The following is a 71,797-nucleotide window of genomic DNA, read 5'->3' as shown; positions in this document are numbered from 1 at the left end:
AAATTCATATACTGGTTGCTGGAGTGAGTAGTGCTTGTAAACTGGGTTTGGGGATCCATTACAATCTAAGGACATCAACCATGAGGAGGCTTTTTCTCAGCAGCACAATAGCTGCTCTCTCCTCTGTGATACCAGAGCTTTTAGACAAAGGTCGACTTGTTCTCTTGTCATGTTACCGCTGGAAATCCAGCCTCTGTTTGCCACACTGACACGTATATCCATTTCATTTGATCTCAGTCAAAATACAAAAGACAAAAAAAAAAAAAGTCTGTAGCAGAAAGTTTATTGCAAAGTCAAACTGGGAGCGACGCGGACAAACCCTGGAGCTGCACAACCCCGCTGGTTCCTTTCAGACCAGTAATTACGTCTGAGAATAAAAAAGCCTCAATCTGAAATCTGAGAGCAAGAAACCGCTGCTCCCTTTTCCTCCTCGCATTCGACCCTTGATCACTCTGAAACCTCCAGATTGGTGCTGAAAGGCAGAAATAAAAACGTGCTGTTATTGAAGACACACGGTCAGTTCTCTGGGCCCAGGGCACCGCTGGTTCTGGTTCTGGTCACAAGATCGCTGAAGCGGGGGAAACCGCTGCTGCCAGTAGGAAGAACAGCAAGCCTGTAATGTTCTAATAGAAATTCATTTATTTTCGTGTAATATGATCTCACACACATGGTCCGATCAGTCGGATAAGAAGCCCCTCTCCCACCTCACACCGAGGATTCCCTTTCAGTCACTTCGTTTTCCATCATTTCTCTTTTTCCTGCAAAGCAAAAACTGATTTCTTCCAATTTAAACAGAACTTTGTATTTTCATCACTTTCCAGGGTTAAAGTTGATCCTCGGAGGTGATTTATTTTACCATCAAGAACAAACCATTGATTACTGCTATTCCAGTATTAGGCACTGATTGTTTTTGGTGATCTACTGCATAGCCCACCAGTCTTTGAAGGTCCACAAATCTAGAAATGGTCATAAATTCAACTATTTTAATGCTTTTTTAACATCAGTTATTTCTTTCCCATAATTAAAAACAATCTCAGTTACATATTAAATTTGATTTATTCAGCTGCTTTGACTTTTCTGGACCCATCTAGTCCAGACCAGGGTTTCCCCAGATGTGGGTCATGCAGGTCACCCAGCTCTCAGCCACATCTGGCTGCAAAACGACGTTTCTTTCTAAATTTATGATGCCAGTATTTCGCTAGTTAATCATGTACTTTACACGCAGGGTAACTTATTCCACGGTAAACTTCTGTGTAAAGAGCGTTTTCCTGGTAGAAACCTGCTTTAAGGTCTCAGACCTCTCAATGTTGTTTCTATAATTACCACCATTCACCAAATATGGCATTTTTAGGGCTCCTGTTAAAGTCAGAGAGTTTATTATCCTTCAGTTTTCAGCGTTTGAAGTCGGCTCATTACAGAAAGGAAGGCCGTGTTTGTTTCCTGCCTGTTTTTGTCAGCAAATGTCCCATAAAACCCTCAGAACGTAATCACAGGATGCAGCCGACGATCTTGGTTTCTCGAATTGAGCAAAATGGCTTCAACTCCATCATTTTTCATCGTAATTTGATTTGTGTTCCATATTTATGCATCACTTGGATTCAAGCTGTGGCAGAAAAAACATGTGGACCGGTGTTGCTTGTGAGTGTTGGTTAAAGCCACACATCTGTGTGGAACATGAGCTAACGTGCTGCACAGATGTGGATGAAGGTGTGTGTGTGTGTGTGTCTTCCAAGCTCCAAGCAGGTGATTACTAACTCATCCCTCACACACACACACACACTGAACTTTGCAGGATTCCTCCTCGTCTCCACAGATGTGAGGCCATCTTTGAGGATTTACTGTGGTCCGTATCCGGCTGGCCCGAGCCGAGATGTGCTGATGTTTTGAATTAAGCCGTACTTTTGGGAGCGCGTGACTCAGTGGATGTGACATCATCCTGAAGATCCAGAAGGGAAACACATGTCTTAGCTGAGCTGCATGATTAGAGCAGGCTGACAGTGCACAGCTTCCCTCAGTGTGTGTGTGTGTGTTGTTGCTGGGGTACAGCTCTGAGGAATGTCCACAAGTTCATCACAAATTCTTCATGAGAGGAAAAGCTTCCGGAGAGCCGCAGCGACCTACACGATGCCGTAAAACAGACTTTAAATCATAAGTTCACACCCTCAAGTGAAAACACACTGCGAGGAGTTTTTACAGCTTTCATGATGAAGCTTCAGATGAGTTTTATGAGGATTTAGGTGCTTTAATCCTTCCTTTACTGGAGAACATGCACATACATTAGGCCAAACACACATTTTTCGTGGCACGGTGTCAAAGAAAAGAATAATTTTGTCCTGGATGCACTAAAACCTCCAACTTCTAGAACAGCTCACCAGGACTGGGAACCATCTCAGCACCCACAAAAGCTATGAATCATCAGACATGGCTGCGCGCTCACATAAAAAAGTGATGTCATGACACGCGGATGGAACATCCTGGAAACGGTCCGAGCAGCAAAGAGCCCGGACCGCCTAACAGCGGGACGCGTTGAAGCATCCAGGAGATAATCCTGTTGCTTCAGATGCAAACTGCTGCAGGAGAGGCCAAAGTGTGACACACACACACACACACACACACACACACACACACACACACACACACACACACACACACACACACACACACACACACACACACACACACACACACACACACACAGCGCTGAGCATTCCTGGCGTTACAGCACGCTGACTAACAATCCTAACTTTATCCTGTGAGCCGGGCCAAGTGAAAGGAGGCTGTGTGGAGAGTTTACCCACCGAGGGGGTCGAGGCCGGCCCGCTCTGCCACCCTGTCCTCGTCTAAACGTGCTCATGACCTAAAGGGGGAAATGCCGACTCAGTTTATCATCACCGCTCATCGAGTTTCATAGACTTCACGTTACACTTTACTTTTGGATGCAAAATGATTAAGATTTGGGCATGAACAACTATTTTTGTCTGTGTAAAGAACACAAAACTACAAAATGGTTACAGAAAAGTGTGCTTCTCAAGTTCTGTCGTGGCTGGACAAAACATTTTTTTTTTATTTAATTAGCTTCTTTTGACTGTAAAACTGATTTTATGAGAACACTGTGCCTCAACAAGTTTATTTTAGATGAAGGCATTAAAAGGCCTCCAAAAGCTAAAGTTATAAAAGGATAAAAAACCAATAACGGCTTTGGAAGAGGATTAGAACAGAGAAGGAACCACTTAGTCACATAAAAACGGTTCTAGAAATAATAAAAAATCATGGAAAACCATTTGATGAAAAATAAATATTTATTAAAACTTAAAACTGTCTTTCGGCTCTTTTTACCCTCACCCATATTGTGGTGAGAAGCACAAAGAGCTAATGACACATAGAGTTTTCTTTCTGAATTTGGCCTAATCTGCTAATCTAATCCCTGCATGGTAACAATCAGAGTTCAGAAAAGTTCTTCGGAGAATTATTGGCTGGTATAAACTAGAAAATGACAGAGCAGTTGCTGGAATTTGAACTAAAAATGATAAATGTGGAGGTTAACAAACGCTTTCCTTTAACCGTTAATGTTTCAGATCTACTGAGATTAAAACAGTGTGAATTAGATGATTTTGTACGTGCAAAGATTTTTTCTTTAGAAATCTGAAGGAATACAGTTTCCTGGAAAACACTAAATTTGTTTTTATTATATATTTTAACTTTTTTTCTCTCCATATTTTTACTTAATATATTCAAAGAAAATATTTTACTACACACCCTAACATAAAAATCTCTCGTTTTATATAATCAGTGTTTCCAAATCATGAAGCTTATTTTTTACACTGAACATTTCATCAGTTATTACCATGTGAATTAGAAAGTTTTCTATGTGTAACAATAACAAAGCAACCTAAAACAGGGGCAATCCTAGGAGGGGACCAGGGTGGGCCAGTGCCTCTCCTTGGACCCCCAAGTGGCCCCCCTGCAGAGGGGGGGGCCTAAGCATTAATACGTTTGGACTGTTTGTAATAATTTATCCCTGGGGTCACCAACCTTTGCGAACCTGAGAACTTCTTCAGGATTATTGAGCCACATGAAGGGATACAAGGTTGATACACCAGGTTTTTTCATGCACACAGTACTGACCTTTGAACTTTGAACTTTATCTGAGTTTAACTAAACTTCCATGAGCTTAAGGAGTTTAAGGGGGTTGGAAAAGGAAGACGAAAGAAAGTAAGTAAGCCCATGTTTTGGGATCCGTTTAAATTGACATAAACACATCAAACATGCTTTCTTGACAATCATTGTGTGTACAAATAACAAGAAATGATGGGGAGCTGGTCGTGAGGTGTCAATTCCTTCTCGTTAGCTTGTGTGCTCAAATGGCACATTGTAGGCCCGGCTGACCAGAGCACCTGGCCCCAGCCCGGCCCCCTCTACTGTTGGTCCAGTAGAGGCGCGTCCAAAGTGGAGATTTTGTACGGCCTCCACTTGCATTTCCAGGATGGTGTAATTTTGTCTCTCTAACAGGCTGTTGACGAAGATTGAAATTAAATATATCTATGTTATGCCTTCTATGGTGCAATTAAACACAAAACCATTTGTATTATAAAAATCATGTTTTTGTGGTCCGTGACGACTCTGACTTGGTGACTTTGGCTCCAGCTCACCTTGAAATGCTTGGACACCTCTGGACTTGAACCTCCCTGCGACACACAGTGAGGAGCTGAAGGAGAACATCATGTGCTATCTGGGCACCTCCACTTTTCAGAAGTGGGTTTGAGGGACATTACCATGTGCCCTTCTTACCTTCACTCCTATTGGACATCATCTGGAGGCCGTCAATAGGGCTTTTCTCACTTGTATCCGCCTTGTTGCATTCCTGGAATGGGACAGGAAGTGTAATGTTGAGAAGAGAGCCGTGCTGTGCTCTTCCTCAACACTGCTAGAGTGTTGAGGAGCTCCATGTGGGGTTTTAGAGACATAGGTGATTCATGCACGGCGACCTGGGTCCCCTCCCACGTGGACTTGTTTACCCAGAACCCAGTAAAATCATTGTTCCACTTTCTGAGTTTTCCACATGTCTCAGAGTGGTTCTTCATTCCTCACCGCCACCGCCGTCTGGCTGCTCAACTCCCACAATCTGCCTCCAGCCGTGGGTGACTGGGAATACTTGCTCCCAGTCTACTGAAATCGATAGGGACATAAAAACGGCATGGTTTTGTACCGATACTAATCAGAGGGAAATCATTAAACGCTTTAGGTCTTGATGCGGAGCCAGGGTCAATAACGACTTTTGTGGATGGAACTTTCCAGATCTGAAACCATCTTTTCTATCAGACTGAAGTTCTTCTGCGTCTGAAGCTGGGATCCAGCAGAGAATCAGGACTTGTCAAAACAAATAAATCAGTGATTTGTTTTTCCAGTTTTCACTTCTGGGCCTTGTGTTTTGCTCCAAGCCGTGCTAATCCCTATTGTGTTTCAGGGAGCCGACATTGAGGATCACAGCGGCCTCAGTTAATTTTTTTATTTGCATTTTCCTCCGATTTGAGACGTAAAGACAAGTTGGATCGGGCTCCTAAAACTCAGAACAGCAAGATCTTTGAGCAAAGGCGGTTTTCTAAACTTGTAAACAAACATTTTTTTTCCAAACGGGAATTTAGGAGAAAATCTTACATCCGGGGAGGAAAACTTGGATTTACTTCTTCGTGATGAAACCATCACTCACTTGAGTGAGTGTAGAATCATAAACACTATAATGAGATTAAATCAAATGCATGACCTTTGGGAGGTACTGGATATTTTCTGGCCCACACTGAGGATTCCCAACATAAAAATTTTCCAGCCAATAGCAGGAACACATAGGATCTTCTGGTTTATTGCTTTGGTGAATTTCCAGGCGCTGCTAACCGGAGTAAGTTATGAGCGTGTAATTACCGTCAAACGTTCCAGCTTTATGTTGATCAGTGAGCCTCTTCACTGGCGTCAGCTTACACAGTGAGATGTAAAAGGAAGCAGTTCCAATCATCAGGAAATTATTTATTATTAAAAGCTGCGATGCTGTTGGGAAAACCCAGGAATAAAAGGTTTTCTTCACACGGAAACCTTAAAGACTTCCATCAACGTTTACGAGATGTTTTAGTTAACGGGAATTTATATTTGTGTTAGCAGATGTTATTGACTTTGGTTTGTCGGTTGTGTGCTTTGAACTCCGGAGTTTCCAGTCCATAATCTGGAACAGGTTTTATTAATCTGATGGAGATATTCCACACTCAACACTGCGGTTCCCAAGCATGACATTATTAGATTTTATCATCTTAAAATAAGGACAGCAGGGTTCAGACTGCTTGAATAATCTGGTTTTACTTTTCTTCTGCTAAGCTTTAAAAGTACGGAAAGCCAAAGTTATTGTTTTTACTAACCATAATTCTCTTTCCGGTCATGAATGGCTCTTTGAACAAGCGTGAACTTCACTAAAGCTGCTGGGATATTGTACAGAAAGGATTTGTTCTAGGACAGCAGCAGTGTAATCCCACACAGATTAGCAGTTAATTTGTTAATCTGCTCAAAACATCAATCTAATTTTTATTTTTAACAGCTTCTTTCATAATTAATTTTTTTATTGGTAGAAGAAGCATTTCTTTATTAATGCTTGTTCATTTCTCTTACCTAGAGTTTAATCTCACCTGTGGGTGGGGTTAACGTGATTTTTGACATTTTTATTTTTGGAAGAATGGACTCTAAGATTTCATGAAGACTCTCCTTCTTTTCTGGTTTTGTAAGAAACTGTTTCAGGTAGAGATGTTTGACACAAGACTCCTTCCAGACAAGCGTAATTGCTTCAGATCAGTGCAGGAACTGTGCAGGAGGTTGATGGATACGCTAAAGCACTAGTAGACACTTATTTATACAGTGTATCAACTAAAACATTAGATTTGCGGGTGACTTGCTCTTTAAGAAAACAAGCTGTCCCCCCAGGAGCGGAAGGGGCTCATTGTAGAGCTGCTGCTCTATTTTGCACATGAGGGGCTGTTCTGTTAAAAGTTCTCTGTGACATCACAATGTGAAACTTTTAGAAATGGCTCGTTTTAGGCTAAAAACTCCAACACCCCAAACACTGACAGAAAACGGATGGATTTGTTTTCATGTCGGGGATCGATAGAGGCAGTAGAGACCCACATGGCAGAACAAAGGAAGCAAAATATTGGTAAAATTTTCCCCTTAAACCACAGGTCCTCAGTTATAATGGTCCGAGGGCCACTCACACAAAAGACCCAGCAAGAGGGCCAGGGGTGCACTGCTGCTGTTTGGATCGCTGGCTGTAACGCACATAACACACAAGCTTGCAAAATAAATAAGGACAACACCTTTCCCCCTCCAGCTCGGCTGTGTGACCCTCACCATGTAACCCTCATGTCCATGCTGTCTCTGGAGGAGCAGATAGGAGACAAGATCTCCTGTAACTTAAAATGAACCAAAGCTTCCTCCCAGTTTCTCTTTAAGTTGAACTTAACATCAGTTTATCATCATGAAACAAAAGAATAAAGTGGAACAAAAACTTCTGTCTTCTGTTTCTCTCTACTTTTAACTTCTCCGTGTCCCTAAATAAAAGAGACAGACGATCACGCTGCAGCCGTCACTGACCCCGCCCCCTCCCCAAGACCGGATCTCCCGACATCTCAGCACTCGGTCTGACGGAGCGCTTCAAGGAGAAACAATAATGAAATTATGAAAATTATAACGCGTGTTTGGAGGAGCGTCCTCCGATCCTCTCTCTTGTGAGAGCAGACAATCCCCCCCCCCCCCATCTCAGTTGCTGATCGAGCGAGCGGAGCGCGCCGCGTGACAACCCGCTCAGTTAACATAATTCACGGCCCAAATCCAGCCGAACCGATCGAGCTGATTTGGTTCGGGTTCGGTCTCAGGTTCTAACTCCAGCGCTCAGCCCTGCAGTACCACACAAAGTCAGATCAAAGTTTCCTACCCGGTAAATGTGGAGAACACCGCTCTGACAGATGCGGATGCTGCGCTGGTGCCGCTGTTATAATAACAAAACTACATTCCACTATAATTGATTATGGTACTCTTCCATGATGCAGAATCGTTTATGCCCGCATCTCGATGCATTGATTATTTGATTATTTTCCTCAGCTCTATCTATCCTACACCCCTCCTGGTCGGCTGTCGGGGGTGGGGGTGGGGGGTGCGCGCAGGGTTTGGGGGCCACAAAGAGAGGGCCCGCGGGCCGCCATTTTGCCCTTAAAGCATCGCTGTCAGTTTTTCATTGCCGGTTTTCACACGGGGTTCTGTACCATCAGCTGCACTCCAGTGCAGCCTGGGGTGCTTCCTCCAGGAAACTTGATGTTTTTGTCTGGATTATTGTGTACGGAAAGCTGAAAACCAAGTAATAATATATGTATTTGTAAAACGTAAGACTTGGGGTAATACAAACATTTTAAACCTGAACTATCTATATCTGTACTCTAACCCTAACCCTATATATGGGTTTTAGTCATTGGCCTTGTATGGACTAGTTGTTAGCCCATCAGTCTGGTTGAACTTAACTAAGCTGACCTATGACCTTCAGCTGACTGACGTAATAGTAACAGTAACCTGGCCTGGTTAGTAATAATTTGACTGGATAAAAAAATCTTTTAATCATATTTTCTCCATGTCTCCCACGTCCACTGTCTTCTGTCCTCTAAGCGTCCTGTGTGGGGATGCCCCCTCTGCTCAGAGACCTTCTAACGTCCTGGACCCCACATGGACAAGAGTGCGATTGTGTGCTGTCAGGGAACCAAAACAGACACAAATACAGACAACGCCCTTTACAGCCTCCCCGATGAAGAAGACGCACACACACACACACACACACACACACACACACACACACACACACACACACACACACACACACACACACACACACACACACACACACACACACACACACACACACACACAGTACATTTCCTTTCTCCCCCACACTCACAGAGGACATCGCCGGTGGGGACCCCTCTGTTTGGACTTCACCCACGCTTTAACTCGCCAGCCTTTCTTTTATTTGTTTTTCTGCTGACATTTTGAACAAGAGTCTTTGGGCTGCTTCAGTCTCATGTGGTGGAGATAAATCCCAAGAAGGAGCAAAGATGTCGGAGCAGTCAAGATTGTGTTTGTTCTTCTTTCCGTGTTCTTCACTTCCATGAATTACCCGTTTTAGTTCCTCCAAAGTGGAAGAAACAGATGGATCTTGTTTTTATTTTAGGTTTTGGGCAAAATGAATTCTTTTGCTCAATTACATTTTTTTCTGATGAACAAAAACCACCACTGGAACAAGCTGCCGCGGCAAAAGGCGACGAGTAACTGGTGGCTGTGGTTCTAATGGTTTACTAGTGGTGGGAATAACTGGGGGGCAAAACAATCAGAAAATCACCAGAAAAAGAAATAATTCACATGCTTTCTTATTTGCAATTTTATCTATCTTTAGATGTTTAATTTTTTGCTTTTGACGGTTATTTGTGCCGTAGGAGGAACCCACAACTGCTCAGAACTTCGTTGTAAATCTGCTCATAATTGATCTTTATTTGACTTTATTGTGATAAACTACACTCAGAACCGTTCTCACGTACCACTCAGATTTATAGACGAGATTCTAATAAAAGTGTAAAAGCTCTTTTCATCTGCAACTACAAACCCCTAGATTTTAAACCATCATTGCTGATTAGAAAGAATCTTTTGGAAAATCTGATGAGTCGTTAGCCTCTATTGTGTGGGAGTCGTGTTGTTAGATGCAGGAAGGCGTGATCTAGACTGAAACTGCTTAGGAGTGAGATTCAAAGCTGCATTATGGGTACTGGAAAGGTTAAATCTAAGCCCTCCACCCCTATTTAAAGTGTAGTAGAAGCACCTTTGAGCTTATACAGCCACGAGTCTTCTTGGTAAAGATGCAACAAGTCTCTTACACCTGGGTTTGGGGATCCTCTGCTATTCCTCCTTGCAGATCCTCTCCAGTTCTGTCAGGTTGGATGGTGAACGTTGGTGGACGGCCATTTTTAGGTCTCTTAAGCTGTTTTTACAGGACCGTAGCGTTTGCAAAATGGGATTTGCCGCGGCTCCCTGGGGAGGATTTTGGCATTTATACTAGCAAAGCTGAAGCTAGAATAAACTGCCATCAGGCACCTCTCAAACCAAGACGGGATAAAGGGAGGTCGCTGGGCGGCCCCCCCGCATGTGACGTACAGGGTCGCGCATTCAGTGTCAGACGGAAGACACGTCACTAACGCGACCACCCTCTTTTGCGGGGGGGGGGTGGGGGGGGTGGGGGGGGCTCCCACAGTCGCGCCAAAGGGATTAGCAGGGCTGACATGCGTTGAGCCGTCAGAGGCGAGGGACTCATGCGGCGATATTACTACGAGGCTAAGCGCATCAGAATCGAGTTTTATCACCTTCCCCCTTTGCTCCTTGCCGCATTTACGAGACCCACAAATTTGGATTCATCACTCTGTACTGATGCGATGGTCTGTCTTATAAAAGAGGCTTGTAAGATGCAATTGGGTTTAAGTCAGGGCTCTGACTGGGCCATTTAAGAATAGTCAGAGTTGCCATGAAGCCTTTCCTTCGTTATTTTAGCCGTGTGCGTAGGGTCGTTGTCATGTTGGACGGTAAACTTTCAGCCCAGTCTGAGATCCTGAGCACTCTGGAGAAGGTTCTTGTCCAGGATATCACTGTACTTCACCACATTTATTGTTCCCTCGATTACAACCAGTCGTCCTGTCCCAGCAGCTGAAAAACACCCCCACAGCATGATGCTGCCACCACCATGCTTCACTGTGGGGACTGTATTGGGCAAGTGATGAGCAGTGCCTGGTTTTCTCCACACAAGAGCAAGAAACAAGAAGCAGAAAGTACAATGAAGAAGTCAGCTGTAACAGACCTCTTCCCAAGTGAATCCCTATAACGGACTGGGACAGAACAAGGACCATAAACACCGAACAAGAAAAATACAAAAGATGGCCAAAGAAAGCCATAGAAATAAGGCGACGTGGGTACGCAACCATGAACAGAGCTGATGGAGTCTACACGTTGGATCGTGCATGAAACTGAGTCATCGTCGAGGGGAGCGCGAGCAGCAGAGGACGACACTGGCCTGGCTCTGCTGCTCGCGGATAAACGGAGATGGAAGTGACACAGACGACAGCAGCGAGCTCTGAGGAAGGCTGCAGCGTCTGCAAAAACAAGGTAAAACAACTATTTTGCTGTGCTGGAAAAAGAACCGAGTAACGCAGCAAACACACAGAGTGAACGTACAGAAGAAGTTCCTTCAACCTCACCATTCTCACTCGCTCTGACATCATTGTGAGCTGTGAGGTCTTATATAGACCAGTGTGTGGCTTTGCTAATCAAGTCCAACCAGTGGCACAAACACAGCTGGACTCATGAAGGTGCAGGACCATCTCAAGGATGATCAGAAGGAATGGAAAGCACCTGAGTTAAGTCACAGCGAGGGGTCTGAATACTTAGGACCATGTGATATTTCAAGTTTCTTTTTTAATAAATCTGCATACATGTATAAAATTCTGTGTTTTCTGTCAATATGAGGTGCATGAATGAGAAAACATTTATTTACCTGATCTTAGAAAATGGCTGCAATTTAACAAAGAGTAAAACCTTTCTGGACCCAATTATTTTAACCCTTATTTCCCTAAAAACGGCATAAAGGCAATTTTGGGGTTTTGTTTCTGAGACAGTTTGACCTCCATTTGGAAAAGATAAGTTATTATTACTAAATCAGCAGAGTTTCTCTGCAGAATGAGCAGAGCAGCCATGGTGGAAGGAGGGGAAAGGCGCCAGAGACGACTCAGCTCTGAACGACAGTGCCCTTGGTGGATTAGTGTGCAGTTGAAAAGGAAATCAGACTAAGAGGGGATTTGCACACTAACACATTTCATCCTATTGGCACATAGGAACGCTTTTAGTTAGCAAACGTTGACCGATGGGTTTCAGCAGCAGGGTGTTTGGAAACAGCTTCATTTTTTACCGAGCAAAGGTTTTACGCAGGTGTGAACAAAGAATGCTTTCAAACATAAATAACGATCGATACTTTTGATCAGTTTAGAATAAGCAAAACGAGTGACCCTAGACATGAAGTCTGTAAAAAACTATATTCAGCGTAAAGAAGAGCTGGAAGTGACGCTCTGGCCCCCGCAGAGCCCTGATGGAGAGTGTCTGGGATCACGTGATGAGATGTGAGGACGCCTACATGCACAGAAGATCTGTGGTTACATCTCCAAGTTGTTCGGAACGAGCTACCAGACAACTCCTTCAAAATAAAATCCTGTGTGCGAGTGATCCTGATGCTGTTCACACCAAATATTTATTTCATTAAAATTTCTCTCTTGATCATTCATTGCTTTTTGTTGATTGATGAAAATAAACGATTAACGCTTCCAATTATTAAACACAGAGCAGTTTAATGCACCTCTACCCTACTGGTTGGAAGTGGAACTACAACTGTCGTAACAACACCATATTCGACATCAGTGATACTAAATGTGATTTCCTTCCTTGAAGCTTGCGAGTAAACCGCCACGGATGCTTCCAGTGTGAAACAGGGGTCATTATGAAGCCTTTTTTCCACGCCTGCCTAAAACGTTTGCACAGTACTGTATTTACTCAGATGACGGGATTAAGATAAAAACTGTAGCATCTTTTCTGCAGCTGGCTCATTTGTTTCTTTACTCTGAGAATCATTTATAAGCTAAAGGTTTCAGCTGGAGGTTTCCGTTTGTCTGCAGGAGAATTTAACTCAAGCACAAACAAAAAGAGCCCAGAGACTTAAATGGCAACCTTGGGCAGAACCATAGGATCCTTTTGCAGACACACCATACAAATGACTCATTGTCTGCTCTCTGTGTCACTGTGGAAGTGACAGCTGTGGTGGAGTTCTAGTACAAATTTCACAAATCCTCCCGTTTTCTGGTATCTCTGCTGTTCACCATGCAGATATAACCCACGTTTTTGTCTACTTCTTTGTAATCTTTAGTTTGGCTGACGCACGATGGCGGTGCTTCTGTAGTCAGGCTGGTTTAAACATTTCCTGCACGGTGCATAATTCAGACTGAGTTGAGTTAGTCATTTTTCTATTTTAGCTGGGTTGTCTCTAACCATGCCAACCCCAGTTATTTTGGTCAAACATGGTCTAAAACTGAGGCTCTACCAAAATAGTGCTCAGTGTGGCAGATTTGGTGTGTGTGTGTGTGTGTGTGTGTGTGTGTGTGTGGCACTAAGTAGAGATTTAGGCACAGCTGAAGGTACAAGGTGGTTCTTAAAGTCTTTGGGTGGTCCAGCCTCTCAGGCTACTTCTCACACATGGAGACACCAAACAGTGGTCATTATTAGGAGACAACAAAACCCAACCCCCCCCCCCCCCCCCCCCCAGGTTGGGATTACCTTGCAGCCAGCTGCAGATGCGAACGTCTAAACAACTCTCCTGTGGTGTTATGGCGTGCTCTATTATAGGTTCTGCTTTCTGTGCCAGATCCAGAAAAAAATCGACATCTAAATGAAATCATTCATTTGCTCGTCTGATGTCACCCAAAAATTGCCATAATTGCCGAGGCCTGGCGTCTCTGGTCTGTGACTGACACAGACGCCAAAACTGGGCGAGTTGCAGCAGACGGATTGGGGGGAGAGGAGTACTACTCAAACACAAGCGGGACATTCAAGGACCACTTTCTCCTTCCTGCTGGACCAACACATTTACATTCTGCTGCACTCAGAAGACAAAGACAAGCTGGGACTTGATATGGTTCAGTCCAGAATGTTAATGATGCACGGTGAGGCCCAGCAGCATACACTGTAGCCCACACACACACACACACACACACACGCACGCACGCACGCACGCACGCACGCACACACACGCACGCACGCACGCACACACACCCCAGTCTAGCCATTGGTATTAAGGTTGGTTTATGCTTGACGAGTCCGCGAGGTTGGCATGGCTCCGCGTCATTTGAACAACCCCTCCACCACGCCTCCGCACAGCCCAAAATTTCCGCACCGCGCACCTAGGAAATTTTCTATCCACGCGGACGATCGGACGCGGAAAAACATGGCGAACCGGCAAGAACTAGTATGGCAGAGGTTCGTAAATACAGACATTTGTATGATTCAGCTGTCAGAGATCACCGTGATCAACACGTTGTTAATAATTCTTGGAGAGAAATAGCTCGCACTGTCGGAAAAGACGAGGACGCTGTTAAAAAATGCTGGAATGCCATGTTGTAAACAGTAATTTCTACTTCTACTATGGTGTAGTGTTGGATGCATGCCATAGAGCTCCATGCTGCCCCGTTCAGTTTGGGAGAATATTGGCTCACCGCAGAGACAAGCCGCATGAACCATAAACGCTGCGAGTTGTGAAGCGCGTTCCATCCTCGAGCCGCATCACCAAGCAGAAAGTAAATGCGTCAAGCATAAACCAAGCTTTGGGATGTGAATCTCCTCCTCTGAGGCTAATTTGATTCGCATCTCAATACGCTGCCAGCGATACGATACATTAACGATAAAGTGAAACTCTGGGCTCCTTTGATTGGTTTAATCATGTAGCAATGGTGGGAGGTCGTTGATATTGTCCTGCGGGATTCTGTGGTTGATGGGGAGGAGGGTCTGAGTCTGGAGTATTGTGATCTTAGTCCCTACACCCCCAGCAGGTCCCTGAGGTCCAGTGATCAAAGCCTACTGGTTGTGCAGCACCAGGCTAAAGACCAAAGGTGACAGATCATTTGCTGCTGTGGCCCCCAGACTCTGGAACTCTCTCCCCCTGAGCCTGAGATCAGTGGACTCAGTGGTCTTCTTTAAGAAGCAGATGAAGACTCACTTGTTCAAGCTGGCTTTTGTATGACCTTCTTCACCACTCTCTCTTTATTCTGTTCTTTCTCCGCCTTCTCCCGGGAACCACTGATTTCCCTATTTCCTGTTCATTTTCTCTCTCCCTTTCCTTAATTATTATTATTATTTTATTTTAATCACAATTTTTTTCTTGTTTTTGGACGTATTTTAATTATCTTATGAAATCTTTTTCATGCTTTAATAGTTTTTTTTGTTTATGTGAAGTGTCTTGTGATTTTTCTCTTGAGAGGTGCTTTATAAAAGATCGTTTTCTTTCTTTCTTTCTTTCTTTCTTTCTTTCTTTCTTTCTTTCTTTCTTTCTTTCTTTCTTTCTTTCTTTCTTTCTATCAAATAATGTACATAAATATAATTTATACTTACTGATAAAAATGAAGCAGAGACTTTGGTGTGTTGAGTTTCAAATTCCATCTTTCAGTTCTTTTTAAAATACAGAAAAGGTTTATTTACCTGCAACGTTTCATTTGCGGCTGCAAACATCATCAGGCTGACGCTGATGGTGGCGTCACTTCCTTCGTTTATCCGCGGGCAGAAGAGGACGTTGTCGCCCTCTGCTGCCCGCTCTCCCCTCTCCGATGACGCAGTCCCATGCGCGATCCAACGAGTAAACTCTATCGTCCCTGTTCATGGTCCCACATCCACGTCTCCTTATCTCTATGGCTTCTTTTATCCATCTTTGGTATTTCTGTTGTTCGGTGTTTATGATCCTTGTGTTGTCCCAGTCCATTATATGGTTTTCTCTTATGCAGTGATCTGTTACGGCTGACTTCTTTATGTTTGCTCGTTGATGTAATGTTCTGATTACTGGACATCAGAACACCCCACCATACACAAAATGTCAGTAATCAGAACATTATATCACAAAACAAACATTGTAACAGAAGAAAGAGACTGTAAACAAGAGGACAAACACATACAACACACTTTAAAGACCTGCGGATACCCGACACGGGCAATAAACAAAGGAAAACAACAACAGAAAGAAGAAAACAACCAAAGCAAAGAACCAGAAAACCAGATGGACAAGAACCAAAACCAGTGATAACCCTACCATACATCAGAGGCATAACAGAAAAAATAAGAGCAAAAATGAAAAAACACTACATAAACACACCAACAAAACCATACACAACAGTTAGAAACAGACTAGTACACCCAAAAGACAAAATATCATGCTTTCGTTCTTTTTTTAAACACAGAAACAGTTTTGTTTACCTGTTTGTAGCTACGGTTTCGCCGACAGCTGCCGGCTTCTTCAGGCTGACGCTGATGGTGGCGCGTCACTTCCTTCTCCGTTTATCTGCGGGCAGCAGAGGACGTTGTCGCCCTCTACTGCCCGCTCTCCCCTCTCCGATGATGCAGTCCCATGCGTGGTCCAGCGTGTAAACTCCGTCGTCCCTGTTCATGGTCCCACATCCACGTCTCCTTATCTCTATTGCTTCCTTGATCCATCTTTTGTATTTTTGTTGTTCAGTGGTTATGATCCGTGTGCTGTCCCAGTCCATTATATGGTTTTCTCTTAAGCAATGATCTGTTACGGCTGACTTTTTTATTGTACTTTCTGCTTCTTCTTTTGCTGCTCTTGTGTGTTTACGATTTGCCTCTTTCTCGCACTCCTTTCTGTGTTCTATTGTCCGTGTATTGAGTTGGCGTCCGGTTTCTCCTATGTATGTTTTATTGCATATTTTGCATGGGATTTCGTAGATGACTCCACATTTTTGTCCAGCTGATATTTTGTCTTTTGGGTGTACTAATCTGTTTCTAACTGTTGTGTATGGCTTTGTTGGTGTGTTTATGTTGTGTTTTTTCATTGTTGCTCTTATTTTTTCCGTTATGCCTCTGATGTATGGTAGGGTTATCACTGGTTTTGGTTCTTGTCTTTCTGGGTTTCTGGTTCTTCTTTTGGGTTGTTCTTTGCTTTCTGTTTTTGTTTGTTGTTTTCCTTTGTTTATTGCCCATGTCGGGTATGCGCAGGTCTTTAAAGCGTGTTGTATGTGTTTGTCCTCTTGTTTACGGTCTCTCTCTTCTGTTATTATGTTTGCTCGGTGATATAATGCTCTGATTACTGACATTTTGTGTATGGTGGGGTGTTCTGATGTCCATAATAAATATTGGTCTGTGTGTGTTGGTTTCCTGTATGTGTTCATGTTTAGGGTCCCGTCGGTCTGCCTGGTGATTTTCATGTCCATAAATGCTATGCTGCCTTCTGTTTCTAACTCATAAGTGAATTTTATGTTGCCCGTGTCGTCAATATTGTTTAAGTGTTGTGTTAGTGTTTCTGTTTGACCTTTTGGTATGATTTCCAGTATGTCGTCTACGTAGCGTTTCCATAGTTTTATTTTGCAGTTTGGGGGGGCGGTGGCTATGGCTTTTTGTTCCAGGTCTTCCATGAAAAACTCGCACAGGGTGGCTGATAACGGGTTACCCATGGCGAAGCCTTCCAGTTGTTTGTATATTGTGTTGTCGTATGTGAAGTAAGTGGAGTTAGCTACCAGTCCTATCAGTTGTGCTATGTCATCTGCTGTGAGGTTTGTCCTTTTGTGTAAAGTTTTGTCTTGTCTGATTCTGTTAACTACTATTCTATGGTTTTTTGGGTTGGTGTTTTTGTGAACAGAGATGTGACGTCATGTGAGATGAGTATGTCGTTGTCTTCTATTGTAATTTCCTTTAGTTCTTTTGCCAATTCTATACTATTTTTGCAGTGTTTCTCTGTATTTCCTAATAACGGGCTGATGATTCTGCTGATATCTTTTGCCATGTTGTATGTTGGTGTACCTATGCTGTCAACTATTGGTCTAAGTGGGGTGTTTTGTTTATGTATTTTTGGTGTTCCATATATTCTTGGTGTTATGTTTGCTGTGGGAATCCAGTGTTTGTACATTTTTTCTGTTATTTTGCCTTTTTCGTGCAGTGGCTTCAGTAATTTTTTCATGTTTTTCTTAATGTTTTCTGTTGGATCTTTTTTAAGTATTTCATATGTATTTTTGTCTTCTAGCATCTGTTTCATCTGTTGTTTATATTTTTCTCTGTCCATAACTACTGTGGTTCTTCCTTTATCTGCCGGTAGAATAATTATCTGTTCATTTTTGGATAAAGCTGTCATGGCTGATTGTTCTTCTTTTGTAATATTGCTGTGTTGAATTTGGCTGTTTTTTAATATCCCAACTATGTTATTTCTGAGTTCTGCTTTCTTTCCCTCATCTGTGATCTGTTGACATGCTCGTTCTGTTGCTACAATAAATTCATCATATGGTATTTCTTTTGCTGTGACTGCAAAGTTTAAACCTTTCTTTAATATGCTCTCTTCTGCTTCTGTTAGTTTGTATTGTGAAATGTTACATACCCATGAGTTTGGTGTGGAGTTGCCTTGTATTTCTCCCCTCTTTTTCTTGTTTATGAGTCTGTTTAACTTCTTTATGTGTCTTTCTTTTACTTTTATGAACTCTTTTTCCTGTTTTTCCATCATGTGTCCTTTAATTAGTTCCTCCATTTGTTTATCAAGTTTGTAATTCCTTTTCAAGTCCAGGTGTCCTCTTTCCAGTTCGTCCTCCACACGCCTCTGTTTGGTTATGACGTTCCTTATCCTCTCCTTGAGCAGTGCTCTCTGTGCTCTTTCTATTATATTTTGTGCTGTCTGGGTCCGGATCGATGTTTTCAGCTGTAGGCTTGTGGGTGTGATGTTTTCGTCCCGGCATCTTAAACAGAAGCGAAGGTGGTTTCTTAGACGTGCGCGTTTCTGGTGTAATCGTTCCAAACGGCGGAAGTCCTTCGTTCCTTGTTGTCCGTATTTCTCTTTGAACATCTTAGGTGTGTTCTGGCTGTGTCTTTGTAAATCCATGCTTTCGTTCTTTTTTTAAACACAGAAACAGAACGAAAGCATGGATTTACAAAGACACAGCAAGAACACACCTAAGATAGACAAAATATCAGCTCGACTTAAATGTGGAGTCGTTTAAAAAATCCCGGGCAAACTCTGCAATAAAACATACGTAGGAGAACCCGGACGCCAACTCAACACACGAACATTAGAACATAGAAAGGAGTGTGAGAAAGAGGCAAGTAGAAAACACACAAGAGCAGCAAAACAAGAAGCAGAAAGCACAATAAAGAAGTCAGCCGTAACAGATCACTGCACAAGAGAAAACCACATAATGGGCTGGGACAACACAAGGATCATAAACACCGAACAACAGAAATACAGAAGATGGATAAAAGAAGCAATCGAGATAAGGAGACGTGGATGTGGGACCATGAACAGAGACGATAGAGTTTACTCGTTGGATCGCGCATGGGACTGCGTCATCGGAGAGGGGAGAGCGGGCAGCAGAGGGCGACAACGTCCTCTGCTGCCCGCGGATAAACGAAGAAAGTTACGCCACCATCGGCGTCAGCCTGATGATGTTTGTAGCCACAAACGAAACGTTGCAGGTAAATAAACCTTTTCTGTGTTTTAAAAAGAACTGAAAGATGGAATTTAGAGATTTCTTCTCCTCTTAGCGCTATCAGTCCCACCGCTTACCCTCAATGTCCAAATAATTCCACGATTAACATCCAAACACAAACAGGACACAGTCAAAGTTCTGAGTCAAAATGGCTGAACATGTTTGGCCCAGACTGAGGCCTTCGCTGGAACTAGCCATTAAGGCTAGCTCTGACGCTCAAGCTGCTTGTTCATTTCAAGCATTTTATTAGACCCAAGTTCACCCCTTACCCCGGCTGCACACTGAAAGCATCAGCGGCACGGGACTCGCAACAATCACAGCACTCCAGTGCTTCACTTGGGAGAGTCTCAGCAGCCGAGCAGCTTCTCTGCCGTGTTCCTCGCTCGACTCGCAAGATCAAAAAATCCCTCAAGACTTCAAAAGTTACGGTTTGTTTATGCAATTCGCCTTTAAGCCAAAAAGAAGGAAGTTACGTTGTTATCGCTTTTTGATGTCATATATGATGTTATTCCTCTCCACTGCCATGATTCAAGCCATGAAAACACACCGCTGCACTTCTGGAACAACGCTGTGAGTAATTAAGCCGTCACACGTAAGCTTCTCATCTCTGTGTGACAGTGTGAGTGTGCTGTCACAATGTCCTGACTGATCATGCGCCCTGGTGTCCTAAAATAAAATGTTTTATTTTATTTTAATTACCTTAAAAGACTCAAAGTCTCTTTTTACACTTTATATTTATTTAATCAGGATCGTTGTCAAGTTGACGCCAGAAACAATGAAACACAACTTGAATATCAGATGAACAACAAGGCTTTATTCAACCGGCATTCATACAAGTTATCAATCATGAACGAAACATTTCTCTTACCGTTGCTTATGGGTGGAGAGCTGAACACCCCAGTTAGAAAACGTAATCCATGATAGGTGAAGAACTGAACACATGTAATCCATGAACCTCGTCAGGTAGAATCCTTCAAGCAGCTCTAACCCCCTGAGCCCTGCTCTGCTCCTTATACATTCCCTGATGTGCGTGCAAAGCTGCACACCTCCACCATGATTACCTTGATTACATCCTCATGATCACATTATGTTCGGCTCTACCATGATTACCCTTGATTACATCCTCATGATAAGTGTGATTGACAAACAGTAGTGATCAATAACTTATATAAAGCAATTATACAACAGATGACAAGTTCATTTTTATTACATTCCACTCTTGAACTTTTCATCTAATTTATGTAACATATCCATCACCATTTCCCCATCAAAACCAACGTCATTTATAACATACCTTGTAGTTCCACTTTAATTTTCATCGTAGTCTTTGCATTATTACCCAATTTATTTCTCTTCTTAATCGAATAACATACCAACAAATAATAAGATTACACAATGTTAGAATGCTGATTATAATTAATGCTGCAATCATAGGTGGAATTAGCACTTTACTCGACATGCCTGTAAATATATCCCACCAATGATGAGCGGAAGCCTGTTCAATCAATGTAGCAACATGTTTTATTTCCCCTTGTGCCACAAGAGTAGACACCATGAGCCTGGAAAGGTTGGACCTATGAGAGTCAATCAATTTTGCCACTTCAGTGGAACCATCCAATGCGCATTTGAATCGTTCCAGTGAGAGTGTCCAAGGGGAGTGTAAAACCTCCCATTGTATCTTAGTCAGCCGACTAGATACAGTGTAATTACTCAACCAATAGGTCACGTTATTCCATTCCCACATATGTATACCCTTGAGACAACCTGAAAAGGGAACTGAAGGTACCTGTGGGGAATTGGTCATTGTAGCCACGCATAAGGTGTTAGGACCCACCTGCCAAAACTGTTCCTCTGGGGGTGTGACCGTCCAATCACAGAGTACGACCCTTGAATCAGTGAAACATGGATTGCTATGTCCTTTTACCAATGGGCAGGCTAAACCCTTATCAGTCTCATCACAGTGTTTTACTTCATATGTTCGATTTGTTTTAACATCCCACCACTCTCCACTAACATGGAGATACCAAAACCCTTTAGTGGTTATCACCGGCAGTATCTGATATCTACACACAGTCATTACTGATGTCATATTATACTGATCCCAGTATCCAGTACACATAGATTTATTACAAATCGTCATTTCTGCATGTGGCTGTAGCCATAATGAACTACTGATGTTCCATAATGTTCGCCATGCATGATAGTTATTACTCATTACCTGTATTTGAAACCTATTTCTTTGTGTCTCAGCATGAATAGTCTGCAAGGAACAGACTGTCCAATTACCTATGTGTGACAAATTATGCAATGCATCATAAGTTTCATTCCAAAGCTTTAGATTCCATTTAAATACACTTTTCCACACATCACTTCCTTCTAACTGACTAGATACAGTCGAAGGCATCCATCTTGCAGTCTTGGTGACAGCTTGTGCGGTGTATTCTCCAGTGTTGGACAGCATAGTTCGTGTTACCTCATTGTCTGCTGTGTTAGCCAGACCATACAAAGTTCCAGTTCCTCCTAGCACGGTGTCATACCATGCTCGCCTCCTCCTGTTGCAAGGCGGAATAGGAGGGAATTTCACAGTCCATCGCACATATTCGGCTACCCTTATTTGTCCCATTTGTTGACAAGTGTGAACCAGGGGAGCTACAGCTGTCTGCGTAGCTCTAGCTGTGTCGGGCAGCACCCAGAATATGTACAAATAGGCGTGTCCTCCTGTGATTACAGTTCCATTCCTGATCCAGAAATCGTGATCAACCTTCATACTCCAATTTGTGCCATTTTGTATGCAAGTACCATTCCCCTGATGGTATGCACAGATGCGCGCTGCAGAATTAAAGGTTACTGTTGATCCTTGAACCAACACCCCCGGGCTGATCACCCTTCCTCGGAATTTAAGACATCCTCTGCACCGGTACATCTTACCGGTAGATGTTAGGTTTCCCAAGTAGCAAGCGTCATTTGCTCTGCATGTGAATGTGCCTTGAGTGCGGTTGGACATACTGCTAACCAATTCCAGATGGCCCATGACCCCTTCTTCCAACACTTGTCCTTCCGTGAGCCCCCAACAGAAATGTGCCCTCAGTGCGATGACAGCGAGGACATGGAGGACGATGACCAAACATCCGACACCACCAGGTCCGCGGAGCCCATCCTTCGCCTCGACAAGGGTTCAATCCTTTTGTAGGGGAAGGGGACCCAGTCAACCACCGTCACTCAGACACCCGCCTGTGGGATACATACAAAACTGCAGATAGAATGACAAGCATTAATTTTCTCTCCTGTAACATTTGTTTATCGGAATATTAATCCATTTTTCCTCTCCGGGGAACAATACACTTACCACAGCATCTTTTCCCTGTGCAATAATCTCTCCAGCTCTGGGAGGACCATTGAGCTGCTCCACCCACACTTTTGCCCCCGCAGTAAAGTCTGATGATCCAAACCCAGTTTCACCCCTCTGAGTGATAGTGGTAGGTTTAGTAATCTCTTCAACTTTGGACATTACACACCGTTTGATTACTAACTGAGCTATCTTGTCTCCTTTTTCCAGTACCAACGGTTCTTTACCTGTATGCTGACACACCACACCTATTTCCCCTTGATAGTCTGAGTCTATTACCCCAGCTAAAATGGTTAGACCCCTCAAAGCTAAACCACTTCTTGGACACACATGAGCATAAGTTCCCGGTGGACATTGAATTCCCAATCCTGTTTTTACCACTGTCACTTTATTGGTTACTAAAGTGATGCTTTCCAAGATTTTAAGATCTAATCCCACAGAGCCCGCAGTTGCTCTAACAGGGAGTTCTGCCTCAGAAGTTAGTTTCCACATTCGTATAGGAGGGTCAGTAGAAGTTGTTTCCCTTCCTGCCCTGGCAACCATTAGCATCAGTGGAGTAACTCCATCCCCCACGGGTCTGTTATTTAACTGATGTACTGCCCTAGTCAGATTTTCTCTCCATTTGTCCAAAGAATTAGTAACCGATAGTTTCCTTAGTTTCTCTTTCAGTAACCCATTCATTCTCTCAATGAGTCCACTAGCTTTCGGGTGATATGCTACATGATAGATCCATTCTACCGCGTTGTTCTCTGCCCATTCTTTGATCTTATTTCCAGTGAAATGGGTACCATTATCAGTCTGAACCTGCAAAGGTAGTCCATAATAGGTCTCTATTAATGACAGACATTTCAATGTAGCCTCCTGATTGGCGTTATGACACGGATGCACCACCAGTACCCCTGACACCGTATCCACGGCTGTGCATGCATACTTACAGTTTTTACTTTTTGGCAATGGTCCAATGAAATCAATCTGCCAACACTGTCCCGCTTGTTTACCTCGATGTATCTGTCCCTGTATATGTCGAGGGATTCTCTTTTTCTGATGTTGACAAGGTTCACAATCTTCTATGGCAGTTTTAATATCATCAATGATGAGATCTATTCCTCTGTCCCTCGCCCATTTCAATGTTCCCTGCACACCCCAATGTCCAGCAGTAACGTGAGCCCATTTGGCTAATCCAGGACTTGATTGTCTTACAGCCTGAATTTTCACTATCTTATCTACAGTCTGATTATGCAGGGATTCAGGATCATTGTTATTAGTATGAGCATCCACATGTAATACTGACACAGGAATATTTTGGCATTTCTCCCAAATGTCCTTCCATAGGTCAGCTCCCCAAACCTCTTTTGAATGTATCTTCCATTGTGTAGCATGCCAAGTTGGCATCCAAGTTAACATTCCTTGGGCTACTGACCAGGAGTCAGTATAAATACTTACTCCCTGCACCCCAGCCGCCATTATTACCATGTGTACTGCTTTCAACTCCGCCCATTGACTACTCTTTCCTGTCCCTGTGAGTTCCATAACTTGTTGTGTACCAGGGTTAAATGCCCCAGCCTTCCATTTCCTGGTTCCTGCCACATATTGACAGGAACCATCAGTGAACCAGGCTCGCTCCTGCTGCTCTGGGGTGAGTTCGCTCCATCTTACCCCCAGTTTCACAGGAGAATCCTGGATTGGTTTTACCTCAAAAGGCACTTCATCCATTTCTGGAACGTCTGCCACTTGCTCGTGGAGCATTGATACTCCTTTTTCTCCTGGTTTCATTCTCTCAGAAACATACCACTTCCATTTTATGATGCTAGCCTCTTGAGCTACCCCTATGCGGTGAGTTGTAGGATTGCTCATGACCCAAGTTAGAATGGGTATATGTGTTCTCATCATTACTTCATGCCCCACAGTTTGGGCTTCTGTTTCCAACAAAGCCCAATAACATGCCAACAACTGTTTTTCAAATGGAGTATATCTCTGTCCTGCATCAGGCAATTTCCTAGACCAAAAACCCAAAGGTTTTCTGCACCTATCTTGTTTTTGCCACAAACTCCAGTTAGCATAATCATTTACTGCAGAAACCTGTAACTCCACTGGTCCTGACAACATCTTCCCCAAAGAAACAGCTTGTTGGATTGCCTCTTTAGCTAGTTCAAATGACTGTTGTTGATCAGGCCCCCATTCAAACTGCTCCTTCTTCCGAGTGCATCTGTACATAGGCTGCAAGATCTGTCCTAAATGAGGTATGTGGTGTCTCCAGAACCCGAACAACCCAATATACCGCTGAGCATCTGTCTTATTCTGTGGTATTGGGAACCGTGCTATTTTCTCTTTAGCTTTAGTTGTTATCTCTCTTTCCCCTCTATTCCAGATAATTCCCAAGAACTTCACTGACTGTGCAGATCCCTGCACTTTCGCTGGATTTATCTCCCATCCATGATTCTTCATATGTGTTATCAGAAGTGGGAGCAATTGCTCAACCTCTTCTTTAGTGTTTCCCTGAATCATGATGTCATCAATGTAGTGTGATAGCAATATGCCTGATGGGATCTTTAAAGTCGACAGATTTTCAGCCACTATCCTATGACAGATTGTGGGTGAATGCAAATACCCTTGTGGTAATCTGGTGAAGGTGTACTGTCTTCCTTCCCATGTAAAGGCAAACTGTTCCATCTTGTCCTCAGGGATAGGTATGGTAAAGAAAGCATTGGCCAAATCTATCACCGCATACCATGTACCAGAGTGATGCTGCACCCTTTCCACAATCGTGATAACATCCGGAACCGCAGACGTTAAAGGAGGAGTATGTTTATTCAGCACTCTATAATCCACAGTCATTCTCCATGAACCATCTGATTTCTTCACTGGCCATAAGGGATTATTCCACCGTGTGGTGCATGTTTTCAAAACTCCTGCCTCCAGATATTCTTTAATAGTGTCCGTAATTTCTTTCTGACCCCCAGGCAACCGGTATTGTTTTTGTGATACCACCTGTGTTGCTTCAGGAATGGGAAAAGGTGTCATTTTGACCTTGCCTACCAAAATGGTGTGGATTCTGTTTATACCAAAACAAAATCGACCATGTTTCAGATGAAGAGTCATTCCGGCCAATATATCCATTCCAATAATCCATTCCTTTGCAGGAGCCACTACTACACTGTAATTTCTAATAGGTTGATTTCCTATTTTTAAGGGCAAAGTTACTCCCTTTCCTACTAACATCTGCCCCCCAAGTCCAGTCAAAGGTACAATGTTTCCCTTTATTTTATCAGGATTGCCATGAATTACCGAGGCCTCCGCCCCAGTGTCAACCAATGCCATTACTGTCTGTACTGATTTTTTCCAATAAATCTGTAATTCCACATGTGGTCTGATATCATTTATTGACCATCCTGAGGCACTGGCAACAACCTGAGCTTGACCTTCATCCTATTCATCATCATGTTCCCTTCGGTGCTGTTTTTCCTTTCTACGCTTCACTGCCGCCACCTGATAACACTCATCTGAACTCTCCTCCTCTGAAGATTCCTTGGGAGGGACGGAAGGTTCAGCAGGCTTCGACGCCACCTCCCTGATCACATTCTGCAACATTCCAGCCAATTCTGACACAGACATCCTGTCGTCCTTTTCAGGACAATGTCTGAACTGACAATGGACCTTCAGTCCCATTTGGCTGCATTTCTCCATCAATGCATTAGTGGGCAATCCATCAATCTCCTCAAACGGCACTCCCGCTTGTCGCAGTGCCCTCCACAGATCTGTTCTAGATGGGCCCATTGCCCCCCCTTTACGACCCCTTGAATGTGGATCAATCCTGGGTTTATTTTCAGTTCTAGCTCCCTCTCTCCTCGTCTCAGACCAATCACCCAGCGTGGTGAGTTCGCCAAGACGATCTTTTATCGCGGCAAAAGTCTGGTCTGCCGCGCCAAACAACAAGCTGGTCACCATGGGTTTATAATGTGGTGGGGCATGTCTGATGAGGTGATCTCTAGTTGCCTTAGAGATGTTACAGTCCACCACTCCAGCTCCCCCGTTTCGAGCCACTTGCTCTCTAATAGTGAGTCTGGTGAGCCGCTGAATGGCATCTCTCACTGTCTGCCATTGCCCTTTAATCTCAGACCAGTCCGCCGTGGTAGGATAGATTACATGACATGCCAGAGCATATGCATCCCCCACATTGAAATCTTCATCAGCTGGCAATGCCCGGACTGTAGCCCGGTATTCAGCATTTATCTGTGCATCAGTACTTAATCCTGAAAATCTCATGGCATCACCGGCATCTATGGCTATATCACACGCGCCATCCTCCATAAGGCGATTAAGCCAGGAGTCAGTTGGTTCGCCTGGGCGCTGTTTCAGCTTCCCATTTATGTGATTTAACTCATCTTGTGAATAATCCTCTAGCGTTGTTAGCAGCCTAGGGGCGGGTTGTGGCTGCTGTTGTAACATCCTTCTTATATTACCCGCCTCATCGAGTTCCGGCCGTCCCTGATCATCCACCATATCTACCAGTATTGGTGGAATAATTTGCTGTTCTCGCCGACGCCTAGTAATAGGTCTTTGTTCTGACATCTTTATCCCCTGTAATGATGGATACAAGGGCTGAGGTGGTGGGTCAGGTTTAATCGCCCACTCCTCCTCCTCATCATCCCCCCAAAGATCCCCGTTCCATTTCTCCGGGTCCCAATCTTCACCAACATTCTTTACAAACGCCCGGATCTGAGCAGGACCTGTTCTACGAGGTCGCTTCTTTTCCTTCCTTTGCGCTCGAGACACAAAAGTCAGCGTTTTATCCAAAACATTCTGAGCATGCTTTAGCTCTTTCCCCATCACACACACTCTCTGCTCAAACTCTGAGCATGATTTTTCAACTTCTTCAGCATGGATTTTCTCCTGCGCCGCTCGCTCTCTACAACTGCTCAATTCTAACTCCTGTTTTTTCCATGCTTCTGCAAAAAGCCACATCATATCTCTCACTCCTGCCAGCGGCGCTTTTTCTTTAACTTCTATCCGCGTCAAACGGTCCAGCACCACGGCGGGGCTGACCACTCCATTTAACTCTCCCCACGGCCCAGGGCGTCCACCGCGCTGCCTTAACATATCACCAATGGTTCGGAACTCCTCCGTTTCCCAGCCGGGAATCGGCACGGGAATCGGCGTTCCCTCCCCAGAAGCACTCGGCTCCTTTTTGCTTCTCCAAAAACACTTCATTGTTGCTGGAATAGCTTGACTGATCCTGTTCGTGACGCCAAAAATGTCCTAAAATAAAATGTTTTATTTTATTTTAATTACCTTAAAAGACTCAAAGTCTCTTTTTACACTTTATATTTATTTAATCAGGATCGTTGTCAAGTTGACGCCAGAAACAATGAAGCACAACTTGAATATCAGATGAACAACAAGGCTTTATTCAACCGGCATTCATACAAGTTATCAATCATGAACGAAACATTTCTCTTACCGTTGCTTATGGGTGGAGAGCTGAACACCCCAGTTAGAAAACGTAATCCATGATAGGTGAAGAACTGAACACATGTAATCCATGAACCTCGTCAGGTAGAATCCTTCAAGCAGCTCTAACCCCCTGAGCCCTGCTCTGCTCCTTATACATTCCCTGATGTGCGTGCAAAGCTGCACACCTCCACCATGATTACCTTGATCACATCCTCATGATCACATTATGTTCAGCTCTACCATGATTACCCTTGATTACATCCTCATGATAAGTGTGATTGACAAACAGTAGTGATCAATAACTTATATAAAGCAATTATACAACAGATGACAAGTTCATTTTTATTACACCTGGCTACTTGGCCAAGGGGATGTCCCTTTGGCTGACTGGTTAGAGCGTATGACTCTCACCCAGGAGTCTGGGGATCGAATCCCGCCTGGGCCCTCGTTTATCCACCGTGCCACATTTGCAATACTTTTATTTTGAAAATCACCGGGGATTTTACAGAAACCGTGTGTGATTTCCTGTCCAGCTATATGTTAACTGCAGTAAATGACGCACCCAGAAAAATAGGACCTGAAGCTGTCTTTAGCGGCACGCCACAGCGCTTCTGAAATTTGCCGCGTTGCAGCTGGTTTGTTCCGCGCCGCTGATGCTTCCAGTGTGCAGTAGGGCGGATTAAGGACTGAAGAACATCCGGGGCTTAACACACGCACACACACACACGTGACACGCACTAGTCAACATCACATATATTTGTCTTGTATCACATATTTTTTCATCTGAAGCTACATATTAAGCATTTTCAGGGCAGAGTATTGTTCCTGTTAGTGTTTAGTGTGAGATGATAGTAAATATTCCCTTTCTTTCTCCATCAACTTGACCTGATAAGCTAACTTTAGGCAAACCAGCAGCACAACAAATATTTTCAAATAAGACTCACAAACCTGAGTCAACACCAGTCTCATCAAAGCTGGGGTTCTGTCGTTGTACTTTTGGTCTAAAAAACGTCCTTATGTCCATCTTCACTCATGCGTTTCAGGCAGAGAGTGTAGAAGACGCCAGCTGCTGAAGGGCTTCTTCTTCTGTGGTGGAGGCTCAGGCAGGCTGTATACAAACTACTGCCAGCTGCTCCCTCTCTGTTGGACTTTGGTACTGCATGTTACTTCCGCGATTTAGATCCGGGGCTTTCTATGAAACATCCGGGGCTTCAGCCCAAGTAGCCGGGCCTAACGCCGCTCCTGGTTGTCATGACTGTAGACTAGATCTATTACACCCAAAAAGGGTCATTGAACCAGGCTGTAAACATCTTTATTTATGCTGTGAAGTTGTTTTCTTTTTACCACGGGAGCCAAAGAGGATTTGCTCACTTCTGGTGCCTGCCCCCTAGAGGGTGAGGGGGGAACTGCAATTGTTGTCTCTGCCGGATGGGCTTCACAAAATTCGGCGACGACCTCCTCTTGCACTCCACTGAGGTGATTAAAAGAGCGATCTAACAAGTAGGACAACAGGCGTTCATTACCTTTCTGCAGAGGTTCAAGACATTTCAGATCTTTTCTGTTGAGCAGATGTAATTCACACAACTGTTGAAGCTCCACCTTGTTCCTCTGTGTAGGCATGTGCAACATCAAAACACCTTATTAATTAAGGATTTAGCCTTTCAAGCAATGGAAGCACTGCAGGTAGAACAAACAGATGGCCTCCTATGAATGAAGAGATGAGCCACAAATCACTGAAGTTATTGGATGTTTGCTGATCTTGATCACTGCCTCTTCCTCTTAACCTGCTTCCTCTTTTACCGCAGTGATCTGTCCCACTTACCAAGTTGGCCAGCTCTGTGTCAGACAGTGGAGGAGGAGGAGGAGGAGGAGGAGGAGGCGAGGGTGCTCTCAGCCTGTTGTGTAACCACAGTGTAAGGAGATAAGCTCTTAGTCTGTACTTTCACCTGCCGTCATTAACACGGTTATCTTCTGAGCTACAAACAAGTGTTAGAGTTGAGATAAATGACCCTCTACTAAAGAGTTTGTTTAGCAAAAATTCCTGAGAACTTAAGAGGGGGCGCTGATAAATAAGAGCCCTCATTAGAGACGGATGCATCCTAACAAAACCAACTGCTTCACCTGTTGATAATAATAATAATAATAATGTTTCCCATCACTCAGAACCGGCTATGGCGGGGTTCTGCTGGACTGTGGGAGTAAAAGTACACATCTGAAAGAGCGGTCCAGTAAAAACAGCCAGTAAGTGAATGTTTTTCCAAAAAGATGTCAGAAGGGAAATATAAATGTATTTTTACAGAGATGGAGGGAAACAAGTGGGAAGTACTTAATTCCCTGAATGTTTGTGAAAGTTTTGACCCCAGCTGCAGGTCTGTGAGCAGGACAGATGATCGGTTCTCAGGTCATTTGAACCTTTATTAAAAATAAGCCCGAAATACAGAATTTAGTCAGAAATTTAGACAGGGTGTGCCTTTTTAATGAAAACAAATGGAATAGGACCTAACTGAAATTACAATAATTTATAAGATGTCAAAGTTGATGCAGGAATGACAGGAATCGTTTTCTGTTAGGTAAAAAAATGCAGAAGAAGATCAAAAACTGGGTTTCACTCCTCCAAAGTGAGAGCGACTTTCTGAGCCTGGCTGCCTAAATAATTAAACAAATCATTCTGGCATGTCTAGACACGTAACTACAACCCTGAAATTACTTCAAACTAAATCTGGCGTTTGTATCTCAGACAAACTGCCGTCTGCTCGACGCTCCAATAACTAGACTTTGTGTAATTTTGAGGGAAAGCCGTACGACTACAGACTGGCTGAAGGGTTACCTTCTAACTAAACAATAACAGGAATCATGTGACCAAAATCTGCTGAATGCCACAACATCTCAAGGACTTCGGCAACATTTTCTTTACATCGTAGCTTAAACAGACAGCATTCATAGCGGTGGCAGTTCACACAAATAAAAGTTATTCCCCACCATTTCAGTCACACCTTTTACCTTTTATAACCTGAAATATAAAAATAATAATATAGTTTTTTTAACTGAATTGTTTATTGGCTATAATAAAATAACAAATAATCAGATGAACTAATTTTGTAATTAAATGACAATATAACAGTAATGATAATAAAATTGGCCCTCTTCTAGAGTAGATCCTCCACCAGAGGGCAGCAGATGCTACGGGACTGGACGTGGTTTCTAATGAAGGCACTAATCCTGATGCTCCAGCTGGTTTTTCTTTCCCCACGATGAATACTTTACTAAATAACCATCTCCGGATGCACCTGCATAAGAACTGTGACAGTTCAAAGAGCTATCTACAGCAGGTAAGATGTTCGTTGTTCACAACCTTTCAACAGTCGCCAACAGGTAGATAGATGCCAAATATTTGTGTTTCCAATAAAACCTTTAAACAAGCCAAGGAACAAACAATAACAATAAAAAGACGGAGTAAACCCGCTGTGTTGGTGTCTTTGGAGGGAAATAAAAATAACCAGCTTTGACCAGATCTAACAGCTGTTCTCTGTATCTGTCAGAGAGGGCCTCGGCTCTCTGATGCCCCCTGCAGGCTGGAGCGGGTAAACAACCCCTGTAGGTGAAGGGTGGGTTCATAGCGACCTCTAGTGGAAGGGAAAAACCCAACGACCCGTTTTTATTTTCTTTTTTCATCCAAACAGCTGTGATTACCTCGTGATTTCTAAAAATGCTAAAGTACAACAAAGACACAAAAGAGTTAAACCAACACACACACTTGGCGTTAACAACAGCAACGTTGCGCGGCGCGCGCACGCGTGTGTATGTGTGTGAGATAGAGAGATGAACAGTTGGTAAAGTGTGATTCGGTGTCAGGTTGCTCTTTGGCGCAGCGCACGAGCTGTCACAGATGTGCAAATATTTTCAGCGCACACTGCGCCTGGCCCTCGGCTTGTGAAGATTAATGATTAGACAGTGACCCCGTTCGAGTGCAGGTTCTTAGACTCTGATCACAGGGAAAGCAGCCATAGCAATGTAAATATATCTGAACACCGGTGAGCCTTTAGGAAAGGCGGAAACTGGAACTTTGCCGAAACAACCGTGAAGCGCAGGGATCGCCGCGCTTCTCTACAGCTAAATATAGTGCAGCTGTTGTGATCCGTGGTCAGTTGGGATCCTAGCAGGACACGCCTCTGCTCTCCATGGAGTCGCGCGGTGCGTAAAGTTCAACCTGCGGCGGATCCAAACTTCACCACTTCCTCCGGTTCCACACCAGCTCCCTGTCATCGCTCAGGTGGACTAAATGCAGCGATGACTCGAGACGAAGATCTCATCCGGATCGCCAAAAAGCTGGACAAGATGGTGTCTAGAAATAACACGGTGAGGCTATTTTGACACCCGCGGGCGGCGCGTTGTCCCACCTCGTGCTGCACAGACGCAAGGCCGCACGCGCTCCGTGCACGAAACAAACGCTTTCCTAAAAGTTTGCGCTAAAGATTTCTCGTGAGTGTGACTTTTACAGGAGCTCTAACGGCATCCGCAGGTATTTGGCGTTGGTTTGCGGGTTAGCGCTGTGGGGGGTGAAGCTTTCCCGCAGATCTTCAGCTGATCGGGCTCGGTCTCCTCTTCATGAACAGAAAGTAAACAGCGCGGCCTGCTGATGCAGCAGCCGTGCGCTTGTTGTGTCTGTCTGTTCTAGGAAGAAGGACCTTGTCTCAGGGCAACAACACAGCTGCTGCTGCAGAAACGTTCAAAACAAGCGATCAGAATCAGAAAACCCGCGCAGTTCAGTGAGACTGAACGAAGGCGAAACTGGTTTCCAGCTCCATCTTTCAGCAACTGCCTGTTATTACATGTTTATAAATAAACACATTCATGTTTGCAGGAGGGTGCCATGGACCTGCTGAAAGAGCTGCAAAGCTTCAACATGACCCTCAAACTGCTCCAGGTGAGTTTAAAGCAGGGGTGTCAAACTCATTTTAGCTCAGGGGCCACATTGAGGGAAATCAGAGCCCCATTCCCACCTGTACCGGGTCGGCCCGGGCCGGGTAGCGTAGGTTGTTTACATATCTGGGTGGCCTGGAATTTTCCCGGGCCAACCAAGGCTCATTCTCGGCCCTCTTCCCGAGGGGTACTGCTTCAGGCCGACCAGGGCCAACACGCCCACTGCTGACAGCAAATTCACACCTTCCATTAGAGCAAGCCTCTGATTGGTGGGTAGAATCAGCCCACATGGGCTGAAGACAAGGATGTGTGGAATCAACCGGGCCAGGCTGGGGCCGACTGGGGCTACCCGGCCCGGGCCGACCCGGTACAGATGGGAATGGCCCACTAGTCCCAAGTGGGCCGGACCGGTAAATTAAAAACAACTTCAGATTGTTTTCTTTGTTTTAATACAATCAATATAAAACAAGGCTGGAGCCTGAGAACAGTGTATCCAAAATAGTACAAGTACAACACCTGAAGTGTACTTGAAAATTTGAAAATAAATAAATAAATAAATGAATAAATAAACATTCCTTAGCGATTCAAAGAGCTTAGATCACAAGGCTAGATCAGTTTCATGCAGAACTTAAAGTATATTTGACTCATTTTACTTTACATCTTTTAGCTTTCAGCAGCACATCAACATCAGAAGTCACATCCTGAGTGGCGGCCATCTTCAGGATGTGATTCAAGTTCTTGTGTGAGCCTTGAGTGCAGCTTTGTTTTATTTATACTCATTACAGAAAAAACTTGCTCACAAAGATACGTTTATTTTAACTCTACATTGTAAAGTATGAAAATAAAGTTTACACAACCATCTCACGGGCCGGATTTAACCCGTTTGTGGGCCGGAACTGGCCCGCGGGCTGCATATTTGACACCCCTGGTTTAAAGCCATTCTAATAATCATAAAAAGCTCACAGTGCCATCATGGGAGCCTTATCATTTCAGGAAACGAGAATCGGAATGTCTGTGAACAACATCAGGAAGCACTGCACGGACGAAGAGGTCATCACTTTGGCAAAAGTCCTCATAAAAGACTGGAAGAGACTCCTGAGTGAGTCGCAGTCACCCATCTCCTATTTGTGCAGCTAATCCATCCTGAGCCTGACGCGATGACCTCCATCTCTCTGACAGACGCCGCCGCCGCCGCCGGCCAGTGCCCCTCTGAGAAGGAGTCTGACCTGAAGAATGGTTTAGACTCCAGCAAACCAGCAGGAACCAGTCCACCCACTGAGACACAGTCAGTAACCCCCCCCCCCCCCACACACACACGCACGCACGCACGCACGCACACGCACACGCACACACACGCGCACACACACATTGGCACCATCTAGTGGTAAGATCAACCGTTCAGCTGGATCTGAAGCTCAGATAAAATCAGGTAAAAGCCAAACATCACATCACCAATGTCGTTAGATTCAGATTTCACACAGACGCATCGGCGTTCACTTCCGTCCCTGAAGACCACAGCGGTTTTGAAGCTCTTGAGAACACTAGAGAAGCAGTGGCTCCTCAGCCATGGGGTCAAACTGAAGAACCTTGGGCTCTGCTGATAAGAGGCACTCCAGAACATGAGGACAAAGTGAAATGTGTCAGTGCTGCTGATGCTTTTCACCCTGTTCTGTAAACTTCAGGAGGAATGGAGCACAGAAAAGCTGCAGAGTGTTTTCTACACGGCAGCAGGAGGCCGATTCTCCAGAGGACGAGTCCCTTTTGACAAAGGAGTTATTTATAATCTGCCTTGGGAGGACGAGGGGTGATGTCAGCCCTTGTTTTCTGAATTTCATCTGTAAAAGAGGAGTGCGGGTAAAATTCTGTGCTTCTTTTAGGAGTCTGGATGTGAAACGGAAACACGATTCAGACAGAAAACCCTCTGACAAAAGCAGGAAGGAGAAACAGAATGACCGCCGCGTAGACAAAAAGAGGCCCTCGGATGAACCTGGGGTGGGTGAAAAGCAGCTAAAAGACATCCAAAGTGAGAAACATCTCAAAGACGTGAGAGAGGAGAAACAACCGCCTGCAGAGAGTCTGAAAGTGCACGAGCTCCCGGGTGGAAAACACAAACCAGAGCCAACGAAGGACAGGACGTCGGAAGATCTGAAAAACATCAGCAGACATGTGGAGCCAGCCAGAAAGACTCCCACGGAGAGACACGCAGAAGTGAAGAAGGACAAGAACAGAGAAGAAATCAGGCAGGAGAAGCGAGAGAGGACATCAAGGGAATCTTGGACAGACAGACCACTGGACAAACCTCTGTTTGAAAGGTGAGGGAGCTCCAGAAGCTTCTCTGCATGCCGGGAAGCTGCTGCAGACTGACTGGTTTCTTCCAGGAGAGGAGTGCTGGACAGCAGTGTTCTGTATCCCACCCGCTTCCCGTCACCTCCCCGTCCGGCTCGGCCGCTGCCCGTTAAACGTCCCGCCCAGGACTCAAAGAGAGACAGGTCAGGACACCAGCGGTAGCTGTAGGGACCCTGCATGAGCTAACGTCGCTCCATTACTCACGTGTAGCCGAGGCGCGGTGCATGGTGTGAGGTGCTGTGCTCCAACAGCATGTTGCAACATCTGCTCTCATCTGTCCTGCTGTGACACAACATCAGGAAGGACAGTAAAGACTCCTCCTCCCACGATCCTCACCCACACCCCTCTCCGCCGGTGTCCCCGCCATCGAAGAGCCCTGCAGAAACCAAGAAGGAAAGGTCAGACGTGCACGGTCGTAAAATCACTCTGAATGTTGCCGAGTCACAAAAATTGAATCCCCAAACTAATTTTCGCCGCAGGAAAGTTCCAGCGGACCCAAACGCTCCGATAGCTCCTCTCCCCTTGCACCTCCACGCCCCCTTGCCCAGGTGACGCTTGACACGCCCACCTACAGTGTTACTCATCTTCACCGCAAAGTGCTTCAGGTTAGCTGAAAGGTGTGTTTCCATTTAGAAAAGAGCCTCCTGACCCCAACGCTCCTCTTCCTCCTCTCCCTCTTCATCTTCACCCTCCTCCTCCTCCTCCTCAGAAGCACCCCTCTGTGGATGGGAAGAGGGACAGAGACAGGTCAGGACCAGAGGAGTTCTCACTCCTGCCGGCGTGCGTGTGGTTTATGGCTTTTTAAAACATGTTGTTGTTTGCAGCAGCAGGAAGTCGGCCGCGGACTCGAAGCCTCCGCCACAGAAAAAGTCAGCTGATTGTGTAAAGAGAGAAAGGTCTGGGCTCTGAGAACAATCTCACTTTGAAATCAGTTCAGATGATCAAAAACATCAGGCTGTGATCTGGAGTTTGGAACTAGCTGTTAGCTCATCGATCTTGTCAGGATTAAACTGAATTTCTTCAGATTAAAGCCATCAAAGAGCTACTTTTCACGACATGTGCACAAAAACTCACTTATGAAGATCTGAGCGACCACCTCACGGTTTTAATCTCATCCTATCAGCATCCAAACTACTTTCTCTCTCCAGGAAAGACTCGGTGGATAACAAAGTGTCTAAAAAACACTCGGATGAATCCAAAAGAGAAAGGTTGGCAAGTCACAATCTCTGCACGTGAACGCTGTTTAAGGTTTGACTCTTCATGGTTTGCTTTGGGTCAAAGTCACGTGAATGTTTCTTTGTGCCAGGAAAGACTCGTCTGACTCTAAGACTCCTCCTCCTAAAAAGCTGACCGTGGAAATCAAAAAGGAGAAACTCAGGTGTGCAGGGGAGGAGCCTCTCTGTGCAGAATGAACCCACTTAGTCGTGGACTCTTACGGATCTGTGTCTTCTCTGTGACAGGAGGGACTCTTGTGACTCAAAGCCCAGCCAGCCGGTGAGACGCCATTCCTCGGACTCCAAACCTGACAGGTAATCACCTGAAATCACTGTCCAACTCCAATTCAGCCCAGTTTTACTGAAAGTGCCTCGCTTTTCAGACGGGAATCCACAGATTCTAAGAAAAGTGGCTCACCAACAGCCAAGAAGCTGGCAGGTGAAAGGTAAATGAAACCCACCGGGTGGTTGTCATCAATGCAGCGCACACGTGACATCCTAACGTTACCTTTGCAGGAGAGAGTCTTTGGGCTGTAAGGCTCCTCAGCCTGCTCACCAGCAGAGGAAGCTCTCTACTGACGGCGCTGAGAGGTAACACGATGGGCGGGGCTTAAGTGCAGAGGATCTGCGGGGGTGGGGGGTTGTGAACAGCTAACATCTCACCTGGTGTAGATAACTGTTTCCAACAACCTCACTTTGGAGCGATAGATTAGTTCTTACCAGACGGACGAGCTAATAGCTAAGCTAGTCCAAGAGGCCAGTGCTGTTTAAAACGTAATGAAATGATAAGAAGAGTGCTTTAAATACTAAAAATGCAAATGAAAATAAACAAAGATATCGTAGTTCAGAGTGCGGTTGACGTGTCTTCAGCAGAAAAGGCAGAAGTGAAGCTCCCAGTACTCCCACCACGCCCACCAGCCCGATGTCTCCCAGCTTCAGCTCTGCCGGGGGCCCGCTGCCCCCTCACCTGGCCACAGGAGACTCCATCAGAGACAAGTGCATCGAGATGCTGGCAGCTGCTCTGAGAACAGACAGTGAGGCCGAGATCACTCTGATTAAACATGACTCAGCAGCTTTTAGACCTACTCTGGAACTAAAGGGCCCGACTGAATAGTGTGATCTGATCTGGTTTTAACAGATGACTACAAAGATTTTGGAACAAACTGTGACAGCATGGCAGCAGAGATCGAAGATCATATCCTTCAGCTTCCTTTGTTCTCCACGGTCGTGGAAAACCTGTTTTAGCTTAATCATTGAACCTTAACTGGGTGACTGCACATATCTACCAGGAGAATAAGGCCACCGACATGAAATACAAGAACAGGGTTCGGAGTCGCATCAGCAACCTGAAGGACCCCAAGAACCCGGAACTTCGCAGAAACGTCCTCGCAGGCAGCATCGAGTTGAGCCGCATCGCCACCATGTCCGCCGAGGTACGGAGAGCTGCAGCCTCGCCGCGGCGCACTGATCGGCTCCTTTTGTGATGCGTGGTGTCTGTGTTTAGGAGATGGCCAGCAACGAGCTGAAAAAGCTGAGGAACGTTCTCACCCAGGAGGCCATCAGGGAGCACCAGATGGCCAAAACTGGTGGGACCACCACAGACCTGCTGCAATGCAGCAAGTGCAAGAAGAAGAACTGCACCTACAACCAGGTAAGCAGATGAGAATGTCAGGTACCAGTCCAGGCCTGCAAAGTCCGCTCTCTGTCACAACACGTGGTAATTCATCTGTGTGTGTGTGCGTGTGTGTGTGTTTCAGGTGCAAACACGAAGTGCTGATGAGCCAATGACCACGTTTGTTTTGTGTAACGAGTGCGGTAACCGCTGGAAGGTAACGCCTTTATCCTGGAGGCTTTTATGCTTTCATAAAAGAGTTCAACAACGTCTCTTTTCCTGTTTGTTTCTGAATTCCAGTTCTGCTGATGCCACTGAGGCGAGGCCACATTTCTGGAGCGTTTTTTAGCCGTTTATTTCCTATGATTGGAATTTAAGAGTGCATGGATTCCTGCAGCTGAATAGCGAGGCTGTTGCTGTTTTTACTCCAGCTATTGTGATTAATTAGCATGTGTTAGTAATGCGGGTGTGCTATGTGGACTGGACAACGACTCGGCTTTAAATCAACTCGGCTGTGGTCCTGAAGCTGTCGTGATGCCAAAAATCTGAAATAATTTAACCCTCTCAGGCCCGAAATAAGTTTTGATAAAAGGACGAACAACTAAGTGCTTCAGGGGTACTTCTGAGGTTAAAAATGCTCATGAAACACGTGTGTGGAGTAACCAGGTAGGTAGGTTTTAACGTTGCTAATCTGCAACGCCGGCCTCCAGAGGGTTGAAATATCTGATTACGAATGATCATTTTGTAAATATCTTTGAATAATACCACAGAAATCTCACGTGTTGTTTCTTTTTTAACAAAACAGCTGGAGTTAGAATAATTAATGTGCTCCTATTATTAGTTTAAAAATCTACTAATGGCAGCGTGGGTTCGGGTATAAGACTTTTTTTTATCGACTCATGCTATGTTACTCAGAAAGTCAACAGTAGAGGGCGACATTTCATGCATAGTGTGAAATGCATCAAGTAAAATTTATGTTATTTTAGAAAAACAGGCAGTTTAACCCATTGTAGACAACCCCAAAGTAAAAAAATTGTCGTTCCTTTTCTCTGATTTTAAACAAAAACTTGCACAAAAATAGAGGAAGGGGACAAATATTTAGAGCTCATTGCATTACCTGGGTTTAGGTTGTGGAGTACGGGGTGCCGTTTGCAAAATAAGATCAGCAGTTTGGTTTGTACTCTAATTATTTAAATGGAGCAAAATTTTTACTTTGCAATATGAATATATTTAGTTTGTTTACAAATGTGGCTCTAAACCATCGTTAATATTTTAATCCAAGCTAAATAATTAGTTTACAAATGAAATACTTAATTTGGAAAAATAATATTTACTGAATTGTTTAGTTTGTAAACTAATTTTGGTTTGATCTAAATATTATTTTCTAAATCAAATGTTTAGATCTTAGCCAACAAATTAGTTTGTAAATTAAATATTTAGCTCAAAACTAAATATTCAGATCAAAATTAAACATTTAGTCAGAGGTGGAAAGAGTACTAAAATGTTGTACTTAAGTACAAGTATAATTACTTTCATGAAATTTTACTCAATTACAAGTAAAATTACCTGCCTCAAAATGTACTCAAGTAAAAGTAAAAAGTAGCTTATTTCAAATGTAGTCAGAGTAAAAGTTACTTAGTTACTTTTTTGACTGTGCAAGGACGGGCTCTTCTGAACAGTTAAAAAAAAGACAATGGGGTATAAATGTCAAAGTGGCTGTTTTTTTAATTAAATGAACAAAGGCAGTTACACTGCAAACTAGTAACATAAATTAGGTTATAGTCACAAGCCCATGAGTTTTCCCTGAATGCTTATTTAGAGCAGCTGATTTTTAAAGATAGCAGAGTTCATCTTTGGTAGTGGGTTCACTCACTCATTTAAAGATATCGACCAGAGGCAAAATTTGTTTGAACAGCATGTGTAAATGTGTATTAAAACCTCAGATGAAAAAGGTTTTTGGATTTTGACGGCTGGAATTGTAAGAAAATCTGATGTTTGTGACCGGCGCAGGAAAAACAGAAACTAACGTCCGGTCTAAGCCCTGGGCAGCAGTTGACGTTTCACATGGAGCTCTGCTGAAACAGCTGTAGTAAACAACGCCTGGCTCCGGTGTTTCTGCGTTAGCGTTATAGCAGAGAACATTGTGTCATCAATCAGATGTAGCTTCTGAAGCCTCTACTAGTCCATCAGATTTGTTTTTTCTCTGGGATACGGCGACGAGAACGGATATTAGATTACTGGAGAAGTTCAACCGAACTCCGACCCCGCCAGCTGGATATCACTACCAGAGGTGCAGACATGTTTTAGACCGTTTGACTCAGAAGACCTGCGACCTGATTTGGACATAGAGGAGGATTCTGTTCATCTTCAGAACCAAAATCGGTACAGTTTGTTTACTTTTCTTAAATATTTCATTTCTGTGCTCCACTGGGAGCTCTAAGCTGACAAGTTTTCAGCTGGTTTTAGCTCCATCATGTGTCCCAATATAATTTAGTAATCTACAGTTTTACTGCTGTGTATTTATTGATATAACTCTGGAAAATATTTAACCAACAATTTACCAGAATAAATCTTCCTGATGCTGGAGTAACTCCTTAGCTCAACTCGTTGTTTGCACTAATCCAGGATGTCATGGAGGTTCTAATGTTGAAATATAGAGATCATCTTTTAGATTATATCTGTGTGTGTGTGTGTGTGTGTGTGTGTGTGTGTGTGTGTGTGTGTGTGTGTGTGAGAGAGAGAGTGCGTACGTGAGTGTGTGTGTGTCGTAGCTTTCCCAAAGGACCTTTTCTTTCCTTACCGGAGCGAACACGGTTAGTTTTGCTGCAGTCATGCTAACGGGACTCGTCTGGAGTCCAGAAGTAGCTGTGCGGTTCTAGATGGATTTATAGAGGTAAGTTATTATTTTAGATCAGACCTGTTATTTAAAAATGCGTGTAGGACACAGACACATGGCTCAGACCTTTTGCTGCAGCTGTAAACGCAATTTTATGTAATAATTAGGAGCATCAAAGTAAACAAATAACAGTGATTCACAATATAGCATCAGCAGCTAGCTTGTTTTACGTGCTGGAGTGACGTATGCGAAACACAGTTCTTCACTGTCTGGAGGAGAGGATTTGGATTTTCTGTAATGATTTATGACAAAAGTCCTTAATAAAATAAAAAACTGGACCCAGTACATGTTTATATAGATAATAAAGTGTAGTTATTTTGCATTTCTACAATTTTAATGCCGAGCCGATACCTTTAACCCTTCACCACTGAAACCAGTTTGTTCATCCCAATCCTCCTAAATAATCCTCCAATCATCCAACTGGAATCCTTAAGGGTCCCGGAACGTCCATCCTGTCAGAACAGGCCTTGGGAGCCCAGGTGTTACTAGAACTAATGGTGTCTCCTCACCAGCGTGAGCCTCCAAACTGTGAAGGTTGGTCTCCAAACATGAACTTCAAATTCATGCATTTATCTCCTCTTGTAACACTTTAACATGTTTTAAAAGGCTTGCATCATGATATGTTACACCTCCCAGACCAAAGATAAGATAAAACATTATCATAAACACTGCAGAGACATCATTGTTTATTAAATACAAGTTATTTTCCTGAGCCATTACTTCAGCCAAGATATAGGATGCATGGATTTGATGAAGCCATGCTGTCTTATGCAGTCCTACACACACACACACACACACACACACACACACACACACACACACACACACACACACACACACACACACACACACACACACACACACACACAGCAGCATGTTAGAATCATTTGAATGACTAATTTAACTACACTGAACTGCTTTAGTAATAATTTAATCTCTTATTCTGGAGTAAAATAAAGAAACAAGCTAAGTCATCACATATCTGTGGCATCAAGGAGCAACGTCCGAGTTCAAACACAGGGATGGAGCACAATGTTTACACCTGAACAGTATCAGGATTAACTCACAGAGGCCTGCAGGCTGCAGGTCTTCTGTTTTATGAGCAGAGCGCTGAGAATCCGCTTCTTAGGAGCGCTAAACGTAATTTTGCCGCTTCCGTGCGCGGTAAGGAAACACATTTCAAACACGGAACCGAGTCTGGTTGCCGAACCGAGCAGAATTCTGATGACGTCACACCGGTGCGCGAAGGTGCGTGTTCCAACCCACAGGAGAGGAGGTAAACAGCGAGTGGATCACAGGGACTGAACTGATGTTTTTGAGCAAAACTGCGGTAAAAATGGCTGTTTGTCCTCATTATAAAGCGTGTAGCCACCCCTCCCCGGTTTAGACGCGGCGCTCATGCAGGTGTCTCTGTTCCGACGCTGCTACACGTAATATTTTTAATTTATTAAGCCTACAATTTATTTTTACTCAGTAACGGATATGATTTATAATGTAGCGAATTACAATTCTTTTTAAAAAAACTTACTCAAGTAAAAGTAAAAGTACAGATTTTAAAAACGACTTAAAAAGTATAAATTTACAAAAAAGCTACTCAATTACAGTAACGTGAGTAAATGTAATTCGTTACTTTCCACCTCTGCATTTAGTTAATAAAATACATATTTGACTCCAAATGAAATCTTCAGCAATTTAAATATTTATTTGCACGAGGAAACTACTGATCCTTCCTGCCCTGCAGAAGAGCTGCAGCCAGACTGACAGGAGACAGTTTCAGAGTTCATCCTCACATCTCATTTGCTGCTTGACTCATTTCTGGGTGACTTTGTCCATCAGTGAGGATAAAATAAAGCTTTGCTTCAACAGACTTAACATGACTGTTGTGTTTTTGGTGTTTTTTCCTCCATAAAGGAGCAGAAAGACACAGCTTGTTGATTTTTTCCTCTAAATTCACCATGAAGAGACAAATCTGCCTGCAGACAGGATGTGTTTATAGAAGCTCAGAGAGCTTACCAGAAACACGGGCACATCAGCCTCATCAAAGCTGGAGAGCAGTCTGAGCTGACACCATATTTTGAGTAGACACATACTGTTACTGCTCTGCTGTGCCAAGGGAAGACGTGCCACCAAATCTTCACTTTGTGCGTTTTCCCTTCTTAGTGCAAACAGAATAAAGTATCTAATATTCATGCAGCATTTTGCAACCACATGATTTATATATCTTGCAGACATTCCTGAATTATAGCCAGTAATTTAATCCTCTCATTTAACAATAAAGGAGGCTCTATCACCTGTTCCTCCGGTCTCTGGGTTTGGTGATATGAATCTTTCATTTCCTCAGAGTTTATAATAATCCTAAATGTCTGAAGAGGCTGGGTGATTTAATGGTTTTAGCTCTTAAGATGAAGGGCGCTAAGTCTGCACCATTCAGGCAGATGCTGCAAAGACCAGATGGCCTTTAGTCAGATCTAAATGTCAGTGACCATCAGAAGACTTTCTATCTTAAACAGTGATGGAGCGATTCCTCCTGTATGGATGTGGGTAAGATCAGACTGGCACTTCCACATAAAAATGGATTCATTCATGGTTAAATCATGTTGGAGGAGATATTTACAGCTGTAAATGACCAAATTCCATAGAAACACCCAGGAAACTGATAGAATTATTTATACAACACATTAAATTACAGAGTTTTTGAGCTGTTTGAGGTGCATTTACATGCACATCTAGGTCGATCTAAAGGAATAAACCAGGAGCCAGATGGTTTATAGCAACACAAAAAATAAAGAAACGCTGGTGGGAGTGAAGCAGATGAAGTTTTTCCTATTTTAAATGAGTTTCTTGAGCCAGTATGTGCTGAAATGAACCTTTACAGGGTTAATGAAATGTCACTCAGACCCCCAGCGCCCCCCTGTGGCCAGAATACCGCATTTGCAACTTCAGACTGGCAGGCCTGATTGGGCTGACATAACTGGTGCTGCAGTCTCCAGCCACGTTTCAGATCATGAACACAGCTGATTTGAATCAAGCAAATGAAGGCTGGGGAGACATTTCAGCTGTTAGATTAAAAAGATGAAGCAAGGAGATCGTTTTCTTTTGGTTTCACCACAGAGATTTAATAACGGACACCAGGGGGTGCTGAAAGCAAGCAAAACAGCCGAGTTTAAAACAGAACATGCAGAAATGAACGACACTGCAGCACAGCATATTTGCTTCATACTGTACTGTCTGATGGAGTTACATGTGTTACGACGATATTATCAGAAGACTGCTTCCACGGCCTCGTCACTTCCAGAAGTTACCGGCATCAGCTCGACTGGGCCGTTTGCATGCAGAAGAAGTCGTTCTGCTTCTGCGTCATCCGGGTGCTTCAGCACAACAGGCCTGAAACAGAGACCACCTTAGTGCAGAGGACTGATGTGAACCACTGCTCCAACGTGCAGCTCACAGCTTTTTCCAGCTTCAAGCTCTAAAAAAGAGAAGCTTATGATTTTTGCATTTTTATCTAAATGATTACCTGACGTTGAAATGCACTTGCCCCTGTAGGTTTAACTTACATTTCTCTCTTAAGCAGACGGACTGCAGGGTGGCTTTCAGCCACCCTGCAGTCCGTGCTTCTCCTGACTCTTCTGCAGGCTGACTCCTAATTGCAAACAGTGGGACATCGTGGTCTTGTGGATGATGCAGCGGGGGCAGCAGACCTCTCAGAGGACAGCAAACGGCAGATTTACAGAGGAGCTCTGCTCGCCTCTATCAGAGAGAATTCACATGGGCAGGTTTCCTTGACAACCACATTTCACCAACTTTGATTTCAGTCTCACATTGATCAGAACGCTCCTCTAGTTCTTGTTTTACAATTTCTCTTTTTTAACCAGAGGCAAATAATTTTTTCCTCATGCATCTGCATTTTTACCTTTTCATTTTAATTTTCTGTCATCCTGAACTCAGTCCATCCATCTTTGGCCAGATGGAGGATGTTTCTGCTGTTTCTCTGACTCACCTCCATGTTTCAGTCACGCTGAGCTGTTAGTTGTTCATCTTCCTGTCTTCCTTCATGTGCACCCCGACTTTGAGACTTTGTGGATCAGCGTTTATCCTCCAACACCTTAAATCTGATCTGTCTTAAAGGGATATTCCAACTGAAATGTTATCTGTTGACACATTTCCCAGCGTTAGATAAGTGGAAAAAATCAATTTGAAACCAGCCCAGTCATTCTCCTGACCCGGCTGTACTTCTTTAGCTTTAGCTTAGCATAAAACACAGTAAGTGAGTGGATGCTCATGACACCAGTAGCATCTATCTGTGCGTTACCAAGGGTCTGTTAACCTTCTCTTTCATCTGCTGGTTTAATGGTCTGTCTGCAGGAAAAGAGCCGCCTGATCAGCATAGTAAACGTGTGCTCCGGGAGCCGAGGGGCTCGGTCGGGTTCCCTTTGGAGGAAATGAGTCATGCAAAGCACATTCCTTCAGAGGAATCCTTGTGTTGCCTTCAGGCTGATGTTACAAAGTCCCACGATGAGAACAAGCTGCTGCTCCTCCTGCTATCAGGCTGCAGAACGTGGACTACTTCGGTGTAAACAGAGCTTCCACTTGTTGATGGTGTGCATTAGAACTAGAGAATAAAAATGTTGTCATTCTGATTTATCACTGAGAGCAGTTTGACCTGAGAAAACTCATCACACCTCATTGGTCTTTGACAGGAGTGTGTGTAGCATCTATCTGAAGGTGTGTGAAGGTCCAGCTCCAGGCTGAGCCTTCATAAATAATCTGATGGCGGCATCGACTCGTTACATTCATGCACCATAAAGGTGATGTTTGAACAATATTACCTCATTTTTATGTAAAAAGAAAGCTTCACAGTGAGATGCAACAAGAGTCCTGATTCGTTCATCAGTTCAAATCAGTTCAGAATCTGAATCAACTTTATTGTCAACGGCCCGGCGACCTGAAGCACAGACGTTTGTTATTTGCTCACAGAAACAGAACCTGATGACATGCAGCCGATAAAATCTCTGAACTTGTTCTCCTTTCTGAGACGGAACTGCAACAAACCTTTCCACTTACATCTCTTGCGCATAACCCTCCATCTTTCTTTTTAGATTCTTGAACATTTTCTCTGTTTGGGTCAAGGATAATTCTTCTTCTTCACTTCAAATGATCCCCCAGAGGAAGAAAATCTGCTTCAAAAGACGCTTTTTACACTGTGAACTTCAGTCCCCCCGTTCTGAAGGCTCCCTTGGCCTCAGCTCTGCTTTTTATCTCCTCCACCCTGTCAGTCACCACTGACTCTACCGCCTTTCAAACAGAAACAGCGGGTCGGACGTATTAGCTGCGTTGCTCCAGAGGTTCTTTTAAACTCTGACTTTTTGTTTTCCAGCCTGTGAATGCAGCTGAAATGGCTTCATGACTGTGTGAGACCTAATGAAGCCTCAGATCCTCACGAGTCACTGTTGCATAACGAGTCATCAGCTGAAACGATGGGAACAAACAGGAGGGCTGGATTACAGCAGCAGAGACAGGAAAAACAGCACAAAGATCGACTACTGATCTGCTGATGCTTAACGCATCTCTCCCTGAGCAATCCGTTTATTTTAAACGTGCTGGTGAAGGTTCTCGGTCATCCAGGTCTTGGTAATCGAAAGAGTTCAAATGAAGGCAGCTGGACTTCTTTGGTTTCTTGATGACGTTTTGCTTCTCATTCGAGGAGCTTTGTCAGCTCTGACTGGAATATGAGAGTCGAGTTTATAAACCATAGTCGTCTGCTGCCCCAGCCTTCTGGCTAGGGGTCGGGCACTTAACTCCTCTGCCCCGTTGCCCCATCTCATAAAACACTATGAAGCACAGACCAGTAGGGTAGGGGGTACTTATTTGAAAAAAAAAAAAAGTAATAAATAACGCAATTAAAATGATGAAATTTTAATAGTTTAATGACAAATTACAATACAATAAACAACACAAATACGTGTGACTTTTCAAACATCCTGCAGTGTCAGTTCTCTTGTGCAGAGGGAAAACTGAGGGAGGGGGTTTAGAGCTCATCCAAAGTGGCTTCCACGGAGCTGATGATTGAAAATAATACTGTGGTTCACACTAATAATGAATGATTTTCCCTCAGGACTGACAAAACAAAAACAACATTTTGTCGTTTTCCTTTTTAATGTACGTTCCATTAGACTCTCTTTTACAACACTGCAGATGTTAGAGACGGCAGAGAGGATGATGCATCACGCATACATTCAGCCATTACAGAGAGCAGCAACCCCTCTGTCCTACATGACTGTTTTCAGCCCCCCTTCTCTGTACAAACGTGTTTGAGTAACCGTGTGTGTCATTACGTCTCCAGCAGCAGGAAAATGTTCTTGTAAACAGCCAGATGAGCACTGGACTGAGGGAAATGGTGTGTAAGCTCAGAGCTGGACTGAAACACCAACAGGCAGATTCACTTGCAAGGCTCAGTGCATGCTTCAGTTGCTCCTCGTTTGCTCCCGCCATCTCCTCCTTCCCTGCATCAGATTCACAAAGTCAACAGCACTGAGTAAAACCAAATTCAGCTGGTTTAACTGGTGCAACATGTCCAGTCGTAGATGTGCTTGATGCATGACCTAGATCTCCTGTCACAGACGCAACTGGTAAAAAAGAGATAAATAATGGGATATCACCACTGGATGAGAGGATGCCTCAAGTCTACTGCACATTAGAAGCTTCAGCTGTGCGGAATGTCACTGCTTCAAAAAGAATCCATTATAGCCTATAGGGGTGATTCAAAACAGCCGCAACGCAGCAATGTTCTGGTGTGTCCCAGAAGCGCCGCGCCACTAACGGGAGGATTGGGTTCTACTTTTGTCACGAGCCGCTTCTGGGATGCAGCAATTTCCACAGTTAACATTGTAATGTCCAGAAATGGTCAGTTTGACCCCTTCAGTATCTGGTCATATGGAGACAGGAGTCTACATTTGTGGCCTTTAATCTGCCAGATCCTGCCATTCCATCAGCTGGAGTCCGGGCCTCTCTGCAGCTCGGAACACACGATAACATATTGTCAACAAACTGTTCCCTTCTCAAGGTCCTTCTGTGCCAAGCCTGTCTGCTTATCTTGGCCGGACTGGACTGTCATAAGAGTGACTGTTTTCAGCTCATGTGTGTTAATCAATAGTGAAATGGAAAGAACAAATGTTATATGAAATGATCAATAATGTTTTGATTAAATTGTGCTTAAATTAATAAGGTTGATTAATCTGTGCTTGAACTACTGAAAGTTTGAAATAAAATGAATTATTACACTGAATGATTTATATATGTGATGATCAGTAATGTTGGATATGACAAGGCAATCATCACCTACACTCAGACACAAGGTCCATTAGACAGATAAATTAAAGTTAAGTTAAACTCATGACAAATAGACATTTCCTTACCCCTAATCAGAGCATCCGGTATCTCAAAGAAGGCGTGATGTTCTGAGGTTCTTGGTAATATCCCTTAACATGGCACTTTCCGATTGGACAAGAATTCATAACATGAGAATATTAAAACAGAGCTCACGAGACAGTGAGTCAGTTCTAGAGAAAGCTACAGAACGGCCGTTCGGAGCTAACCCTCTTTAGCCCAGAGCATTTTTGACAAGCTGTCAAAAACCCTGCTAAAAGCTGCCTACAGCTGACTCAGCAAACGGTTCCTGCACAACAATGCTGACACTGTTCTGACTCCCTAAGAATCCTTCTAGACGCAAACGGTTCCATCCATCTGTTGTGAGGGCTAGATGGGAAATCACACAGTTTCATTGTAAAAGCCCTGGTCATTTTCAAAATAAAGGTCTCATAGTTTCATATCTATGTAGATTAAGTTAATACAAGTGACCTAACGACTGATTTACTCACAGTGTCGTTCCAGAAGTGTGGCGGTGTGTTTTCATGGCTTTAATTCTGGCAGTGGGGTGGATTAACACCAGATGGCATCAAACAGAGGTATTTCTGACTTTTAGGTCTAATGGCAAACGCCATGAAATGGAGAGAATTTGTGATCTCACGAGCCGAGCGAGGAGCACAGTGGAGAAGCCGCTTTGTGGCTGAGACTCTCCCGGTGTGCAGCGACTGTCGTGAGTAAACCTTTCCTCTGCCGCTGATGCTTCTAGTGTGCAGCAGGGGTCAGACGTTTTCTGACACGCCTGCCTCTTTTTGTGAAGACAACAGTCCAGCAGACGGCCTTTTATCTAGGTTTCTGAGAACCAAGTCGCACCACTTCTCAGGAAAATGTAAGCTGCCATTTCCTCAGCTGTTTGAGTATCATAGTCTTTTATTTACATGAACGTGGGCCAGTTTTACGGATGCAGAATACCTCTTTTAAATGTCCAGAGGTTTGCTGCACTGGTGTGCAGACGGACGGAGATGCTGAATTACCCTCATCTCTTGGTATTTTCAGCCTGAGTGTCTCTTCAGTGTCAGACATATACAAAACTAAAAAAATCTTCCGATGACGTTCTGGATCTGAACTTAATATAAAATTATAATACTGTGCAAAGTTTGTTTATTTCAGTAATTCAACTTAAACAGTAAAACTAATACCTTGTTCTGTCATGACTTCCTATCCTTCACCCTCCTCTGCCTCTTCATTCAGCTCACCTGGTGCCCTCACCAAGCCCTGTTTTCCCTAGCAACCTCAGTCAGCACCACAATCAACTCCATTCATCTCACCTGTTCATGTAATCAGCTTCATTCACTTCACCTGCTCCGGACTCCTCAGCTCATCACCCACACCTGCTCTTCCTGCTATAAAAGATCCATTCAGCTAGCCAGTCATTGCCAGATTATTTACAGCCCTGCCAGTAAATTCTCCAGCTATTCACCCTGCCTGATTTCTGCCTCCGGACCTTGTTTTTCTCCTGACCCCTGCCTTTCACGCTGCCTGCCATTTCTACCTTCGCCTGTCTCCGACTCTGTCTCCAGGTAATTCTGCCTCAAATGAAGACTTTTTTAAAATTTATTTTTATTCATAATTCATAATCTCAGACAAGTACTGCAGAATATTGTGAAAAGGTTCGACATCCATTCACTCTAATCAGCTGAGGAATCCAGAGCATCTGCAAAGGGTTCCCAAGCCTTTAGATGGTTTCTCAGTCGGAGCTGAATCACTGACATAAATGGACCTTTGCTCCATATTCTCATTTTACCAGTTTAACCTGTTCAATGGGGTCCTGTTTGGTGACCCGTGTGACCTCCTGCCATTTGTCCCAACACTGGTGTTTGTGTCGATTCTTAATCCAGATGCTGAATGCTTTTATTCTGATAGCATTGATTGTGTTGATAAACGATGAGGGTTGTTTGAGATGGACACAGATTACGGTTCCAGATTCAAACCCAAATATTTTATAAATCATCAATAATGTGAACGTTAATGTTAAAATTGTTGATCAGTTTTGGATGAAGGCATAGATTTGTGTGAAACAAGTAAACAAATGTAAACTTTTTTCCATTGCACAGTAAATAAATAAATAAAACCCATCCTCTTCCTCCAGCAGGTGCTGCTTTATTCTGAGCCAATAGACTGTTGGTTTATTTAAAGGCTGCTGCAGCATCAGCTGGCATCGCTCTCTGTGTGAAAAGCCTGACTGAAGTGATGCTCGCTGGGCATCAGATTCGATAATCACACCTGGTCTGTTTGGTTTCTGACGCTCACTATAAAGAAAATGTTTTCAAAAAAATATTTGATTTAACTAATGATAATCCATGCATATACAAACGAACGATCCAGAAGAATGTTCTGACAAAAACATTAATACATCATCACTGAATAAAAGGAAATCTCATTTGAATCCATCTAAAGGGTAAATCTGTCTCAGTGTGTTCTATTAGCACTAAGGCAGTTTAGTGTGACTAGAAAATCCTTCAAATTGACTGATGCTATGTTATCAGAACCACCGTAAATTTTTATGGACTCCACTGGTAACAGCTTCTAACATAGACGAGGGAAACATGTTTAGTTTGAAGTTCACCATGAGAACCTCAAGTTCCACCCGTAGACAATCCATCTCAAAGGTTCTGGGCTGGATCTGGTGACTGTGGAGGTCATTGGTCATCTTCTAGAAACCAGTTAGAGATTATCTGAACTTTGTGAAGCAGTCACCAGAAGATGGGTCTGTGTGGTCATAACGGGATGGACATAGTCAGCAACAATACCCATGATGAGGTGTCCCACACCACCCCAGCAGCAGCAAACTGAACATCTCATACAAGTCAGGATGGATTCATGACACCAAATTCTGAGCAGCTGAAACTGAGACTCGTCAGGCTAGATGGCAGGAAACGATTTCTGCAGATTGTGATGTGGTTGTCAGGTAGGAACAATAGAGTTGGGTATCATCAGAATCGCAGTGGTACGAGAGGCCATGAGGTTGGACAATCTGGCCCAGTGAAGTGGTGTAAACGACAAAGAAGGAAGTCCTGGTTCTGAGCCTTGGTGAACCCCTGTGGAGTGGAAATGTGACCAGGCCAGGATCAGTGATTGGAATAATTAACAGAGTTAGTGTTTTTCAGTGACCTGAAACCAATAAAATAACTTTTTGCAATGTTACAATGTCATGTTTGTTACTGATGCAGCACAGGTGCATTACTATAATTCAACAGGTGTGTTAATGCTGCCATCGCTAAAAAGTCACACAAGTACTGCTGATTGGTTGAGTAAACCACCCTTTGAAAACACTGCGCTGTATTCTGGGAAGTTTGTGACCAAGGCCAGGCTACAAGGCACCTCCTGTGCATCTTTGCTCATGTAGCTAGACGGCTATTTTCAGCATTTCCACGGATGTTTCCAGATTCATGGTAAAAACTACACATAGTCACTTTAACACATGAAATAAAAGGGGGTTAACGTAAATGTTCTGCAATAGTACTTTATAGTAGATTTTAAAGCAGAATTGTATAATTACCAGGACCAAAAAAAAAAAAAACTGTATATATATTTTTATCAGTGTAGCAGCTTTAAACGCACTAAGAATAAAACATCATATTTTGGCGTCAGAGGTCTGAAGCGTAGGGTGGCTGACCATGCGTTTGTTTTTGAGCGCTGGGAGTGAGAATGTGTTGCATACAAATGTTGAGTTGGAGAGTTGTATTTTTAACAGAAGATATTTATAAACTCAAGAAAGCTTAGAGGTTCTCTAAGAGGATGCACGTTGTAGTAAAAACCCTCTGACTTCAGAGCTTTGTGCAGGAAAACGTTTCAACAAGCGCGCAGCAGCACGCTGTGCCAAACGGAGCGCGCACAGAGCGCGCAGGCAGGAGAGGGGAGGAACAACTCCTCGGTGCGCCACCTCTCCAATCGGGCAGCTTTTAATATTTTCTCCTGAACACCTGTCTAGCTGAGAAAACCCAGACTTCTCTTGGAGACATATCACCCAATTTGTCGCGATGGAGTTCCCAACTCTCTCCCCGGAGGACTTCTCGGTGTCTGCGACCCCTTTCAACGCATCCTTCTGGGAGGATCCGCTGCTGCTCCAGCCTCCAGAAGGGAACGGAACCAGCGGGGCTGCAGCCAGGAACACGGCGGGTCTAGTCATCGCTGTCGGCATCACGGCGCTCTACTCTCTCACCTGTGTGGTGGGGCTGCTGGGGAATCTGCTGGTGATGTATGGAGTGGTCCGGTAAGAGTTAAACACACACCGAGAAATGTCAGGCACAGAAAAAGGATAACGGAACATTTGACTGATCTAAATATTTACGGACACACACACACCCTAACCTAACCCAACAGAGAGAAAAGTGTAATCTTTTGTTCAACCTTCAGGATTTTGATGATTCTTATTAAATATTTCTGCATTAATGAAGTTTAAGTGAACAAAAGCAATAAGTTCAGACCTCAGATGTGTCCCAAAAGGAGTTTTTGGTCTCAGTGCAATCAAACAAATGAAATCTAAACTGCATCACACACTCACTCCCTGTCAAACAGACATCTGAGGGTGATTTATTCACCATGTGTTTTGTAATAAATCCTAATATGGTGTGAGAACGTTAATGTACAGGAAGTGGCCATAAAATTAGAACATCATGACAAAGTTGATTTATTTCAGTAATTCTGTTTGAAAAGTGAAACTTGTACATTAGATTCATTCATCACACACAGATTCAAATTTTTATTTCTTTTAATTTTGATGATTATAACTGACAACGAATGAAAATCCCAAATTCAGTAACTCAGAATAAAAGAATATTGTGAAAAGGTTGAATATTGAAGACCTCTGGTGCCACACTCTATTCAGCTATAACTCAAAACACGTGCAAATGCCTTTAGATGGTCTCGCAGTCTACTTCTGTAGGCTACACAATCATGAGGAAGGTTGCTGACTAGACAGCTGTCCAAAGATGACCATTGACACCTTACACAAGGTGGGCAAGACCCAAAAGGTCATCGCCAAAGAGGCTGGCTGTTCCCAGAGCTCGGTGTCCAAGCACATTATTGGAAATGTGAAGGGAAGGTCAAAAAGTGTAGGAGCACTAGTGAAAACCGTACCCTAATTATGGCACCGGGGGACTTTACTGTGTTGTGGCTGCAGCAACGAGCCAGACAGCAAATCATTACATCTTTAAAATATTACAACATCTCAGCTTGGCTCATAATTCTCCCGTAACTCATATTCCTCTTTGATGCCGTTTACAGATTCCTTTTAAATATCTATTTTTGTGTTTGCTGATGTTGATCAGCTGTAGCCGCCATCTTGAATCAGAATGACTTTTGTTGAGATCTGCTTGGCGGTGGATGAGATGTTTTCATAGGATTTCTGGGATTGATTAAGTGTTGCAGATCGCTGAGATGAGATTATTCCAAGCAGAAGAAAGTAAATTTGTGTATTGTAAGATTCTGCTGTAAGAAATGTCATTAAATCTGGTCTTTTCATGGCATCAAGGTCCTTTTACGAACGTACGGAAGCCACAGAGCCTTTAGTGCACTGCCATAACAACCAAAAGAGCTTTTTATGTGTTTGTTGTTGCTAATCTGGGTGATAAAGCATCCAAACCATCCTGCTGGCATCACAAAGCCTTTAGTTTTTGCTCCAGCAGCGACCTAATGAACGTTCTTCTCTCTGCACCATCCAGGTACACAAAGATGAAAACGGCCACCAACATTTACATTTTCAACCTGGCCCTGGCCGACGCCCTGGCAACCAGCACCCTCCCCTTCCAGAGCGCCAAGTACATGATGAGCACATGGCCCTTTGGGGAGCTGCTGTGCAAAGTGGTCATCGCCATCGACTACTACAACATGTTCACCAGCATCTTCACCCTCACCATGATGAGCGTGGACCGCTACGTCGCGGTGTGTCATCCCGTGAAGGCCCTGGACTTCCGCACGCCTGCTAAGGCCAAGATCATCAACGTTTGCATCTGGATCCTCTCCTCTGCTGTCGGCGTGCCGGTGATGATCATGGCTGTTACCAAGGTGACAGATAAAGGTGGGTGGGTTTGGTTGCTTTAGTGCTAAGTGTTGACCCCAGGCGGTCATCACAGCGCAACACAACTTGAGTTAATAACCTGTTCCCCCCGCCTGATGTCAAAACTCTGATTGTTTCAACTCCTCAGGAAGCACGGCCTGCACTCTCAGATTTCCTTCACCGGAACGGTACTGGGACACGGTGACAAAGATTTGTGTCTTCATCTTTGCCTTTGTGGTGCCCGTCCTCGTCATCACCATCTGCTACGGCCTGATGATCCTTCGTCTGCAGAACGTTCGACTCCTGTCCGGCTCCAAGGAGAAGGACAGGAACCTACGGAGGATCACCCGCATGGTCCTGGTGGTGGTTGCCGCTTTCATCTTCTGCTGGACCCCCATTCACATCTTCATCATCGTCAAGACGATGGTGGCAATTGACCACAAGAACCTGCTGGTGATGGCCTGCTGGCATCTGTGCATCGCTCTGGGCTACATCAACAGCAGCCTGAACCCTGTGCTCTACGCATTTCTGGATGAAAACTTCAAGAGGTGCTTCAGGGATTTCTGCCTGCCTCATCGCTCCCGCTTGGAGCAGAGCAGCTTCTCCAGAGCGCGCAACAGCGCAAGAGAGCTAAGGACTGTTTATGCACCTGCAGCAGCGCAGAGAGCGCCTGGCTGATTAGTCATCAAGGATCAGTCAGAAGAGAGGAGATGGATGACACTCAGTTCTCCACCAGGTGTTGGAGACCTCCTGAGCTCTCTGCTGAGCCGAGGGTTCGCTGCTTTTCTCTGTAAATCTCTGTGAAATAAGACCAAAATGTGAATGTAAAAATTATTTAATATCCTCAGAATATTAGAAATTATTGGATGTTTTCAGCTCGATGACACACCATCACTGCCTTCATGGACTGAACAGATGTGGCTTTTCTTTGGAACATGATATAACCTCTAAACGAGCAGTTATTCTCCCAGATGTACCAGAGATGAAAGGAAATGTACTTCTGGGGTGATGTCTGGGCAGCGGGGATGCTTTTTTGTACCGAACATGAAATAAATCTCACTGTTTTATTGAACAAGTATCTATAAAAGTATATATGTGTTATAACATGTCACAATGATGGGTCTCTAATGACACTTTAGATGTGATGTGATTTGGCTGAAGTACAACAGGTTTAATCAAATGATTCTTATTATTATTGTTATTATTATTATTAGTGCTGTAAACATTCTAAATTTTGAGGAAAAATTCAGTTTCATGTATCTTTCTATGTTTTATATATCTTTGCTTAAATGTTTGTCTGAAAACAGAAACCATAACGCCTTCATTCACTTTGATCTTTAGCTGTGTTTGTCTCTGTAAAGAAACAAAGTGATGAGTAGAAAGCATTCTACACCGAGTACCATATAGCACAAAATATATCAACAGCTTCAATCTTTGATTTATTGAACTCTAATAAATATTTTTGTGCTTTTATTTTGAAATCTTAATGAATAACACTGACTTCATTCCTGGGCCTGCTCGTGTAGAAACGATGATGCGAGCAACATCCGGGGAGATACCAGAAGTAAGGTTTTGTTCCTCGTAGCAGATTATTTGAACATTTCAGGAGGATTTTAAAAACCATTTCCCCCAAAAACATCCTTCATCACATCCTAAATCAGCTATTGCAAATCCTTCATGTTACTTATTTTCATTTGCAGTCAATAAGATATTATATGCACATGAAATGCTAACTGTTACCATTCACTTACATTGTTGATGCTAAGCTAAAGCCAACAGAATACTGTCAGATTAAGCAAATTATAAAATGCTTTCTCCCACTTATTTAACTCTGGAGAATACAGCAAAAGACTGAATTTCACTTAGTGGTGGAATATTCTCTTGAGGTTTGATTCAACACTACATCTGCTTTTAAGTAAATAAGATTTTGTCCCACCTCTTTCAACAAAACACCAACCTTATTGCTGTAGGCACTGATAAGCCTCGGAGCTTTGAGGATTGTTCATTGCCTCACTGTCGGACGCAACAGAGTTAAGAAAGTAGCTAACATGCTACATTAGCTTTGGTCAGGTTTTCATTTCCTCCTAACGCCTCTTTTTTGCAGCAGGCGGTGTAACGGTGTCCTGTTTGAGTTGGGACAGCTGGTGTTCCCACATAGTTTACGTCTCTAAAGACCATCAAAGTGGATTAGAACAAACAGATCGCATCATCCATCCATGACGGGGGTGCCAACTGTGAAGTTTTCCCTTACCCCTGCATGAGAAAATGGAGGTGTGGCGTGAGAGCATGTGTTGGCAGCCCAGTATGGTCTCCATGCAAACAAACACTGGACTGGAAGTAGGTAGTAGCTTTTTTCACGCCAAGGATCTTGGGGGCTAGGGCTAATGTGGATGTTCTGGTCTTGTTGTCCTGTTGTTAAAAACTTTAAGCTACTTGGTGTTGATTTCCGACTGGAGGTCTGTGGCCTGTGGCCGGAGGTCTACTTTTATTTGTTGAATGTTAAAGAATAAAATATTGTAAATACAAAATGTTCAATAAAATATTCTGGAACTGCGTTAGTGTGTTTGGCTACTAAATAACCAGAATGTGTATTAATATAATGTAAAGGATGGGTCGTTTACATCTTACTTATGAACCATAAAATGTGAGATTCCATAGAAATATGAAATATCAATCTGATGGATCTTTGACTATTTTAACCAGAAGATCAGAACTTTTTATTGCAGGGATTAAGCGACACTTCGTATTAACTCCAAGGAAAGAGAGAGAGTCAGGTTTATATAGTTAAGAAATTTATTTCTACACAATTTAAACAAGACTCACTTTAACACTCTGTGTACTGATGGACTAAGGTGGAGTGAGACTTGATGAATGATGGTGGGGTGTGTGGAATCTTATTATCAGAACCAGCGGGTCTGGAGAAGCAGTTAGTTCTGAGTGGGAGTGAATGTTTTGCTCTAAACTTTAGTAGGAGATTTATAACACACATGAGACGTCATCTGTCGGTCTACGTACCCCAGGGGAAGCCTCCGTTTAGATCCAGAATGTTGAGGTCCTCGTGGACCCTCTTTGGTACCGAAGCCGGTAGAAAAGCAGCGGTGCCGACCAAACTAGTCTTGGAATGCTTCCAGGTCACGACAGGTTATCACTGGCATCTCCGAGACCCTGAAGGGGTCGTGAGGTCCAGCTTTTATTCTGAAGGAGCCGTTGCGGTCAAGTGTAACTTGCAACAGAATTTATCCAGCTTGTCGAGGTTCTTTATGGCTGAAGAGGAAGTCCGGATGGCCGTTCCGAGACTCCTCTAGAACGCTTTGAACTAAAGAAAAGGTGGCGTGGGATAGTTTTTATAATTGTCATATTTTGGTTTACTGGCGAATCAGAATTTGACATGCAAAAGAGGGTTTATACAAACACCACAGAAAACCACACCTAGCCAGAAACGAAGGTTCTGATTGGATCAGACAAAAGGAAATGTGTCGTGTGACTTTAGCATTACGTGTCATCAGTGTCTAGTGCAAATGTCCAGGATTATAATTACTTGTAAAATACTGCTGATCACAGGATTATAATCTCAAGGAATAACATTGTCATTTCACAGATTGATTGAACATAGGGCTCACATTATTATAGAATAGAATTAAACTTTATTGTCATTGCACATGTACAGGTACAGGCCAACGAAATGCAGTTTGCATCCATCCAGAAGTGCTTTAGCCGTGATATAGATGTATTACAATATATATTAGCAATAATATAGATGTGTAAGTGTATATTACAGAAATGGATCCATTACGTATGCTATAATGTACACGGTATGAAGTATGTTATGAATATTCTATGACTATAAGTATGTACAGGCTGTAGTTAATACAAGCAGTCCATGAGTTTAACGTGGGTCATATGTCAGGAGGCAGAGTTCAGGAGTCTGACAGCTGTGGGGAAGAAACTGTTCCGGTACCTGGTGGTCTTAGTCCGGAGGCTCCTGTAGCGCCTCCCAGAGGGCAGCAGGGTGATCAGTGCATGTGATGGGTGACTGTGGTCTCTGATGATGTTCCCTGCCCTTTTCAGACACCGCTTTCTGTAGATGTCCTTTATGGCAGGAAGTGGTGCTCCGGCGATGTGCTGGGCAGTTTTCCCGACCCTCTGCAACGCCTTCCGGTCCGAGGCAGAGCAGTTCCCATACCAGACTGTTATACAGTTGGTCAGGATGCTCTCGATGGTGCAGCGATAGAAGTTCACCAGGATGTCTGAGGACAATTTGTTCTTCCTCAGAGTCCTCAAGAAGAAGAGGCGCTGGTGAGCCTTCTTGACCAGCTTGGAGCAGTTGGTAGTCCAGGTGAGATCCTCGGAGATGTGGACTCCCAGGAACTTGAAGCTGCTCACACGCTCCACTGCCGTCCCCTTAATGTGGATGGGTGGATGTGGGTCAGCATTCCTCCTGTAGTCCACGATGAGCTCCTTAGTCTTCTCAGTGTTGAGCAGCAGGTTGTTTGTGTCGCACCACTGAGTCAGACGGTCCACCTCCTCCCTGTAGGCGGTCTCATCATTGTCACTGATGAGGCCAATCACCGTGGTGTCATCTGCAAACTTAATGATGGTGTTGGAACCATCAGCAGGTCTGCAGTCGTGGGTGAAAAGGGAGTAGAGGAAAGGGCTCATCACACAGCCTTGTGGTACACCAGTGTTCATTGTGATTGTTGATGAGCAGCGGTTATCCAGTCGGACATGTTGAGGGCGGTTGGTCAGGAAGTCCAGTAGCCATTTGCAGGTGAGGAAACTGATCCCCAGGTCTGTCATTTTCCTGATGAGTTGTGAGGGGTGGATTGTATTGAATGCTGAACTGAAGTCTATAAACAGCATTCCAATTATTATTGGTAATTAACAAAGTTGTTTATTATGTATTTATCAGAATAGTTCTTGTTTTCGCTTGGTAAAGCACTTCAGATAAGCAGAGTGCATGAAAGACCTTGGCCACCATCTCATGTAGATTAGGCTGTCAGAGACTTTGTGTCTCTGCTCGAGCAGACACAGCAGATCATGACCTTTAGGTCATAAACAGGACATTCATGACGCTACAATAAACAAAACCAACACTTGGCTTCTTTTGCGGTGTTTTAAATGGATTACTCACGCATGACAACACACTGAATCAGTCACATGTTCAGGAAGTATTTGAATGCAGTTAACTAAATTACATTTATTGGAAAATGAACCCCAAATTTAACATTCATACATGAGATCAGGCTTATTTCCAGAGTTTTGTTGTCTTGTTTGCAACATTTTTCAGGTAAATTTTCTCTGCCGTGACTTGTGACATCTCTTTTATGCCAGTTTTGGGTTCTGCTCTGGACCCACAGAGCATTTGGGCCTTTTCAGTAAAGCAGAACATGACTAAGCGTTGCATTTTTCCTCCTTCTGACTTATCTGTAACTTTAACATTTTGCAGCATTTGTTCTGAGGTTTTAAATTGTTTTATGATTACAGACCACCTGCAGGTTAAAACAGAGATAATTTAATCATTTGGCCCAAATTCGACAGAGAAAATGAGAACGGGGGCGTTTTGTGAACGGGCTCATTACAGAGCCACAACAATGCCAAACACAACAGATGACCCAGTGCGGGAGCATCATGTGATTTTACATAACAACAGCTGGGATGACTGCACACAGTGAGCGGTGACACAACTCTGTATAAACCGAAAGGGAAACGGTCCTGATGCTGCCATGAGCTGGTGTCGATTTGCAGCTTTGTGCAACAGATGCTTCTCAAATGAGAGGAGAGCATTAAGACTTGACGCCTGAGATGCTGGCGAACCGCCTGAGGAACAAAAAGCTGTGAAGCAGTTTTTCATTGCTGAAGAGCCGAGACACGAATCAAATGCGGGCACCATCTGCTGTGTGAGCGTCACAGACTTGCAGGGAGCAAGGCCTGAAAAACGAAACCATTGTTATTGTTGCACCTGGGGAGTCGTAATCATCGCTCCGACGCCGCAGAGTGTTTTTGCAGCTCTTCATTACTAAACTTCATATTGGAAGCTGGCAAATGATAACTGAGGACAGATCAGGTGGTTTAGGGAAGCCATTAAAATCTAGTGGGGCTCAAGATCTTTGTGAGAAATCTTAAAAACAGAACTCTACCAGTAAATAAAGGATGAGCTGTTTCCTTCTGGTTTCTGACTGAGACACAAAGATGTTTGAATTGTCCTCATTTCTGTGTAACAAAGCAAAAGATGTCTATGGTTTCAAGATTTACATAGAATAATTCCCCTCCCCCTCGTGACTTTCACCCACTTCCTGACTGTCTGAACAAGCAAAACCTTTTATCGCATTTAGCCGAGCATCTCAACACAGCTTTCCATTCAGCTCCCGTCCGCCCAAATGCTTTGATATCCAACACAACCCCTGTGAGGATTATCACAGGAAACACAGGTCCATCAGAGGTGAATCCCACACGTCACGGCACTCTACGTTAATGCCTTCACAGCTACAGGCATGAACAGCCCAAACCAGTTCACAGCATGAGACATTCATTCATTAATGACTCCTGTGCACTTAGCAGGAAAATGCATCAATTCTCTTCACAAATGAATCTATTAAAGTCAAACTAGAACTGCTGATGTGACTGTGGATGTTTTACAGGCACATTAGACTTTATGTCAGTTTAGTGCTACGATTAAAACACAGAGTTAGCAGGTAGGATTTAAAAGGTCTGTAACGACCCCCCACGGGATGAGTTTATTCTGCTTATTACCAACTGCAGCAAAGAAATGCTTCGTTGAGTGTTACGGCCTACGTGTAGGGTGGAAAAAACATGCGTGGGCTGTTTTCTCACACAAGGACGGCCACTTCTCTGCAGTGACGGAAAATGACAAGTGGTCATGAATGGATGAGGGTGGGGGCACTACTTGATTTCTATCAACACATTTTCTGTTTTTATAGATGGATCCTAAACGCTGTAACTCAGTCAATCAATCAATCAATCAATCAATCAATCAATCAATCAATCAATCAATCAATCAATCAATCAAAGCTTTATTTATAAAGCGCCTTCCGCAACCCTGTCAGGAAGCCCAAAGCGCTGAACATGGTACAGTTGTAAGTAAATATATTGAATAAATCAACAATAAAAGCAATTCAAATTACAAAATACAAATTACAAAATAGAAATTACAAGATAGATGAAACATTCTGGTACAGGACAAATGTGTGAAACACATTTGGACTGAGTGAACCAATGAAAACTGTGAAATAAATTCAACATAAAAGAGGGCCAAAATCAAACATGTTCTGGAAACGCCAAGCGGAGGAGGTGTGTTTTTAGGTGATTCTTAAAGACTGGCAGAGAGGGGGACAGCCTAACGGAGGGTGACAACTGGTTCCAGAGTAACTGTTTGTGAACTTTAGTAAATTAGAAAAGAATATGAACAAAAAAACTTATTATAATCATGCATGTCAATGGGAATATTCTGATCCGATACGGAGCGATTGGAAGGAAATTCCATTCCGATTGAGAGAGGTGGTTTTGTCCGATCATCATTCCGATTGATGCCCACGTACACATCCATTTGGATTCTTGGAGTAAAATTGTGCCCACTGCGCATGTGTGCAGCTTAGGTGTGATGCCTTTGCAGACGCTCAGGACAAGTGGAAAACCCGGTGGGAGGTGAAGAGAAGTTTTCCTGCTCTCCGTCGCCACAGGAGGAGAGTAGCGTTACGTAGCGCTGAGCCAGTAGCTTAAAGCGATCAGTGAAAACAAAAGCAAACGGGTAAAAATGAGAAGAAGGTCCGTGAAGGGGAAAAATGTAAGTCAATGGACAAAGTTAGAGAGTAAGAAAATAAAATGCGAGGGGAATGACGTGCATGCAAGATGGCGTTTGTTGACATCACTTTTCCGGGAAAGACGACTGCACATGCTCAACTTGTTTAATCTGACTGAATGCTTGGTGTTTGTACACTCACGGCTCCATGGATCATTTCAGCTTATAAACAGAGATTTGGGGTTTCTGATTAACCAATATTTGAAAGGCCACCCTATCTCTCCCTGTGGCCAGAGTATTCTAGTTGAACTTCAGACTGCGGGCCGCTCTGTTGGGACTTAGAAAATCTAAGCTGACATACCTGGCGCTGCGGTCTGCTTCCAGCATGTTTTAGATCATGAACACAGCCGACTTGTTTGTTTTAGAGATGAATCACTGCTGTAGACACTAAGGAAGGCTGGGAGACGTTCCAGCTGTTAGATTAAGGCGTTAAAAAGATGAACGCACAGCGACGACATAAGTTTTGGTTTCTGTTCTACAAACGGACACTAGATGGTACTAAAAGCAAGCCCAAACTGCATCGTCTCCCTTTAATCCCAGGAAATATTCATCGAAATGTTGTTGAAAATTAGTTAATCGATGCCCGGTTGTTGAAAACTATTGGTGGCTTTGTAACATATTACCATTAAAACTGGGTCTAAATGTTTACCTCTTCGCTCTTCTGTATGCCAGCGATGAAAGGGACTCTGATGTGTTTGCCGTTTTGATGGGGGTTGAACAATCTGCCAAACCACTCGTTTGAAAATTGCGCTCCCAGAGATTTTTGACCCTAATGGCCATCCGTTGCTTGCAACAATTTAGGTATGCACTGCCCCGTATCACCAGGGAAAATATGCATTGTCACTTTAAAGGGGAAACATGTAAGAACTCTACATGAAACAATCACAAAACAGATTTCATTCTCAGCTGGCTAAATTTTCATTGTACTTCCTTTAATGAGTCATTCAGAACTATAACAGCAAGCTAACAGCAGGCTAGCAAACATCCACGCTTCCACTATAGTGCTGGAGGCAAATTACCATAAAAAGTGTGGTAAGTGCTTCTTACCGTAAAACACCCAAGAGTGCCAACACCACATATAACAATGCATTTACCTGCTTATCAACTTATTTTGCATGACTCATCTGCGCTTGTCATGGAGAAACTTCTGGTGCTGATACTTAACTGGCAACAGTCGTGAAACTCACAACACGGCAGTGAGAAACCATTTGCAATAATCCAATTCCTACTTCATCCTTACATATTTCACCTTTAAAGTGACAGATTTGTTCTGACCCAAATTACATGCTACCAGCAAGGATAGACTAGGCCAGGGGTAGGCAACCCTGATCCTATAGAGAGCCACAGTCCTGCTTCTTTTCCAACTTTCTGTTGTTCCTGCTGTTGATTACCTGGATCAGGTGCGTTCAGCCAATTAAAAGCTGCAAGTTCATGCATGGCTGGAAAACATGCAGGACTGCGGCTCTCTAGGACCAGGGTTGCCTACCCATGGACTAGGCCCAAATGGATTACTACTATCGTTCAGTATTGGCGTAAAACTGTAAAATAGGAAATTATTAGCATCAATTTTTACAATTTTAATGACACAATCTTACCGTGCACATGTTATTCATCAAACTCTCCAACAATTTCTCCCCTTACTCAAAATATGACAGAACAGATGTCTGGTTTTTGAGAGTTTAAGTTTGGCAAAATGAGCCAAACTTAAAATGAAAATGCAGAAAATAATTATTTCAATCATTGTAAAAAAAACTCTAATCTGAAATTGCAGTGTAAAGCATTCACACAAACTGAAGTTGTTTTAAGACAGCTGCAGTGATTTGAAGGTACGCCAGCTCTGACTAGCCATTAGCTTGTCAATCCAGATGGAATTAAACAGTTTTTCTTAACCAAGGATGTTCAAAAGCTCTTTACTACAGGTGAATGGTTCAAAACCACCCATATTTCCCTAATCATTCCAATATTAAATACCTAACTGAGATTCTGATCTCTTGTTTCTAAATGACAAACGGATGAAGAAGGCAGTGATCTGACCCAAGTTCAAAAAATTATAACATTTTCCACACTGCAATAATTTTTTATACCAAAATAACTTTAGTGGTGTTTCTTAAGAGCCTGCTCCATGAGAGGCTCACAGCAGCCATGATGATTCATTCTGCTCTCATCAGCAGAGCAGGTGGAGACTTTGTGGCCTCCTCAGTGAGTAGTTTCACAGGAAGATTAGAACACACACACATGATCCTGTTTCAGTCTCCCTGTGTGAAAGAAACTCATCACAGGAAGTCATTGCTGTATAACTGTGTGTCGGGATTTCAAGGAGCTGATAAAAGCGTTGGTCTTTGACACTTGTTAACCTCAAACCTCAAATCTGCCACGTCTTCCACCGGAAAACTCACAAAGCTGTTTGGGAGCCAACGTTTTTATCTTTAAGTCTCAAAAATTCATGAATCTTTCAGCTTATCTACAGTGAGCACATTTTCTGGGAAGTCATGTCTGTGGAACAAATAAACTGTGGAGTTCAAGGTATCTGCGTCAAACCGATGCAATCTTCCAAGCCATGATTTCATGTTTTTAAGTCTTCTTCATACATATTTCACACATTGCATCCTCATCAGTGAACAAACAGCAGGAAAACAAACAAACAGGCAGCAGCAAGGTGCTCACGAAGAGCCCTCCGGCACGTGGGATGAGGACTCAGGTCTAATGGGCTCATTTGGTCAGATGAAAGGAGGATGAGGACGAACAAGGACACTACCCAGGACAGTGACACTTTCACCCTATGGAGGAGACAAACACTGATCCAAGTGCTTGTAGCATCACTTGCATCTTTAAATGTTTGTATTGATTTTAATCCACGATTACATTTATTTGGAATGAACGGTTTGCATTAGACCAATAAAAGTGAGTTTGCCCACATTTAAATGTAGAACAGAGAGAAAAAACACTTAATGGATCTGAAAATGTTTTATGACAGTTTCTGTAATTAGAATAGAATAGAATAGAATAGAATAGAATAGAATAGAATAGAACAGCTCAAACACTTAAGAGAATAATTAGAAGAAAATACTAACAAAGGTACACATATTTATACACACAGGCAGTAATCTAGTATTGTAACCTTTGACCGTGAAAACTATGCAGCATGCTGTACAGGACACAGGCATACTGTGTAACACTGGTCTTGCACAGTTATTGAACACATGAACTTTGCATTGATTGCAGCAGCATAATGCCAGTGACACTTAAACGGAGGAGTTATACACTCTTACAGCAGAGGGGATGAATGTAGTGATGTTCCGTTTTACAGCTGGAATGTCTCAGTCTGCCTCTGAAGGCCCATGATGACATGATCTGTCCATGGTCTCCACAGTGGAAGGCAGTGAGTGGGAGGGGAATTAGAAGATGGAGGTCATCTTCTCCACCATCCTCCTCAACTGTATCCAGTGTGAATGCCTGAATGCCTGTTCAGAATGCCTGTGCTCGGCTTCTGACCAAGTCCTCCAAACACACCCACATCACCCCGCTTCTCCTCCAGCTTCACCGGCTGCCAGTCAGCTTCAGGGTTCATGTAAAGATCCTGGTTCTGGTCTTTAGGGCTTTACACCCCCAGCAGGTCCCTGAGGTCCAGTGACCAAAGCCTACCGGCTAAAGACCAAAGGTGACAAATCATCTGCTGCTGTGGCCCCCAGACTATGGACCTCTCTCCCCCTGAGCCTGGGATCATTTTCCCACTATCCCCTGATTTCCCTCTTTCTTATTCATTTTCTCTCTCCCTTTCCTTAGAATTTTTAATCACAATTTTATTTTTTTTCTCTCATTTTAAACATATTTTTAATCATCTTTAGAAGTATTTTTATACTTACATTTTTGTGAAGCATCTCGTGATTTTTATCTTGAGAGGGACTATATAAAGATTATTTTCTTTCTTCTGAACCAACATCACAGCCACTCTTTACCTTCATCAAGCCCAGATTCTCGTTCTGACCCCACTGACCCTTTTTATTAGTTGGTTGTATTAGAATTTTAATGTTCTCCTCAGCATCTGGAAAAGTTTTCAACTTCTCCCAGTTTTATCTGTGGGAGAAAAACTTCCCGCATCATGATGCTGCCACCTCCATGCTTCGGTGAACTGCTGTATTGTCCTCCAACACTGAGGAGGATATTACAACCATGTCCTTTATCTGATCAGAGGATTATTTCCTGCCATGACTTCAGCTTAAGTCATGAGTCTCTTGGTGAGCATCACCCTGTCTGTCCTCAGAAGCACCAAAGGATGCATCGGTTGTTTTTATTTGCTACAGTTCCCAGATTTGAATGGAACCTTTGATCCCACGGATAACGATCACTTGCTTGTTGAAAACTCTTCTTTTGATGTTTTTTAAATTGCTTTGTTAAAGAAATTTAACGATGCTACATTTCCTCTTAAATCCTTCCACAGCTACGCGTTATCTCTCAGTCTCAGGGGCCTCTGATGGTGCGTTGTAAAATCCAGAGTCACTAACAAGCCTCACATTACCAGCTACACCTGCTCTCATCACAGCTAAGTGACATCCTCACGATGTTTGTGCTTTAGAATCGGGGTCACCAGTCTTTATGGAGCTGAGAGCTACATGGGCACTGAGCCACACAAAGAGCTTGATCCAGTGCTGACCTTTTAACTGGAATAGATCAAACGTAAACAGTTTTTAAAGAATAATGTAGGTTGTTAGGTAATTAAATGTGGGGTAATAACCCTGGAACCTGAAATAACACACATGACAACAAGGGAGACATTTTACCCTGAGTCCCCAAAATAATGGAGAGTTAACGCAGAGGAACCGCCTCCGAGGCTGTCCCCACGTCACTCCCATGTATTCTCAGTTAGCCAGGGGTTTTATTTAGCAAAGGATGGAGAAGGCGGGGCCTTCTCAGGTTACAGAGTTACAAAGGGTTCAGTTGGAATCAACATCCTTACAGAGGTTTGGATGGAATCAACATCCTTGACTGCAAACGAGCTTCTCTGCTCAACCTTTCATAAACAGCCACAGTTGGCAAACACAGAGATTCATGAGGTGTTAATAACACAAATTGGGCATCTTTTAGGCCTCAAAAAGGTACAATTATAAAAATACCCAACAACATAGACCAAAATCATCAACATATAAATATTGGACAATGGGTTTCCATAGGCTCCAATAATAAGTTTTTGAGCTAAAATGGGAGGTGGCCACCACCGCCATTTTGACCGTGTCACAAGCTCCGTCAAGCCCAGACAATTCCACAAAAGGGAAGTGAGGTGGAGCTGAGGGTGGGGCTGTAAGGATGGGATCAACTGACGACACCCGGTCGAACTAGCTACAAGCTAACCTGAAGCTAACCCAAAGCTAACGCGGAGGTGGGAGATAAGCTAACGGAGGTAGCAACCTAGCTACAACCGGAGTTAACTGTGCACAACACCAGAGCTTCTGAGTCAGAGATACGCCGGGCTGACCGCTGGGTAAAACCGGGTGGAACACAGAGGTCACTGAGACCTCCACAAGCCGGCAGCCGCACAGCAGACAGAAGCCGCGATCAGACAGAGATGCGCCGAGCTGCGGGGAGGGGAGAACGGGTGGAAAACATCGGTCTCCCGAGAGCTCCACAAGCCGATAGTCAGAACCCAGCTCCACCAACATGTTATATTTCAACCCATTTTCTAAAGTGCAGCATTATGTTAAATGCACTGGGTTTTACCCTATTACATTTAAATTTCATGGTTAAACAGTACATGTTAAAATCTAAGCTCAGCTCGGCAGTGACCTAAAATACATAAATATAGTTTTACTTACCGAAAAAAATGAAGTGGAGACTCCTTGGACGCTCTGTTAGTGCAATTAATGCCACAGCAAGTCATTTTGTCCAACAATTGCACAAATAATATCAAAAAAAGAATACACAAACACAGAGACTCAAAATCCCAGAACAGTTTCCTGGCCAGACTGAGGCTCTACTGAGGCCTTTCCACAGAGCTAGCTCTGTGGTCACGTGGGTCTGATGCTCATTAATTATACAGAATTTTAGGCTTTTAATACACTTAAAGAGCGGGTCAATTGAGCCTCGGAGACTTCTCCACCCACGTATCAATTTTAAAAAATGCAACATTAGTAGGCGTTGCCTGGAGGACCGAGAGGGCGGAGCCGCGGCAGTGACGAAGACGACGGCTAACTAGACGATGCTAGCTCCCTTCACTCTATGCAGTTATTAGAAATGGAGGACGTTTCTCCCCCTCCTTACCCAGACACTCGAGAAGAAAGGGACCAAGTCTATTTGGAGGAGACAAGCGGACCTGAGCCTTATTGTTGTGAGCTTGTGAGTTGCCTGTAACTCCCAGAACCGACCCAACAGAACCACCTCTGAATGTAAGTAGCCATTAGCCATAGCATCAGATTAGCTGCAGGGTTTGTCTCCACGGCCCTGGAGAGCTAGTATTCAGCATGTTTTAGAGGTTTATCTGCTTCAGCACACCTGGTTTTAATCAGCAACAAATAGCTGAGCTGCTTAACAGTTAATCTAACCTGTTAAAGCAGGTAAATCCACTGAAACGTGCTGGATAGCAGCTCTCCGGTAGACCTGGGCTCAAGTTACAGTCTGCTGCATAAAGTTATGAAAATACCCCATGAGAAAATTATTCTGTAATATGTTCAGCTCACTAAAACTGCCCTGATTTATTTATTTACTGATAACAGCTGCTCTCTTGGTTCTAGGTCCTCTGGTGTCTGCAGCTGGTCTCTGGTGTCTGCAGGTGGTCTCCTCTGCTGGTGTCGTCAGGATCAGGAGCTTCCAGAAGAATGTGCCTTTCAATGACTCTTTCCCCCTTATTTGTTATATTAATTAAATAAATCTCAATTTATATATTTCCTGTTTTTTTTTCATGTCCATAAATACTTAACCCTTTGATGCATGAATTATGAAATCTTCAACCATGATTTTTTTAACAACTTTTTTCATTCATAGTTAGGTGTGAATGAAACAAATTTCAACAAATATTTTTGGTAAAATTTTATAATTTACAAATAGTTTATTACATGTCCACCTCAGTGGACAGCGTGCATTCTGAACATGAAATATGTTGGCTTGGCTTACTGAAGTCCAAATGGAGGGGCTCAAATGCAATAAAGTCTTCAACAGCTGTGCTTAATAGCAAAAACAAATTAATAACAATTTTGAGTACCTGTCCACTGTAGTGACCATTATGCATCAAAGGGTTAAACATGCTTGAAATTAAAACGAGCTTTTAACAGTGAGGTGCTAGTTTAAATCATCACAATAGAGCTAGTTAAACACGCAATGTGATAATTCAATTAATGTAATTTATAAATATCCATTAAAATATCAAAACTGGAATCTATATGAGATATTTGGCAGCACAAAAAAACTTGTCAAACACAATATTTATTATAATAATTGTAGGCAGACAGGAGACAGAGCTGATGGAGGTTCTCAGTCATCGAAGGATGGCTGAAGGCTTTCCAGGAACAGGAGATGTGGTGTTGTCTCTTCTCTCTCTATTCTGCCAGATGAGCTGATAGGTTACAGGTGTGTGAGGACATCCTCATGCTGTCATAACCAGATGACAGGAGTTATCAGGTGATCAGCCAGGCTAATGAGATGCAGAAAGAAAACAAATTCAGGACAGTGTACTATATGTGGTGTTGCTCACCTTATGTGCTGTTATAGAGTTATTAACGTGTGCCTGCCTCATGTTGTAGAGTCCATATTTTGCTGAGTGTCCTGCAATAATGCAGGTTATTAATTTACTTTTGATAGCAAAAACAAAATATTTAATGTAAAAGTTGTTTTCCAGGTGAATCAGCTCACACGTCACCACCAAGTGTCACGGGGGCAGAATCAGTAGCCTCCGTCATGATGTAATCACATACTTATTTAATTGTTAATATCTTTAAAATTCTGAAATGTTTTAATTTTTTTTATACCTTGAACAGTTCACTGAGCTTGCACTGTCACTGAGGTGGAAGCTGGAATCAACAGCAGACACCTCACACCTTGGTCTTTTCAGGGGGTGTGGCCGCTGCTCTGGGACCTTCTGGAAGATGAATTTTCATCATGGTCCCCGTGGGCCACCAGACACACTGCGGCTGTGAACTCCATTCTGGCTGGCTATGTAAAAACAAAGAAGCAGCACATTTATAAATGTTTAAAAGAGCATAAAATCACGTGTAACAATAATCTGTAAAACAAATTAAAACTAGAAGGTAATAATAAAATGTTTACATAGAAGATTATTAAAAATAATTCACCTTTGCTACAGGGAAGGCTTCATGTCAGCCTGGACAAGTGCATTCTTGCAGCTAAATCAGTCTGACAGCCAGTGTCTTGGGTAGATTTAGCCTGAAAAAAAAAGCACATAATTGTTGGGAGTTTATAAAGTCAGATAATATACAAAAGAATCTCCTATATAGGTGCTTTATAACATTCCTAGTGTGTGATCGTTATAACGTAAAAGTCAGTCACACATGATGTGGAGAGCCTGAAATGTGACCTCCTGAACAGAATTCCTTACAGAACCGGGTCACGCTGTGCTGGATTTCACGCTGTAATGCTGTCTGTCAACTAGTGCTGTTAGTTAGAGCCACTGTTGCAGAATTGCCGACTGACTAGCTAAAGGAAGTGAACCACGTCTCTCAGACTTTGCATTTAGGTAGGGAATTGTCTTTAGAAGATGTTAAAACGTTTATTTAGCTTACTCACCTCAGACTGGAGCCCGCCGTGGTGGGGGAGCAGAGTCGGTGGGCTGCATCTAAATCGCGGATGAGCCATGGTGGGCAGCCTCCCTCTTCAAACGGAGACGTGCAGAATCGCAGGTAAAATGCCCACAGAGTCACCGCAACCATACTACACTACACCTACTCACCAATACTAACACGATATGGAGCACTAAACCCGAACTACTTTCCCAATTACACTAACAGCCAAACACTAACTAAACTACAATATCCAACAGCCAAATCTAACACTAAATAAGTATTTATAACACTAAAAGATATGCTAAAGACTAGGATATGCTAATGATATATGCTAATGCTGAACTACCGCTGACCTCCTACGCTCGCTTGCAAATCCAACTCCCAACTCGCCACAGGGCATGGCCGAGACGCTCGTTGCTTTTATAACTTTGGCACGTAACTGCTACGTAGTACTCTACTGGTTTACGTAGTACTTTACTCTTTAGCCATTGGCTAAAATTTATTCAAAATGACTCAAATTCTATGTTTTCAGCTGAAGGTGGCGCATTACTGTGGTTTTTAGACAGAATTTTTAATTTTTAAAGAAAATGCACCAAAATGCTAAAATAAAGAATGCACACATTTAAAACACTATTAGACACCCATTTATGCAGTTCATCAGCAAAAAAAAGTTAATTTAGACGTTACTTGCTCTTTAAACAGAAGTGTGAGAAAAAAAA

The 71,797-nt window shown here is 43.4% G+C and overlaps 2 protein-coding genes and 1 long non-coding RNA gene across 8 annotated transcripts; 2 read left to right on the top strand and 1 right to left on the bottom strand.

The window, feature by feature from the left end:
• Window positions 1-32,206: 32,206 nt before the first annotated feature.
• On the top strand, window positions 32,207-39,001 carry tcea3 (transcription elongation factor A (SII), 3). 5 transcript variants are annotated; one of them, XM_070550783.1, is made up of 21 exons: window positions 32,207-32,487; window positions 32,993-33,055; window positions 34,045-34,150; window positions 34,231-34,336; window positions 34,929-35,363; window positions 35,430-35,540; window positions 35,697-35,795; window positions 35,877-35,945; window positions 36,031-36,144; window positions 36,225-36,293; window positions 36,546-36,605; window positions 36,704-36,775; window positions 36,858-36,926; window positions 36,995-37,057; window positions 37,128-37,202; window positions 37,482-37,645; window positions 37,750-37,811; window positions 37,895-38,044; window positions 38,116-38,262; window positions 38,369-38,440; window positions 38,524-39,001. In XM_070550783.1, the coding sequence occupies exons 1-21, from the start codon at window positions 32,419-32,421 to the stop codon at window positions 38,530-38,532; spliced, it is 2,184 nt and encodes a 727-aa protein (XP_070406884.1). In that variant the 5' UTR covers window positions 32,207-32,418; the 3' UTR covers window positions 38,533-39,001. The 5 variants fall into 5 exon arrangements, with proteins under 5 accessions (XP_070406884.1, XP_070406883.1, XP_070406881.1 ...); XM_070550782.1 differs by having other exon boundaries at window positions 36,222-36,293; XM_070550780.1 differs by having other exon boundaries at window positions 35,697-35,945.
• A 10,915-nt stretch (window positions 39,002-49,916) lies between these two features.
• On the top strand, window positions 49,917-57,305 carry oprd1b (opioid receptor, delta 1b). 2 transcript variants are annotated; one of them, XM_070551755.1, is made up of 4 exons: window positions 49,917-50,061; window positions 52,473-52,754; window positions 54,205-54,560; window positions 54,688-57,305. In XM_070551755.1, the coding sequence occupies exons 2-4, from the start codon at window positions 52,522-52,524 to the stop codon at window positions 55,215-55,217; spliced, it is 1,119 nt and encodes a 372-aa protein (XP_070407856.1). In that variant the 5' UTR covers window positions 49,917-50,061; window positions 52,473-52,521; the 3' UTR covers window positions 55,218-57,305. The 2 variants fall into 2 exon arrangements, with proteins under 2 accessions (XP_070407856.1, XP_015800460.1); XM_015944974.3 differs by lacking the exon at window positions 49,917-50,061 and having other exon boundaries at window positions 52,226-52,754.
• Window positions 57,306-69,747: 12,442 nt separating this feature from the next.
• On the bottom strand, window positions 69,748-70,445 carry LOC139069919 (uncharacterized). The gene is made up of 2 exons (XR_011520591.1): window positions 70,308-70,445; window positions 69,748-69,973 (listed from the first exon to the last, which is right to left on the bottom strand). It is a non-coding gene; the product is annotated as an uncharacterized lncRNA (long non-coding RNA).
• Between the last annotated feature and the right edge of the window lie 1,352 nt (window positions 70,446-71,797).

This window comes from Nothobranchius furzeri, chromosome 5 (assembly GCF_043380555.1).
Source record: "Nothobranchius furzeri strain GRZ-AD chromosome 5, NfurGRZ-RIMD1, whole genome shotgun sequence".
NCBI classification, from domain to species: domain Eukaryota; kingdom Metazoa; phylum Chordata; class Actinopteri; order Cyprinodontiformes; family Nothobranchiidae; genus Nothobranchius; species Nothobranchius furzeri.
This window is presented reverse-complemented; position numbering and strand designations above follow the sequence as displayed.

What these genes read in the sequence shown, in the direction of transcription:
- tcea3 (XM_070550779.1), top strand. Translation starts at nt 32,419, where the DNA reads ATGACTCGAGACGAAGATCTCATCCGGATCGCCAAAAAGCTGGACAAG. An exon ending in CAGAGATCGAAGATCATATC is followed by an intron (nt 37,812 to 37,894) that starts CTTCAGCTTCCT and finishes ACTGCACATATC; the next exon opens with TACCAGGAGAATAAGGCCAC. An exon ending in AGAACTGCACCTACAACCAG is followed by an intron (nt 38,263 to 38,368) that starts GTAAGCAGATGA and finishes TGTGTGTTTCAG; the next exon opens with GTGCAAACACGAAGTGCTGA.
- oprd1b (XM_070551755.1), top strand. Translation starts at nt 52,522, where the DNA reads ATGGAGTTCCCAACTCTCTCCCCGGAGGACTTCTCGGTGTCTGCGACC. An exon ending in GTGATGTATGGAGTGGTCCG is followed by an intron (nt 52,755 to 54,204) that starts GTAAGAGTTAAA and finishes TGCACCATCCAG; the next exon opens with GTACACAAAGATGAAAACGG. An exon ending in TACCAAGGTGACAGATAAAG is followed by an intron (nt 54,561 to 54,687) that starts GTGGGTGGGTTT and finishes TCAACTCCTCAG; the next exon opens with GAAGCACGGCCTGCACTCTC.